Below are 71,753 nucleotides of genomic sequence, written 5' to 3' on the forward strand. Positions count from 1 at the left end.
GCATTTTATCCACGTAGCTAACCTGTCAACGCAGGCAACGTTAGGCGTAATTAGTAATAACTAGTGGATTCCGTGCCTTATAATACATTTCGTGGCAGGTACAGGATTTGTCCCGCAGCCTGCAGACTCTCCTGCTAAGCTTGTTAACCTGCGTAACTGACATTAAACGATAGGAAGAGCGTCGAGGCCGTCCTTCGCGACCCTAGCAGTTCTCGTTCACATGTGGCACTGTAATGTTACTGCTCATTGTCATTGTTAGAGTTGTCATTCGGAATGTAGACACCAGGAGTCGCACAAACCGTTCGGCTTGCTGCGGGGTTAGCGAGGCGAATGTTGGCATATCAAGATACGTGATCAGCAGAGACTACTTGGAGCGAACAGCGCTGCCACAGCCATAGCTTCGAAAACAATTGCTTACCTCCATAAACACGGTCAGCAGTACGAAGGATCTCGTTTTTAGTGGGGAATATTTTCTGGCCTGTGCGCTAACTTTCACTTTTTTGGCTGTACGGCCATACAAAACAGGGAAGAAACAGCACAACAAGTCTGTTTTTTGCTCTATAAAAGATAAGGCTACTTAAACATATGTAGACCTATTAATACATCGATTTTTTAGAGTTGCGATTAGCTATAGAAGTTGTTTCTTCCCACATTTTGTATAATCCTGCGCACTACCTTTGGAATCCCTATTACCCACCGATTAATTAGTTCTCGAGGCATAGCCTCCCATTCGGTTACCTATTGCTGTCAGCACTGCTCTAGTGTACAGCTTAGGGTAAATTGCTTCGTTACATGACGTCGTAACTATAGCTAGGCATGCTCAGATGCGTTCACATCTGGACTGTGACCTGGCTACGCTATCTTTTCGACCTTTTGAACTTGTAAATAGTCATTTGCGATGCGGGACTTATGTGGAAGAGCTCTATCTTCAAGTAAATAGCATGTAATACCTTGGTTTTTTAGTTGGTTGATCTATAGAGCGACCTTCTTAAGGGCTCCTTCGCGGTGGCGATACCCATCCACACCACCTCTAGACCTAATACTACGATAATAATCATGTTTCTTAATGTGCTGAAGCTTCTTTGTAGACGTACGGAGGTTTATATTAACCTCCCTAAGAACCTGGAGCGCTGCGCGGGCTTGGGTTTGAGCATGGTTTGAGGATGTTCAAGTAGCTGCATTTTCCAACTCCAAGAGCTCCTCCGCTACCTGTTTTTCCTCCTGTGTCTTATGAAAATAAACGTGACAAGGACCTTTATAGTTATATTTAAAAGCTCCAAAGAATTGTATACAGCAGTCTCGGCGGTTGCGGTTGTAGCGGACGTCCTTATTATAGATCTTATCATCGCGAGCCCATGTTCAGATTATGCCTCGCTCTTCTCCTACTCTAGCTGGTGTTTCGTTAGTAAAAACAACACACCAGAAGTCGTATCCAAGTCCGTTACCAACCTCGTATCAATCGGGGTTGTAGTTAAGGGCCTATTGCAATCGCTCGCGGCGCTGCGTAGGTGTTAAGGGCAGCTTCCAACCTGGCTTTCTGCGCTTGTAACCAGCTCTATACATAACATTTCCAAATGTTAACACGCTTAAATTAAGCACAATAGCATAAAGCTCGCGATGCTTTATTACCTGCTATGACTCCTGCTCGCGGTGGTTGCGATCCTGCGTCGTGATGCGGATGATAGCGTCTTTCTGATCATCACTCAAAACCTCGGGTCTCCCACGCCTAACCTTATTTGTAAATAGTATTAGATTACATAAGTCAAAGGTTCTAGCTTTAGCGCGCTCTTTTATACGATTTAGAAGCTTCGATATAGTGCCTTAGGGGCGGTAGAGGGCGTCTGCGAGGGTGCGTTGTTTTGCATTTCCGAATAACACAGCACCAGTGATAAATGCACGGGTTTCTAGAGGTATTTCGGTGCGCTGAGTTTTTGAAACTCTTTGGGTAGGTGTAGCAGTATATTTAAAAGGCTTTCGCCAGTTCAGAACTATAATTTCACGTTGTTGTGTTGAAAAATATGATGTATTACTATAGTGGTTGCAATAGTGGTTGCGGCATTTCAGAGTTGGGATGGTTCGCCAAGCAATATTCCTCACTAAAAACGAGCTCCTTCGTATTACCGTCGTGCCTATCTCTGATCTCCGTACGCAGCCATGTTCAGCGATAGGAAACGTGTCGAGGTCAGCTTCCATCGTCGTTATGCTAGCAGCTAGCATTATGCTATTCTCCTGCTTATCACCGAGGACATACATCATACTTTTGAAGTTGATCACTTGAGAAGGCAGAATTCTCGACACGGCGGACGGTAAGTACTGTAATGTAGGCTGACACTGTGGTGCAGATTGTCGGCACTTGCTTTACAGATGGCATTCTATCAGCATAAGCGTAACGTAGGTCAGTGACTATAAAGGTGCCGGTGCGACATGTTCGGAAACCTCGTCTGTGGTCATACATTGCTACACTCAAGGCTCACTACTGGCGGGGATCTGCGATGCAACAGGCGACTAACCTCAGCTGCATCCTAGAGGACTACGACTGCCGTCCCTATCCTCCTATTTAAAGCCAGGTGTAACGGCTAGTGACTAGTGGAACAATGTTCTTGTGCTGAACGGCTGAGCTGCAGCATGTTGGTGACGCTAGTTAGCCACTATGTGTTTTGTTAAGACACTAGAGAGAAGGCATGTACTGCGCTAGCTGACATTAGGAAAAGTCTCGTGTGTTCAGTTCCGCATCCGGTTCCGCATTTCCGGTAGTTCCGCGCTGAACTCCGCATTTACATCCTGCTTTGTCCACACAGTGAGTAACCTGTTTCACCAGCGAGCGGCCTACCCTACCAAGCGGCCTAGTTCCCCTACCAACACGCGTACCTAGCAACAACACGTAATGTCTCAACAACCACAACCTCTCAAGGCTTATACTGAAGCTGATGTGCAGCTTGCCCTCTTAGACGTTAAACGTAACCAAATTCCAAGCCTGCGGCGTGCGGAGGCAGTCTACAAAGTCCCAAAGACGACGATACGACGGCGACGCGACGGGAAGCCCTCTAGACGCGACTGCGAGCCAAACTCAAAGAGCCTGACGAAGCTAGAAGAGGAGGTGATTGTACAACGTATACTTGATGAGAATCTGCGTGGAGTACCGCCCTCGAAGCTACACGTACGAGATATGGCTGATAGATTGCTGCGCGATCGCGGCGTCAAGTCTGTTGGCAAGAACTGGGTTGACAGGTTTATCCAGCGTACACCTGAGCTGCGCACGCGCTGGAGCCGTCCATACGATCGCCAGCGAGCTCTCTGCGAGGACCCAGCAATCATTGAGCCCTGGTTCATGCTGGTTCAGAACATGAAGGCGAAGTACGGCATTATAGACAACGACATGTACAACTTTGACGAGTCTGGCTTCCTGATGGGCAAGATATCGTCGCAACTCGTAGTAACAGGCATAGACAAGCCTGGGAAAGCAAAGAAGCTTTAGCCTAGTGATTGCGAGTAGACTACGTTGATACAGGGAGTCAGCGCAATAGGGCGCGTTATCCTACCCTTCCTCATCTTTGCTAGCAAGGTTCTTATCTCTAACTAGTTCACTAAGGACCTCCTACGCAACTAGGTTATTTAAGTAAGCCTAACAGGCTGGACAAACAACGATCTAGCGCTTGCTTGGCTTAAACACTTTAAAACGCATGCGAGGCCTGTAGGAGCGTACAGGCTGCTTATTATTGACGGCCACGAGAGCTATTGCTTAATAGATTTTCAGGATCGCTGCAAGGAGAAAAAGATTATCGCCCTCTGTATGCCTCCACATTCGTCGCACCTCCTGCAGCCGCTTAACATTGCCTGCTTCTCGCCGTTAAAGCGCGCGTACGGCGATGAGATCTCAGCCTTAGCACGCGATCGCATCTACCACATTAACAAACAGACCTTCTTACCAGCCTTTAAAGTAGCTTTTAAGAAGGCATTTACAAGAGAGAATGCTTGCGCAGGGTTTCGAGGCGCTGGATTGTGTCCACATGATCTACAAGCCGTGTTATCAAAGCTGGATGTGCAGCTGCGTACGCAAACTCCACCACAGCAAGATGACGCCGCTTAGGAGGCGAAAACACCGCGCAACGCCAAAGAAATGGAGGCGCAATCAACGCTAATTCGAAATAAAATGCAAATCCATCGAGGGTCTCCAGCAAGTTCACTTGACGAGCAGGTGCGATAGCTAACAAAAGGCGCGCAGCAGATAGCTTATGAGATGGTGTTAATGCGCGCAGAGATGGGGCGCCTTTGAGACGTAACAGAGACGCTTACTAAGCGTAAGAGTCGCAAGAGACGCTACGTACGGGCAGAGGAGACACTAACAGTTAGCGAGGTATTAGACTTAATTGCTAAAAAGGAGGGTAGCAGTCGTAAGGAGGGTAAGGAGCCAGCGAAGAGGGTGCGCGCAGGGCGACGCTGCGGCCGTTGCGGCAAGATTGGGCATAACTCTCGTACGTGCAAGGTAGAAATTGAGGATGCGAATGATAGCGACGCTTCTGAATAATACTATACTGTTGCAAGAGTATAAAAATTGTGTTGTGGTGCTAAGCTACGTTGCTGCGCGAACGCTTTGCTGGTGTTTGTAGGCCGCTCGCTGGGGTAGGCCGCTCGCTGGTGAAACAGGTTATTCCTTTTATCTATTAGAATAACGTGCCCCACTATCGAGATGCGCATACCATCGAAATGCGCACGAAATACAGCAATCCATGTTCGCATGCGAATAACTTAACACTACAACAAGCTATCTACGCGTTTAATAGCTAGAATTAATCCTCTACTTCTGCTGCATATTTCTTGCATGTGCGCTTATTATGTCCTGCCTCGCTGCAGTTCTTGCAGCGTCGGATACCTCCTGCACTACTACCTGCGCGCACCCTCTCCTAACGCCTCTCCACCTCTAACTGGATCTTAACATCCCTTTGCTTAACTATATCCTCTGCCTCTGCCTGCGATAGGGTCACTCCCTTCTAGATTCGCTTTTTCTTGCGCTTTTTACGTTTAGATGCTGCCTGGTTTGCCTCGTCAAGGTTAGCTATTCTAGCCTTAAGCAACGTGTGTGAGTGCACCTTTAAAGTTGATCCCTTTTTGACCTGCAACACTATCTTAATGATAGAATTAGGTGATAATTCCTTGTGATCTGTTATCCTCTTGACAATTAGCGTTGTTTGAGCCTCTATCTCCTAGGCGTTGCTTAGTGTTTTAGGTTCCTAAGGGGTAGGCCCTAGTGCAGGTGGTGTTAGCGTACGAGGCTGTACTTTAAGCCTAGATAACACTACATCTGGGTTATGTGGGACTAGGCTAGTTGCTCGAAAGCTTGATAAGATATTGTTATTTGAGAACGCCTTGTTAAATATTGGCTTGAAGGCAGCTAGGAAGGCTTTCTTGTCGATGTGGTAGATGTGGCTGTCTGCTAAGTGTCAAGCAATAGAGTCTTTATAGATACGAGATGCACCGCGATAGTGGAAGTAGAGGTATATTGCCTTGTAAGACTAGAGACGAACCGCTGTCGAGCCACAACAGCGGTAAGGTAGGCTAATATACTGCGATTGCTTGGCATACCGGCCCGAACGGGCCCGGAGTAACCTGGTGCCTGACACTAAGCCCCTGACTTCCTTCTTGTACGCCTGCTTTAGCGGGGCAAAACAACCTACATTAAGTAGCTGTAGGATGTGCGATAAGTGTGGAGGCATGCAGAGGGTGATAATATTGCTTTCCTCACACGGATCCTGGAAGGCGAGCGACTTGTGGCTCTTATAGCTATTAATAATAAGCAGCCCGTAACTACCTATTGTGCGAGCCTCTGTATGCTGGATAAAGTGCTGCAGCTATGCAAGACCAAGCTCGTTTGTTGTCTAGCTATTCTTACTAACTCCTATCCTCTAATCTTTAGGGTTGTGATACTAGGCCTAGTTATAGTTCTTTGCCTTAAAGATAAAAAAGGGTAGGATGGACTACCCTATCGCGTTAATGCTAGCAATTAGCGTTACCTACTTACGATTACTAGACTGAACACTAAGTGGCTTAAGACGTCTCTTAGAGGCTGTTACTACCTTAACAGACCCTCTAACGCCTATCTGGAAGCTAGTCTTATTAAAATTATAGTGTCACGGCGCTGACCTAGATAGCCTATTAGAGCGCGCCAAGCTGCTAAGCGAGCAGCTGCGCGATCGCTGAAATTCCTGCGCGAACGCGCCCTGTCGTACGCTCCTTGAGCTACGTCCTTGTCTTAGCCTGACCCCGTACTATCAGCGATATCGTAGTGAATATACTGATCACGTGCACCTACCTTCCCTGCCTGCCGACCCCGTGACATATAGACGTCTTCGTCTAAGATCCTATACTTGGCCTTAACGTTGTGTACAAGATTGAACTAGGGCCTAATAATAGCTGGGTCGCTGCAGAGGACTCTCTGGTGATCCCGCTGTCTTGTTACCTAAGATTTGATCTTAGGTCTCCAGCGTATAAGCCTGTAGGTCTAGTTTTCTCTAACCTAGCCACTACTACGTGTAGCTAGTAGTTAGTTGGCCATTTCTCGCACATAGTTGAGCGTAGGGGGGAAGCCTCGCGCGTTAAGCTTTATTATATATTGTATAATCGCCTCCTCTTCATGTTTCTGGAGTTTTGATCGGTTGGGTTGAGTATCGCGTCGTGAAGCCTTCCCAGCGCGTCGATTGCGGAGAGTGCTTTCATGTATATCGTAGCGATGCGCGGCTTGTCGCTGGGTAAGCGACGCGTTAGATTTCATAGCTTGGATAGCCTGGATGACTATGTCTTCAGTAGAAAGCAGTTCAAGATTTGGTAGTTGAGACATTGTAATAGAGAGTTGAAAGTGGTGGGGGCTTGGCAGAGTGCGCATTTCGATGGTGTGCGCATCTCAATAGTGGGGCACGTTACATATTCGCAACAAATACTTTGGGAAGTGCTTCATGAATAAATTTCGCTGTTCTACCGATTCCCGGCTTGGCTGAATGCATGCTGCCCGGCCATCTCATGCACCGAATCATAACCTGGTAACTCGCTCGTCGTATGGCCTACAGGTGTAATATGATTGATTGTCGCACCTCCCGCAGGAACATTCGAGGCGTCTTTCTTGCTTGACGTCCACATCTGACCATCACCCGCAGTTGCAGGGTAGTCCCGCGATGGCAATTCTGCAGTCCCCACAAAAGCATGCTTCGGGTCTGCAAGAAAGCCACCTTGATCACGAAACACGGGCTTATCGTCATTCGTCGCTACGCCTACGGGTAAATTTCCCAAATTGTTGCGTCGAGCCTTGCGTCTCCAGTACATGACAGCGAGCACCAGGCCTGCAAGAACGATAGCCACAGCCGCGCATCCAGCTCCAATGCCCGCTTTGGCACCTATACTGAGCCGGGATGATTTTGCAGATAGCACTGCAGGTGTGTCGGAGGCACCTGGGGGCAGGCCACTCGCATTTTCGATGCTTGGAGTCTCCGAGATCCCGGTTGTTATAGTTGGCGTCGGAGTCGGACTCGAGGTAGCTGATCTCACGAGGCTCGTTGATAGCGCTGCAGGATTTACCTGTAGCTGAGTGTTACCTTACACTCCAAACAAGACAGTTCTGTTCAACTTACCGCATCTTGCTTCCAATACTGCCCCAAATAATTATTCTGACTCATGAAAGCACCATTGGTATCCGCATACACATCCAAGTACCACCCTGATCCCGTGTATTGATTGCTGAATTTGATAAATCCATTTCCTGCATTTATCACGCTCCATTGCTGGCCAGAGGAGTTGCCGTCTTCGGATAGATGCGGCACAGTCTTCTTGTCGCCCCAGACGTCCAGGCAGTAAGACTTGGATGTAATGGTCGTGCAGATTTTGACAAAAGTAGTGCTGGTGATGGGGAAGAACGTGAAGAGCAACGCAGGGTTGGCTGATGATGGCACAGCGCTAAGACTGAAACCCTGTGCTAATGGATCGATTTGTAGGTAGGAGGAACTGTAGTTGTTGAAAAGGTAGTAAGCAGTTGACATGGTGCTATGTGGTACTGAGCAGTAAAACACAGGTCGCAAACTGAAGCGGATCCAAGAAGTAGAAAGGTTTTAAGCGGTGTTATCAAGATCGCCACGCATAATCAAGCGTCGCAAGGCTAGTACCAACTATTAGCGATAATGCTTGCGTGAATTGCGAACGATTCGCTGGGGAAAAAACGTGGCGCGATCTCGATGCTTCGACGTGTTCAGCTGAACTTGGCGTCGAGCTGTGTGGCTGCGCGTGCGACCGGATCGAGGTTTTCTAGCAGCACACCAATGCGTTAGGCTGAAGGGGCCACACTAATTGCTGCACTTCCGCGGTAATCTTGCTTGTGGTGAACAACCGTATTGTTAGGTTTATACACAGTAGGCCCTGCATACCGTGCGTGACGGCCTAACGACCCCGACGGCCCAACGACCCACTTGAACACCAAAACAGCCTCACAAAATAGCTATTATCGCGATTTTTTTTAGTGGTGATATATGAAGGTCTTGATTGATGTATAGAGCTATTGATATCGTGTAGAAGGAGTAATGTTGCGGCTACGTCGTGACCTGAGAGCTGGTGCGCCTGCAGCAGCACGCTGAGGCTCTCCTCTACCTACGCGCCTCACAACAGCTCTATTTTTTGCAGTAGAATTTACAGGAGCCTTAGGACTGCGTTTCTTGCCCTTTTGAGAGGTTTTAAGAGCTTGCTGGAGTCGTCTTGCAGTCTTGCGAGCAGCTGCCCTAGAGGCCTGTTTAGCAACCTTCTTAGCCTTCTCCTTCTCCTTCACCAGCCTGGCTGCAGCCCTTGCCTGACGACTACTCTCTACCTCCCTTGCCTTCGCTTGCCTTGCCTCCTCACGAAGCCTGTTTGTCTCAGCCTTTTGGTGTTGTAGCTGCTCCTCCTCGCGCTCCTAAAGCTGCCGGCCAAAATGGGACCATATCTAGGCACAGCCTGTGATCGACATGTATTACTAAAACCCCTAAAGATAGGATGCAAAGTTAACGAATATAAGTGTGCCTAATATGAAGGGCTTGTCTGCCAATTTATAGCCTCTTTCCTATTGACTTAGCAAGCAACCATGTTGATAGGATCGCACAGCAGAGGTCTAATATTGGTGCAACTGCCATGGGTCCTATTCCGGTTCCTGCTCTCCCTCTTCTAGGCCCCGTTCTGACCCTGCGCCGGGGCTTCCTTATCGATAACGACACCGTCGCCCTGGATGCAATGCCTCGGCTTGGCACTACTACGCCTGCATTTTTCCACACAGCAGTTTGCAGCCACTCCTCGGATTAATACCCAAGAATCCAACGCCTCTAGCACAAGGGTGTGGCAGGTGCGGGTCGGCCGTCCTACTTGCATGGGGTGGCAACACTGGAAAAATATCTTTCAATACGGTTGTTTTTGCATATATGCCACTTGCATAACCAAGCACAACCTTGCCGCGGGGCTGCACATAGAATGCTCAGCCACAACAGCTACTCAGCTGCTCTGCCTATAGCTAGCACCCCGCACACCTTCTATCTAACTCCTCCCCATTTTTACAACAGGTTAGCCATTTGTAGCCTCTCTCTCGTGGCTTAAGGACTGCATTTTGTTAGTTTCCATCGTGTCTGTCGTCCACAAATAGCTTTCCCAAACTGCCCATTCTAGGCAATCACTCCGCACTCTCAGCCTTGCTTATTGTCCTTTGCACGTCTCACCGAGAACAGATCCTCGGTGAGATTGATGCGCTTTATTATTCTCCTCAATTTCGTTAATGATGTCGCAACTTATTGCATCGCGAGGTAGCGCGTAAGTACGCTATTCCAAGGTGTCACGGAGTGTCCGCTAACTGCTCTCGCACTAGCAACGACCTTTGGGCTCGAGCGGCAATAGCGTTATCCGACGACGACAAGCGAAACATAAACTTCAATCGCCCTGACAAGCTCGACATCCTCGTCGAACTACATACAGCTGCCGAACGATCCAGGCAAAGATCCGTGGAGTCTAGGTGGAAATATAGTCGCAAGAGTGGGGAGACCAGACATGGTAATACTAGTATATCAGTTCCAAAATGCTTATCCTGGTATACTAGTATTACCGAAATCCTTATACTAGTATACTAGTATATCATTTCTGATATCCTGATATCCTTGGCATTTTCTAGTGTCCAGCTACAAGACACAAATCGCCGTACAAATCGCGATTAAATCGATTAACCTCTACACTACTGCTACATCAATATCCATATTATCAACCGCGTCCTCATGCAAAACTACACCCCCAGTCCTGATATGGCGGTTGCGCAGCTAGTTGCCGATGCATTCAATAAGCTCAATGTTATCACAAGTTAGTCTCGATCTATCCCAACGTGTGGTTCGTCGAGCACCTAAGAATGTACGCTCTGGCTCTGCGGATTTCGGTGGGATCGAAAGTATATCCACAGCCATGCGGTGAAGTCGTGGATATCGCTGTCTTCGCTCCGGTTGACACCACCATTCTAGTGCTATACTGCCATAAAGGTCAACTAGATCCTCTCTAATAAAAGCATCGAATGTATCTCTATCCGTAGATACGGTAGTTTTCGGCTGTGTGCGTTGCTTTAACCGCTTAAGTGGTGTTACCGTGGACTGTACAACAGCAGGAGCAGCAGGAATAGAGACCTCCTCCGGAAGGACGAAGTCCTTGTACTCACTCTCCTATACCTGCTGTGCTCTGTCAATTGCAGCGGCATGCTACTTAGTTGGCCAGTTCTCTTCGAGGTAGGCCAGTCGTCTCAACGGATCGAGGAGAAGAGCGGCAGTATATACAGGTGCTTCGTCCGTTAAGGCATAGTATTTATCAAGAACAAACCAGCCCATGTTAGCGTGTGTTTGCGCTGATGGTACAGCGTTACCGCCAGCTCTTATCTATGCGGCAGACTCTAACAACATACAATCAACCTGGGTGGAGGATGTGAAGGTAGGAGAACATATGGCCTTCTTCGGAGTATCAGGTAGTGGCTGGTCGAACGATGGACTTGGTCTTGCCTGGCTTCAGCAGGTGTTTGAGCGCTTCACAGCACCGAAAGCTCGAAGAAAGTACTGCCTGTTGCTTGTGGATGGCCATGGGAGTCACCTGACGGAAGAGTTTCTAGAGTATTGCCACAGGCATAAGATACTATTGGGTATCTATCCACCTCACAGCACCCACACGCTGCAGCCGCTCGATGTGGTGATGTTTAAGCCTCTCAGCACAGCATACTCAAAGAAGCTGGCAACACGCCTTCACAAGCATTAAGGCTTAGTGCCTGTAACTAAGGCTGACTTCTTTGGCCTATTCTAGGACGCTTGGGCGAGCAGCTTTACCGCAAAGAACATCTTCAGCTCGTTCGAGGCAACTGGTGTACACCCCTTCAACCCCGATGTCATACGCGATCGCTTCACCAACGACGACTCAGACACCTCTAGCAACGCGTCAGAGGAAGCTCCTACATACGGCGGTGAGGCGTGGCAAAAACTAAACACGGTTATGAAACGTGCGTTGGGTGGTGCCTCAGAGAAGGATGCATCTATCGTTCGACAATCGCTCCACTATATGGCTATACAGAACACCCTCCTGCAGAGCGAAAATGAGGGTTTGCTTGACGCCCTTACTGTCAAGAAAAGGAGAGAGATAAAGGGCAAGCCTCTTGACCTGCTGCAACACTATGAGTACTGGGGTCCTTTAATGATGTGGACTCCTCGGTCATTTAGAGAAGCCAAAACCCGCATGAAGCTTGCAAGGGAGGAGAGAGAGGCAGAGGAGAAGAAAAAGGCTGACATGAAGGAGCTTGCTAAGGCTAACAAGCTATACAACGAAAAGATTGCGCAGGAGAAGCGTGATGCGCGCGCGAGGGAGAAGGAAGAGCACGACTGGCTGAAGGCTGAGAAGGCTAAGGAAGTTGCTGAACGCAAGGCAGAGAGAGAGCGCCAAAGGCAAGCTCGCGACCATCAGAAAACTATCCAAAAGCCGCCTACAGGCAAGCGCAAGGTTTCACAACAAGCAGCACCAAGGAAGAAGCAGAAACGTAGTACTAGAGATGATGTGGGTGGTGCCTCGTGCACGGCGCGTACCCCAACACCGCCACACCAAACCAACACTCGCGGCCGCAAAATCCTCCGGCCAAGAAAGTATTGGTGAGAAAGTTTGTCGCATAGGTCTATAGAGTACTCTGTTAAGTTGACTTATAATAACCACTTATGTGTGTGGCTCTACAGCCTCAATTTTGTGCAGTCCGTTTTGGTGATGCGCGTGCATTGACTGACGGCGTGCATTGTGTGCACGGACACGGTAGCTCCCGCACCTGCAAGGTAGAAATAGAGGATATAGGAGATAGCGACGCTTCAGAATAATACTTCTCTGTTGCCTGCAGTATAATAGTTTGTTGTAGTGTTGCGCAGGCGCTTTGGCGGCAGTTGCTGGCCCGCTCGGTGGGGTGGCCCGCTCGGTGGTGAACCACGTTATGTCTTATAAGCTAGCGGCCACCGAAGCTGGCCACCCACTGAAGCTGGCCACCCGTCCAGAACTTGGCCACCCACTCTACGCTCGTGATTTCTCTATAACTACGCAACCAAAATAGATCCCCGTGAAGCAGCAATTTAAGCAGCTATTAGCGACGTTGTTTCTGGTGTTTTTACTAGTTAACGAGCTGCTGCAAAGGCGTACAAGATCCCTCGAAGCACGCTTGCGGCCTGACTACGTGGTACACAGACACGTTAATCTAGCCACGAATACTAGCAGCGATTAACTCTACAACAAGAGGAATTTCTTGTACAATAGATCCTTAAAGAGGACGCACGCGCGTTTCCTCTATCTTATGCGCGCGCGAGAAATAGCGAATCAAATCCTAAGGATAAATAGTGACAACAATCCTGTGGGCAAGCGTTAGATATCCTTCTTTCTTAAGCGTAACCTACGCGTCGCATCTATTATTAGTAGAAAGATAGAAGGCTCGCGGGCTAAGGGCGCAATACAGGAACAGATACGCGCGTTTCTTGAGCTCTTTGAGAGGATTCGCGTACGACTAGGTATACGCACTAAGGATATGTAGAATATGGACGAGACTAGCAAGGCTATAGGGGTATGTGCAAAGACTAGAGTCCTCGCAGATAGCCGTAAGAGCAAGGCTTACAAGCAGTCGCTAGAGAATCGCGAGTAGGCATTAATAATCGAATGCGTGTTGGCTACGGGCAAGAAACTGCGCTGCGGGGTGATATTTAAGGGCAAGAACCTACAGAGTACTTGGTTTCCTGCGATAATACCTGACTGGCTTTATACAACCTCTAAGAACGGCTAGACATTAAATGCGATAGGCCTTAAATAGCTGCAACGGATATTTCTGCATAAGACGGCTCTATTAGACGATCGTTGGAGGATGCTAATTCTAGACGGCCACGGCAGCCACATTGATCTAGAATTCCTGTAGACCTGCAAGCAGAATAAAGTTCAGCTTCTGTTTCTACCTGCTTACTTATCTTATGTATTGCAGCCACTAGATCTCTTAGTTTTCTTAGTAGCGAAGAGATTCTACTAAAACTAGATCCAGGAACTATCGTATCTAGATAACGCAGCGCCTGTTAAAAAAGAACGCTTTATTACAGCCTACTATAACGCTAGAGAGGCTGCGATTACTAAAAGAGTAGTACGAGCTGGATAGGCTACTGTAGGCATCTGTCTATTAAACATTGAGCGGGTAGTTAACTCCTTACAGGTAGCTTAGAGGCCTGTTACGCTACTACCTGTACTATTTATTAAGAAGCTAGATAAAGGCCTCTAGTTCTGTGTTAATTACTAAGGACTAAATAACATCTTAGTAAAGGACTGCTACTTACTGCTTCTTATAAAGGAGAGCTTAAATAACTTAAAGGGAATAAAGTAACCTGTTTCACCAGCGAGCGGCCCACCCCACCGAGCGGCCCAGTTCCCCCACCAACACGCGTACCTAGCAACAACACGTAATGTCTCAACAACCACAACCTCTCAAGGCTTATACTGAAGCTGATGTGCAGCTTGCCCTCTTAGACGTTAAACGTAACCAAATTCCAAGCCTGCGGCGTGCGGAGGCAGTCTACAAAGTCCCAAAGACGACGATACGACGGCGACGCGACGGGAAGCCCTCTAGACGCGACTGCGAGCCAAACTCAAAGAGCCTGACGAAGCTAGAAGAGGAGGTGATTGTACAACGTATACTTGATGAGAATCTGCGTGGAGTACCGCCCTCGAAGCTACACGTACGAGATATGGCTGATAGATTGCTGCGCGATCGCGGCGTCAAGTCTGTTGGCAAGAACTGGGTTGACAGGTTTATCCAGCGTACACCTGAGCTGCGCACGCGCTGGAGCCGTCCATACGATCGCCAGCGAGCTCTCTGCGAGGACCCAGCAATCATTGAGCCCTGGTTCATGCTGGTTCAGAACATGAAGGCGAAGTACGGCATTATAGACAACGACATGTACAACTTTGACGAGTCTGGCTTCCTGATGGGCAAGATATCGTCGCAACTCGTAGTGACAGGCATAGACAAGCCTGGGAAAGCAAAGAAGCTTCAGCCTAGTGATCGCGAGTAGACTACGTTGATACAGGGCGTCAGCGCAATAGGGCGCGTTATCCCACCCTTCCTCATCTTTGCCAGCAAGGTTCTTATCTCTAACTGGTTCACTGAGGACCTCCCACGCAACTGGGTTATTCAAGTAAGCCCAACAGGCTGGACAAACAACGATCTAGCGCTTGCTTGGCTTGAACACTTTGATACGCATGCGAGGCCTGTAGGAGCGTACAGGCTGCTTATTATTAACGGCCACGAGAGCCATTGCTCAATAGATTTTCAGGATCGCTGCAAGGAGAAGAAGATTATCGCCCTCTGTATGCCTCCACATTCGTCGCACCTCCTGCAGCCGCTTGACGTTGCCTGCTTCTCGCCGTTGAAGCGCGCGTACGGCGATGAGATCTCAGCCTTGGCACGCGATCGCATCCACCACATCAACAAACAGACCTTCTTACCAGCCTTTAAAGTAGCTTTTAAGAAGGCATTTACAAGAGAGAATGCTTGCGCAGGGTTTCGAGGCGCTAGATTGTGTCCACATGATCCACAAGCCGTGTTATTAAAGCTGGATGTGCAGCTGCGTACGCAAACTCCACCACAGCAAGATGACGCCGCTTGGGAGGCGCAAACACCGCGCAACGCCAAAGAAATGGAGGCGCAATCAACGCTGATTCGAAACAAAATGCAAATCTATCGAGGGTCTCCAGCAAGTTCACTTGACGAGCAGGTGCGACAGCTAACAAAAGGCGCGCAGCAGATAGCTCATAAGATGGTGTTAATGCGCGCAGAGATGGGGCGCCTTTGAGACGTAACAGAGACGCTTACTAAGCGTAAGAGTCGCAAGAGACGCTACGTACGGGCAGAGGAGACACTGACAGTTGGCGAGGTATTAGACTTAATTGCTGAAAAGGAGGGTGGCAGTCGTGAGGAGGGTGAGGAGCCGGCGAAGAGGGTGCGCGCAGGGCGACGCTGCGGCCGTTGTGGCAAGATTGGGCATAACTCTCGTACGTGCAAGGTAGAAATTAAGGATGCGAATGATAGCGACGCTTCTGAATAATACTATACTGTTGCAAGAGTATAAAAATTGTGTTGTGGTGCTAAGCTACGTCGCTGCGCGTACGCTTCGCTAGTGTTCATAGGCCGCTCGGTAGGGTGGGCCGCTCGCTGGTGAAACAGGTTACTTCTCTAAGGTTAATATTATCGCTGCCTTTAACAACGTACGTATAAAGGAAGGCTAGGAGTATTTAACTGCGTTCTAAACGCGATTCGGCCTGTATAAGAGTCTAGTAATGCTGTTTAGCCTATCTAGAGCACTAGCTACCTTTTAGAGGTTTATTAACAATACCTTAAGGGAATACTTAGACGTTTTCTGCACTACCTACCTAGACAACATTCTAATCTACAGCTGAACTAGAGGAGAACACGAAAAACACCTGCGCCTAGTACTAACCGCGCTGCGAAAAGCTAGACTGTACGCAAAGATCTAGAAGTGCGAATTCTTTAAGGAAGAGACTACCTTCCTAGGCGTTATTGTTAGACGCGAAGGGATTTGCATAGACCTACAGAAGGTCGAGACAATACAGGAATAGAAAACCCCGTCCTGCCTAACTAACGTACAAGCGTTTATTAGACTTAGTAACTTCTACCGTTAGTTTATATAAGACTTCTTAAAGATTATCGCCCTGCTAGTCGCTCTTACAAGAAAGGGTATTAAGTTTGTCTAGAATAGTAACTGCTAGAAGGCCTTTAACTATCTAAAAACCGCATTTACTAAAGCCCTAATCCTAGCCCCGTTCGACTAGGAAAGGGAGATTATCCTAGAGACGGACGCATCTAATTATGTATCCGCTAGAGTGCTATCTTAGTACGGAGACGATGGGATACTTCGACCTGTAGCGTTCTTCTCTAAGAAACACTTAACAACTAAGTGTAATTATAAGATATACGATAAAGAACTGCTCGCGATTGTACGCTGCTTCGAGGAATAGAGACCTAAGCTAGAAGGAACCGCATCGCTAATTAAGGTTATTACAGACTACTATAACCTAGAGTACTTTACAACTACTAAGTTGCTAAACTAACGATAAGCCTGCTAGTCTAAATTCCTGTCCCGTGTAAGGGGCTACGCTTAGGGAGCTATCGCACAGGTATACTAGAGTTGTATTCAATAGAGAAGAGAACTACAGGTAGCTAGGGTTCTAAAGGTCGTTCAGGGGGCGGCGGCTCGGGATAACCTTCCGCCGGGCTCGCTTGCACAGAATCTGGGTGCTCAGGGGGGGCACCCGGAATCTGTGGACAGTGCGCCTCGCGCACGTAACCAAGGTATTATCGAGGACTTACCAACTGGGCTCTAGCCCATTACATCCCGCTTTAACTTCTAGATTATATACTGCCCTAGTAAGCTAGGTGCGAAGCCTAACGCGCTAACTAGGAGGTTAGAAGATCTGCCTAAGGAGGGGGATAAACGCCTGTAGCACTAGAGCTAAGTCGTGCTAAAGAAGGAGAACTTTAATCTGCCTCTAACCCCGCTAGACACGCCTGCCTTGTTAATGTACCGCTAACACTACTAGCTTCCCTAAAACCTAAGAAAAAAGTCTGCTTTACTATTAACTACTTCGTCCGCCTATTCTCTATTACACGCGCCCGTGCAATAGGAAGTCTAGAACTAGTAGTGCTAGAACTAGCCGCTAAACCCGCCTGTCTAATACTACTACCTAGGAGAGCTGCACTAATACTACTGTTAACTATAAAGGATCTGTTTACAAAGGGATACAAGAATAACAAAGAACTAAGTTCTATACTAGAGGCCCTCTGTACTAGACAGAGTCGTTACAAGAGGATTACACTCGCTGAGTGTGTAGAGCGTAAAGGTTACCTGTATTATCGAGACCGCCTGTACGCGCCTAATAACCCTAAGCTACATGCTAAGCTACTACAGATGTACTACGAGAGCCCTGTTACTAGCTACATAGGCCGATCCTAAACCTACAAGGCACTGTTCTAAGAATACTACTAGCCTAGAATGCTAGACTACGTTAAGTAATAGGTTTAGAACTGTTACACTTGTAGACAAATTACGACGTCACGAGAAGCAAAACAAGGAGTCCTAAAACCGTTACTAATACCTAACCGAGCCTAGCAAGATCTGTTAATAGACTTTATTACGCACCTGCCTAAGAGTAGTAGATTTGACGCTATCTTAGTTATAGTAGACAGACTCACTAAGATAAAGCACTTTGTTGCCTGCTAGGGTACCTGCGACGCTAAGGAGGTATCGCGCCTATTTACAAAGTACGTCTAGAAGCTACACGGCCTTCCTAAGACTATTGTATTAGACTAAGGACTACAGTTTGTATCTAAGTTCTAGAGCTACCTAACCTAACGCCTAGGGATCTAGTCTATCCTGTCTACTGCGTACTACCTAGAAACTAACAGGCAAACGGAGAGAGCGAACTCCTTCCTAGAACAGTACTTGCGAAGCTAAGTCTCGTACCTGCAGGATAACTAGGCGAGATAGCTACTGCTAGCTAAATTTGCGGTAAACAACGCTAACAACGAGAGCACCTGCACAACGCTATTCTTCGCGAACTACAGCTTCTACCCCTGCCTAGGATTTAAGCCTGTTAATCTAAGCTAACAGCTAGCAGCGCAAGACGCTAAAAATCTAGCCCTAAAGATAAAAACTGTCTATAAGTACTTACGCTCTAAGATCTGTGTTGCACAAGCCTAGCACGAGAAGTACGCCAACAGGAAACGCAAACCTGCCCGCTAGTTCTTTGAAAACGACTTAGTGTAGCTTAACGCCCAGAATATTAAGACTGCCTACCTGCAGAAAAAACTAGACTAGAAATTCCTAGGACCCTACAGGGTCACTAAGGTCGTCAGCCCGTATGCTTACCGCCTAGAGCTGCCTGCTTTAATAAAGATCCACCCTGTGTTCTACGTGAGCCTGCTCCGCCCAGCTGCGACTAACCCCCTGCCTAGGCAGCGACAAGACCCGCCTCCTCTTGTCGAAGTCGAGGGAGTTAAGGAGTGGGAGGTCGAGGACATCCTAGACTCCCGCTAGGACCGCTGCGGCCGTAGAGGCCGGCCCCAACTAAAGTATATAGTAAAGTAGGTTAGATACGACGAGCCTACTGAAGTACCAGCCGACTACGTCGAGAACGCCCAGGAGATTGTTAAGAGCTTCCACTGCCGTTACCCAGACAAGCCCCGTTAATCGCGTCGTCAGAGCTCCGCCTAAGGAGGGGAGTACTGTCACCGCGCTGACCTAGATAGCCTATTAGAGCGCGCTAAGCTGCTAAGCGAGCAGCTGCGCGATCGCTGAAATTCCTGCGCGAACGCGCCCTGTCGTACGCTCCTTGAGCTACGTCCTTGTCTTAGCCTGACCCCGTACTATCAGCGATATCGTAGTGAATATACTGATCACGTGCACCTACCTTCCCTGCCTGCCGACCCCGTGACAAGGCGTCTGCTCTTTTAGAGTTATAAAACAATAGTAACGCTGCAGAAAAAGCAGCAGAGAGAGCAGCAGCTAAATTAGCAGCTTAAACTCTTTAGTCTTTGTGTACAGAGTGGCAATTGTAACTAGGTTGAATTAATTACGTTGATTTTTGATGGGTAGCCGAGTTCTGGGCGGGTGGCCAGCTTCAGTGGGTGGCCAGCTTCGGTGGCCGCTAGCTTAAATGAATAACGTAGATCACAAGCGAGTGGCCGGACTTTGCTAAGACCCCATGCAGCCATAGGTCCAGTTACCGTTCTATGATCGCGCCGGGCTAGCAGTACTCTGCTGGAAGGTGTTACTGGGCTTGCGACTGGCCCCCAGACTAGCGCTATGTGTGGTGTATCAAGGCTGTGCAGCAAGGCTGTGCTCTAAAGCGCGAGTCTGGCTTACCGCCCCCAAAGGTGCATGATGGTCTCATAAATGGCCTCTACCCCTCCCGAAGAGCTATTTACTATATCATTTGACAAATCCTTCTCCAATGAGTTGCCGTGTTTGTAACTCCCTCGAGTGCAATAATGACGGCGACAAGATGCTGTCGCTGTGGATGGCACCAGCTAGCCTTCTCGAATCAGCTGAATCAGGCTGTCCATTTTGCCGATTATTGTGTAATAGTATCGCTTGTTACCTGCACGAGGAGCGCCTAAGGCAGCAAGTTCGAGTGGTTTATGTAAGTGTGCGGAGGTATGGGAATGGAAATCGGACCAAAATAGAGCTCTTCTGGGAGGATGGTAGCTATGAAATGAAGCTTGAGCTCTTTGTCTTGAGAGGTATTCTGCCACCCCTGTATGAACCAATACACCCGATCAATTGAGTTAACGTGAGAAGGCGACCCGCTACTTCTGAATATTTTACGCATAGTCTCCGAACCAGGACATGAACGACCCGAGAGCAAGATGCAGTGGATAATCGAGAGGCTCTCCAAATGCAGAGAGAGTCACAGACATTGTGCAAGAAAGGCAAAAACCGAACTCCCAAGTCGGATTCTAGATCTCTCTGGCGGATTAGTCCGGCTTTGCGAAACCAAACACGAATCAAGCTTATATGCCTGCTTGAGTCATTGCGTGAGTGTATAGCTGAAATTTAACTAAGATTTCGTGCTAACATCGTCACTCTGTCAGTGGGGTAATGAATCGAAGCGCTGCATTACAACTCAAGCGACACTTAAGTCCAGAAAGTCCGGTATTCCGTGGGACGAGCTGCCAAAAACCTTCCAAGAGGCCATCTTGGTCACCCGTGAACTAGGCTTGAATTACTTATGGATTGATTCTCTTTGCATTATTCAAGATAGCAAGGCGGATTGGCAGTTGGAGTCAGCAGAAATGGCTGGCATTTATCAGAGCGCCTTTTTGACGCTTGCCGCAACCAGCTCACCAGATTCTAACGGCGGGCTCTGGGTTCGAAGCCAGTCAAACACTTTAACATATGCTAAAGTGATACTCCGTCACGATGGCAAAGACTATCCCGTGTACGTCAAGGAGCGCCCCGTACACTGGCCGGCAGCCACCGAGACTTATGTCAACCAGACGTTTCCACTTCTTACTCAGGGTTGGGTATATCAGGAGCGTCTCCTTTCTCCGCGATTCCTACACTTTGGGAAGGATGAACTGGTGTGGGAGTGCCTTGAAGAAAGCGTCTGCGAATGTGGAGGTTATAGTCTCGACCACTGGACCAAGGGCAAGTATGGTTACTCCCTTACCGACTCGGCAGCAACCGAATAGAGAAACATGATTGAAGAGTACTCTACCAAAACACTCTCGTTTGGGTCGGATCGACTCCCTGCACTTTCTGGCCTTGCCAAGATCAATCGCGACTGGCCGTATGAATATCTTGCTGGGTTGTGGCGCAATTCTCTCCAGTTCGACCTTCTATGGCGAGCCGACAAAAGTGATCTTCCTAATGCGACTCGTCCTACAGTGTATCGTGCTCCATCATGGTCATAGGCATCAGTGGATGCACCAATATCCTATTGGTCAACCAACTTCTACAGCCAAACTTACGCAGACGAAGCAAAGTGTTGGAAGATTATCAGAGCGGAAACCACGAGAGCCGGTCTGGATCCCACTGGAGAAGTGTCCGCCGGCGTGTTGGAGGTTGAAGCTACTTGCTTTGATGGACATCTAATACGTGATATAGGTTCAACTAGTGAGGCAGAAACGCCCGGCTTCTCGGTTACAGCGCAGGGGTTTGGCATCCCGTTCTTTGCTGACTTCAACCTCGCTCGGACTAGTGATAATCACCTTCGCGAAGACATCGTCTTGGTGAGAGCAACGCCAGATGTTCTTCTTGTTCTTATTACAGAGTCCGGATCAGACAATGTTTATAAAAGAATCGGAATTAGTCGTCGGAATCTTTTTACGAATAAGGAGAAGACATCGACTTACGTTTGGGAACTCGAGGGCGAGAAAAGAATACTATCTATAAGGTAGGAATACAATACTAGGTAGTTTCTCTAAGAAGTAGATTTCAGAATATTTCTATAGAGTAAGCTACCTCTAAGCGACTGCCTACAATTCTACTGCAGTTTCAAAGTAGCGCGGGTTCTGCCCCTTATTCCTCGCGTCAGCGCAGGTTCTACCGTGCCGGACGGCGAAACGATCGCTCCGCCCCATCAAAACCACCACAAAGATGAGGCTGCAGAGCCGCACCAAATTGCTATTATCGCGATATCTTTTGTTGGAGTAGTCTAGATGTTATATAACATAACGTGGTTCATAAGTGAGCGCCCCACCCAAGTGAGCGCCCCACTAAACACCAGCGCAGCGCACGCGCAGCGACGCAGCACAACACTACATCAAATTACTATACTATACGCAATACTATAGGATTATTCAGAAGCGCCGCTATTATCTACATCCTCTATTTCTGCCTTGCAGGTGCGGGAGTTGTGCCCAGTCTCGCTGCAACGGCCGCAGCGCCTCTCTGCGCGCACCCTCTTCGCAGGCGTCTCGCTGTCCTCACGCCTACCACCCTCCTTTTTAGCAATTAAGTCGGATACCTCACCAACTGTTAGAGTCTCCTCTGCGCGTATATACCGCCTTTTGCGAGTCTTGCGCTTTGTGAGCGTGTTAACAGCGTCTCGAAGGCGGCCTATTTCCTCCTGCACTAACACCATATTATGAGCTATCTGCTGAGCGCCTTTACTTAGTTGCCTAACCTGCTCGTCCAACGAGCTTGCTGGTGACCCTCGATGGTTTTGCATGCGATTTCGGATTAACATTAACTGCGCCTCTATCTCGCGGGCATTGCGTGGTGTCTTCGCCTCCCAGTCGACAGTGCCTAGTGCAGGTAGTGTTGGCGTACGCAGCTGCACATCTAGCTTTGATAACACAGCGCCTGGGTTGTACGGGGCTAGCCCAGCACCTTGAAACCCTGCGCGAACGTTCTCTAGTGTAAACGTCTTCTCAAAAGCTGCTTTGAAGGTTGGTAGGAAGGTTTCCTTGTTAATATGGTAGACGCGGCTGCGTGCCAAGAGCGAGATCTCATCGCCGTAGTGGCGCTTCAACAGCGAGTAGGGGACGACGTCAAGAGGCTGCAGGAGGTGCGATGAGTGAGGTGGCATGCAGAGAGCGATAGTCTTGTTCTCCTTGCAGTAGTCCTGGAAATCTACTGAGCAGTGACTGTCATGGCCGTCAATGATAAGCAACCTATATGCCCCAACAGAGGACGCCTTTGTATGAGCATCGAAGTGCTTAAGGCACGCGAGCGCGAGGTCGTTGTTGATCCAGCCAGTAGGAGAAACAATGATAATCCAATCGCGAGGTAGATCTGCGAACTAGGAGGTGATGAGGACCTTGCCTGCAAAGATGAGGAAGGGTGGGATAATGCGCCCTGTCGCGGCGACGCCTTGTACTAGAGTAACCCACTCGCGATCGCCAGGCTGTAGTTTCTTCTGTTTCCCAGGTTTCTCTGAGCCTGTAACAACAAGCTGAGAGGATATCTTGCCCATCATGAAGCCAGACTCATCAAAGTTCCAGGTATCCTCGTCTACAATACCATACTTTGTCTTCATATCCTCAACTAGCGTGAACCAGGGCCTGATAACCGCTGGATCCTCGCAGACAGCTCGCTGGTGATCGTACGGACGGCTCCATCGCGTGCGTAGCTCAGGTGTACGCGTGATAAACCTAACCACCCAGTTCTTGCCTATAAGCTTCCCGCCACGCTCTCGCAGCAGTCTGTCAGCCATATCTCGTACGTGTGCCTTCGAGGGCGGTATGCCACGTAAAGACTCGTCGAGTATACGCTGTACAATAACCTCCTCTTCTAGTTTTGTAAGACTCTTCCGATTCGGCTCGCACTCGCGTCGAGAGTGTGTTGCGTTGCGTCGCCGCTGTATTGTCCTTCGGGGAACGTTGTAGATTGCCTCAGCGTGTCGCAGGCTTTTTACTTGGTTACATTGGATATCAGAGATAGCAAGCTGTACATTAGCTTCATTATAGAGTCTAGGGACTTCGTGGTGTTGAGACATTACGCGTTGTTGCTGCGCTGGTGTTTTGGTGAGGAAACTGGGGCGCTCGATGGGGTGGGGCGCTCGATGGTGAACCACGTTATTGGTTTATTTTCTGGATTTAAGTACCCCAGGGCTCTTCAGCGCCCTATTAGACTCTCTCTATTCCTTCCTGCGGTTTCCAATGTGCTGACCAAAGCGGTCCTAGCAGCCGCGTCCCCCTGCAGTCTAGCTCGCCGGCGATTAAACAGCCTCTTGTCCTCTCTTCGATGTCGATGCTGCTTATAACTTTTCCATTCCTCTTTATCTGCCCCATGTTCCAACAGAAGTTGTGCGTCTTGGTCCAGCCTTGCCGTCAGATCGGTTCTGAGTAATGAGGTGCACAGCTTGCTGTCGTTCTTTCTGCCAGCTAGAAGGCTTTTGAGAGTTCCTCTTTGATCGGTGCCGGGTTTGTATCGCCTAAAACCCTTGACTAGCAGAAACTGAGAATCCCTGGCCTCGAGCTGCTCAAGCAGCTTTATGGTTCCTTCAGCAAGGGGGTCGTTTGCAAGCCACTCCTAAGCAGTAAATATTTTGCACTTTCTAAGTAGTTTATGAAGGCTTTTACAGACACGCAATAAGCTTAATAAAGCCTGCTTGTCTAGATGACGACCTATCATCAATAGAACCTTATTGGGAAGCTCGAGTATAGTGGTTCTGCCCGGGGTCTGTATGTAGTTAAGAGAATCTGGGTAACTAGGGTGAGCGGGGCTCGTGCTGCTAGCAATTTTCCGAGATGTACTGTGTTTTCCTAGACGCAGTCGTATCTCTTGAATCTGCAGCTGCAATCGCTGCGATGATACAGGATCTTCTCTTGGTGCCGAGGCTATTGGGCATAGCTGTCGAATGGTAAGCCTGAAGACGCGATGATGAATTGTGAGGGACGCGCGTGCTGATTTTCTACCTCCGGTCTATCTCTATTCTTCACGTTTAAGCCCTAGAAGAGCTCTGTTGCTTTGCTTGTTGTTGAAGGAAGGCGGACGGATGCGCGGATGGTGGTGCGGTGGCGGCTGTTTTCGGCGGCGAGCTGGCTGAGATGACGGCGATAGCAATGGGAAAAGAGCTGAGTGGGTCGATCCTTGACGTCTTACAGCGTTACCTTTTGAGAAGGGAAGTGCGTGTTTTGTGGCATTGGGAAGCGAGGCAAGACTGAGGATATGCAGCGAGATAGCTGGGGAGCGATCGCTGTTTTACCGCGGCCCTGCTTTAGGCTCCTCTGTCGCATGCCAAGCGCTTTCATGAACCTAAACTCTGTTACTAAGCATGCCGTGCGAGGGCCTGAATATAAGCTGAGCTATGATGCAAGAACAATACAATAACTTACACACTCTTCATGATTTCCCGTACTTGCAACACCGCATCCAACCGTGCGACATCCTCTGTCGCAAAGAGGCTCGCGCGTGAACCTGCAGATTGCGCGGCACAGCTACTTGCAGGAGCCTGACCTGGCCTTGTCTGCACTACGGCGTGTACAGAAGGTAAGCGAAGTAAACGCGGTTTGCTTGGACGCCGAGATCTCTGTCGCTTGATCTTGTGCGCAAACCTACTTGGGAACTGTAAGCTGCTTACTGCTAAGCAGACGCTCTACTGCGGCACAGTTCTTGTCGTGACAGCCCTGCGCGGAACCGACGGATCCTCTAAATTGCTTAGGCTGATGCCCTAGCCGCGTGTTGATTAGTCTTGCTTGTATCACAGGATTAGGTCTAGTTCGCAGTCGATTTGTCACGCTTGATTGCCTGACGAGCCTGGTGCTGACTGGGTGAAGCACCTTTATAGGTATTGTATGCAACGCTCGACGTGCACGACGCCTATGCTATCTTATCCTTGGCCTTGTTAGTAGCCTTGCCCTAGCATTTTGGCTAACTTCTGAACTGAGTCTGGGCATCTTGGCTCTACATATTAGCTGATGCGATGCAGGTACTATTAGACAGCTCTTGCAGTGCGCGGCTTATGCGGCAAAAGCTTACGAGGTGGTCTTTGCGCCTACTGAACCTGCGACAGCCAACTTGACTGCTGTGATGGACTACGCCTCTAACCATGCAGCGACAATGTGGGACAATGCAAGACCTCGACTATGCTACGAAGAGCGATCTGTGCGCTGCGAGTAATGCTCGCCTTTGACAACACTGCTGTCGTTTTTGCTAATCCTACTGCTACATAGTTCGGCGGAGAGTGGGACGAATCTTGGTGATGGCTCGCACGTGCGTACTTAACCTGCCTATCGTTAACGGTACTACAACGTCGACGATCTTAACAGAGGCCTTGAGGACGCCTATAACGATGCGTGGGGTTGACTATGCAGTAGTCTGAAATTTGGAAAGTGAATGTGGCATGTCTATAACACAGCCTGGCAAGGCTAGTTAAGCGCGTTGGCGCAGCACGCGCGCTCGCGGTATCTGTTTTAGACACCGCAACACATCTAAATACCTTGAAGACAGGATTGGAGAAGAGCTGGGGAATTGCCAGAACGCGACCTGCTCTTATGTAGTTTGTACGCAATGGTGTAGTTTCCTAGTTATAACAGGGTTAATTACGATTAGACGCAGACATACTAGGAGCCGCTTCCCCGAACTTGTTCCCTGAATTCTACTCTTAGTAATGCGGTATGTTACTGCAGTGACTTGTCTACTGTGATTGCGCACGCGCTACACCTCTACCTAATGTAATCTACTTGGACAACTGTGATCTTTCTAGAGCTTACTAACGTACTTCCTGTCTTAATTTCTTGACCTATTTGAGGCGAAGCTGATTACCCTTTTCCCTTTAGAAACATAGTGTTAACTTGAGCAGATATGTTTCCTACACGCTGAAAAATTACAAGATAACAAGATTTCTTGGACGCAGCCTAAGATCCTGAGAAGTTACTAAACAAAGCGAAACTGTATAGAGGCGGACTGCGATGGGGATTTCCTTTACATAGAGATCTTCTCTGCACGGGTAAGCACATTACAGCCGCTTACATGGCATGGGATATGATAAACGCGAACGTGAGACAAATTGCAGAATAATATGTGAGAGTACGACTTGGTATCACACTAGTATCATACTGAACGCTCGAGTAGGTGTCGTGTAAGACGATGGATGCAAGACGAGTCCTTCGCTTGGCTAGTTCAACAGTATTTCCTGATGAAAATTTTAGTAACAAAAATAATTCTTCAGCATGTTCCAAAAAGTGTCTTCTAGTGCCGATTCTACGTTGTTTGCGTAGCCTTGCCATCTACCTGTTCCTTTGGTGTAGAATCTTGTTGGTTAACTTTATAAGACTCTAGTAACTTCTCGAAACATTGTCTCAAAGTACTGGCAAGATAACTTCTAAGGTGTGCAGTGTGCCCAACAAGCAAGTAAAGTAAAGATTTACCCCCTTACTTTACTTGCTTAATGAAAATGTGTACTTTACTTGCTTGCTTGACGAGAATCCTTTACTTTACTTGCTTGCTTGACATTACTTGGTGATATTTCCTGATTTTGAACCTATGATAGACCTATGAAAGCATACCGGTTCTAAGAAGGTGCTTTTGACATTCGATCGCTGCTACAGTGTCTGAATTGAGGCGATATCGTTTATCTGTAATAACCTTCTTCGTTTGTGAGAATACGCGCTTACACTTAGAGCTTATTGCCGGACCACTAAACAAATTAAACGCCATCTTAGAGAGCACAGGGTAATCAGATGCATGGTGAACCCACCACTCCAGAGGATTCTCGACATCCTGATTGGCCTTATTAGCCTTAGCTATAAACTTATCAAGCTTAGAGGTGAGTTTTGTACGCTTCCTTCCTCGCGTGATAGACGCTAAAGTAGCGGCGAGCCGCTGACGACGCTTACGAGCTTGCTGGAAAAGATTAAGCGCAGTATCGCTGCTAGTAGTAACCTTATTATCCTCCTCCTGTGTTGATTCAGCTATATCTACTTCCGCAGCTGCTTCCTCGTAGCTTGCGTACACATCTTGCACTACCCGCTTTGCCTTAGCGATCTATTTCTTCTTATGACTCTATTCGAGCTCGAAATAGGTAAATTTGTTTGCAGGATGCAGGGCAACGGCGCATTGGTACGCTGGCGTAGCATCCGTAAGGGTGTAGTATTCTTTAAGCTTGGTGCGGGCAGTATTAATGGCGCATGAATAGTAGTTGGAAACCTCCTCAGGGTGATCGTCTGCGAACCTTCTAGCCTCTTGGAGCTTCTTAAAGAGGATATTAAGAGACTCTAGCGTCTTATAAAGCGAGCTATGTGCTCCTTTAAGGCCAGCTTTATTGGCCTGGCCTTCTATGCGTTTGGTTAGGTCTTTGAATAGCTTTAAGATAATGAAGATGTGCTCTAAATTAGCCTAACTACGCGGGGTAATTACATCCTGTGAGATATCGTATCCTTTACTACTATGATTATAGTGGAGAAAGAACAAATCAATTGCGTTACGGAGCTTTAGAGCTCTCTCGATTATGGCATACACAGAGTTCTAACGGACGCTGCCGTCGACTAATAACCTAGTGTAGAGGTGTTCGATGCTGCCTTGATTGTACGCCTGTAGGATATACCGTTTCAGAAACTCCCGCCGCTGGTCACTCTGGTTAATCTACACGCAGAAGTTGTGGAGCTTACTGATAAAGCTCTGCTTCCTCTATATCTCAAATCGTTTATCGTTGGATGCGCTACAGGGCTCTTTCTCTAGCTTGCTAACACCCTGCCTAAAGAGGAGAGCTTTGACAATGAGATTTAAGATATAGCTGACGCATCGAAGGCGGCTCTGCTGCGTGACTGTAGGATACTGCTTTGCTAGCTCTTCGATACATGTGTCGTTATTGTTTGCGTTGTCTATTATGAAGAAACCAACGGTAGCAGGTATATCGTACGACTCGATAACCGTCGACAGCACCTTCGCAATGTTCTCGCCAGTGTGAGGGCCCTTTAGAGGCTGGAGGTTAAGAAGAGCTGTTTGCAGCTTATGTTTCTCGTCTAGGAAGTGAGCAACAACTGCTACATAGTTCGTTCCTTCCTTAGACGTCTAGGTATTAGTTGCGAGATGGATCTTGCTTTTGGTAAGATGGAGCTTTTCTTTTAGCTAAGTACGCTTCCTACTACTACAGTTGTCAACAATCAAGTAGATCGGCATATTTGATTCCTATCTAGGTATAACTCAATCCTGATTGGGAAAGTGCTAACCTATATAGGAATCAAATATGCCGATCTACTTGATTGTTGACAACTGTGCCTATGTCACGAGATGCTACGAGCACGTGTTTAAGAGCTTACTAGAAGCGTTAATTGTGGCTACGTACGATATCTGGTGTAATACAAGACGTTGCGTAAGGAAACAGAATTAGCATGTACAGGCGGTAAGAAGTTATCGATGGGGGCCGTGCGCATGGCGCTAGGCCCGGCCGGCCAATTAGCAGAATCCTGGTGCTTAGCGGAGCACTTGGATTCTGTAGCGCGTTCAGTGTTAAGAGAACCACAGTAGTTACCGTAACAGTACCCCCCTCTTATTCTCGAGCTCCTGCGAGCGTTAATCGTAACGATAAAGGTTTAGGGATATTAGGAAATCTTTCGTGGAAAGCAGCCACAGCTGCGTTATCCTTCAGGTTTAAGGCGGGTTCCTAGGTTAACTTATTGTAACTAGTCTATTTTATATAGTACTTGTGTCTCTTTCTACGCTTGTTAAAGCGGAGACCTTTAACGCTATCTACAAAGTATTCTTCTTCGTTATCTACAACGACAGGTTCGGGTGGCGGTGCATTCTGGCTAGGTATGTGATCGTCTTCTTTAGCTGCTAGACGAAGGAGGGATACATAAAATACAGGGTGTATCTTTATAGATTTAGGTAGATAGAGGCGGTACGCATAGGAGGAGACCTTCTTGGTTATTCGGTAGGGTCCTAGGTTCTTCTAGTCGAGTGTCACGATGTTCCATCACCACAGGATTCCAGCCACAGACTAGTAAGCCACCAGGAACCCTTCGGGGCACCGTCGGATCACACCAGCCACAATCACGTGACGTAGGTATATATTATCCCTCTGAGAGGCTTGATAGCTCCTCAAGGATTCGTCTTAATACAAGCCTATACCGATATCTCAGTGCCTGCCCAACTACTCCTTACACTTAATAACGCGTCGGATCTTATAGCCTGGATAGCAAGGATAATTCTATCTGTCTAGGGACGTAATTTAAGATTAGGTTGTTGTAGCATTGTGGAGATAGTAGAAAGTAGTGTGGTCTTAGCACAGTGCGCTATTTTAGTAGTGTGCGCTATTTAGCGGTAGGCACGTTACGACTCTAAAACAGCTTTAATTAAGTTAATCTTAATCGCGACCTTATAAAACTTTAATTAAGCTCAATCGGCTGCCTTAGATTAATTAACTTAATTAATAGCATGTCTGCTTCTGCTATGCCTTCGGCCCAGCCGGTGCTTACAGCTTGTAGCTGCTTAATACTTAGTAATAACAAAGGTCTGTAGATCCTAAGAAGGGCGAAAAGGGCTAGTACTGGCTATTCCTGAGTACATGAGCCTCTTCCGCTCGAAATGAAAGGGGATCCGCAGTTCTAGGGGAGTTTAGCTAGGTTGTTTAGGTTCTTAGCTTAATTAGCGTCCAAGAGTATGCACTAAAGTAAGTACTGCAGAGTACTGCGTTTAGTGTACAAAGGATCGAATGTGTTAAACGTTTCGTTACCAAGATACGGGCTCTAAAGCGTATAAAGCACCGCTGCGGAGTAGAGTAAGATTTGTCGGGAACTACACCGACACGAAGTACATAGGTCTGATGATGTCGCCCGTTGCTGACATAGACCTGTCTACCTAGTAGAGCAAAGTTTGTTCTAGTCATACATCTCCTGCTAGCGTCAGCATCTAGGTCGAACTAGAGACTGTAGATCTTGTAGCGACACACCTGCACTAGTAACCACAGTTGTTTTATCAAGACGACGCCTACCCCTACGCTCCTACACAGACTAGACCCCTCTATTTAGTAGAGATACCTCTTTGCTAAAAGTTCGTTAGCTGTGCCTTTCAATCCGAGCATCTGTAGGTGCGACCAAGCGAGCAGAATGGTGTTTCTCAAAACCTTGAGTCTAGTTCTTGCCAGGCGGCTTTAGCGGGCGATCGGTCTAGGGTCGCTAGCAGGTGACGCAGAAAGCTAGGAAACGTATGTACTTAATGCGCACAGGCTGTCCGAGATCAGACAACTATGAGAGAAATAGACGAGAGCGTCCTCCTCGTACGGAGTAAGGTACTGTTAGCGTTCGGCCTTTTCTTCGATCGAGCGACGGGTTACGCTAGCACACGGCTGGCCTTGTTCATCGCGGCGGACTTGTTAGCAATAGGAAAGGAAAGACGAGGAACGTCTGCGCAAACTCCAAACGGGGAACAGATCACCCTGCGCACAACGGCTCTGCATAAGCGCGGTCATAAATGCTTCTAGAAAGCCAGCAGCATGCGCTACGCCTATTTTAAGTGGCATACAGGACTTGCACAGCGCAGTATTCTTTACAATACAATACATTAGGCAATAAGGGCGCTGATGCTCCGCCACTGGGTGCCAAGTTTCACTACCGTCTCTGTGCGCGTAACGAGCCAGTTCGCGTTACGAGCTAACATGGTTTACAAGCGAGCGCCGCGTACAAGCGAGCGCCGCACCCCACCAACTTTGCGCACCTCTACAGTCGTATATCTTAACAACGTGATAATATGATATATAGATATTTATATAGCAGATTAAGCAGTATCTTTAGTATCCTTCCTGCATGTACGTGAGTTGTGGCCAGTCTCCCTGCACCTCGTGCAGCGCGCCAGAGCCTGGCGGCTGAGTCCTGATCGCGCTCCTCCTTGACGCTCTTCACGAGAAATCTGCTGCTCAACCTCACGTTGAGCGAGTATATCCTCTCCCTCTCCCTTTGTTAAGGTCCCTCGCTTCTGTATACGCTTTTTTTTACGCTGTTTACGCGCTGAGGCTGCCTCATTAGCCCTCTCAAGGCTGGCAATCCGATCGCGCATCAGCTCAGCTAAGAGCATCATCACCTCAGCGCCCTTCTTAAGCTGGTCAATCGCTTCAATAATAGAGGCAGGCGATAAGCTCTTGTGCCGCCGAACGCGATCACGTATCAACGTTAATTGAGCCTCAAGCTCGCGTACGTTGCTCGGCGTACGCGCCTCCCAGAGGGCCTCTGGCAGGGCAGCTAGAGTAGGCGTACGCAACTGCACGTCAAGCTTCGATAGTACAGTATCTGGTTGGAGAGGCACGAGGCCTGCGCCTCGAAAAGCTGAGCAGATATTAACTGATGTGAACGATCGATCAAAGGCTGCCTTGAACGCTGGCAGAAACTCGAGCTTGGTGATGTGGTTGATGTGGTGGCGGATCAGGCTCTCTACCTCACGACTGTACGCGCGCTTCAACGGCGAGAAGCAGCCAACGTCAAGAGGCTAGAGTAGGTGAGATAAGTGAGGTGGCATACAGAGCGTGTAGATGTTGTTCTCCTTGCAGAGCTCTTGAAACTCAAGAGAGTGGTGGCTCCCATGGCCATCAAGGACGAGCAGACGACGCGCACCAACAACGCGAGTCTTCGTGTAAGCGTTAAAGTGCTTTAGCCACTCAACTCCTAGCTCGTTATTTGTCCAGCCATTGTCGCTAATTGCAATCGCCCAGTTGCGTGGGATATCCTCCTCGTACCAGGCAGACAGGTAATACTAGCTAGCAAAGATAAGGAATGGTGGGATTGTCCAGCCAGCTGCGTTGATCGCAGCAATTAACGTTACCCACTCACGATTGCCTAGCTAAATAGCCTTTGGTCTGCCTCTTCTCTCTAACCCTGTCACGACAAGCTTAGTCGTGATCTTGCCCATCATAAAGCCAGCCTCGTCGAAGTTGTAGACGTCCTTATCGCAGATGCCGTACTTAGTCTTTGTCTCCTCTACAAGCTCAAACTAGCTCCTAATTAGAGCTGGATCCTCGCATAGAGCTCGCTGCCTATTGTACGGTCGATTAAAACACGTCGTAAGACTGTCTGTACGCTTGACAAAGTTGCGCGGCCAGTGGACGCCGACCTGACCAGCGCCGCGCGTAGTCAGTAGCCTATTAGCTATATTACGTACAGCTTCGTACGTAGGCGCAAATCCACGCTGATCTAGGTCGAGTATATAGCTAATAATCACCTCCTCTTCTCTCTAGGTAAGCTTTCTTGAGTTAGGCTGGCAATCGCGTCGGGCAGGTACACCAGCGCGTCGGCGGCGGATCGTTCGTTTAGACACGCTATAGATAGCAGCAGCATTGCGATTAACGTAGGTCACAAGCGAGTGGAACCTTCAAGCGAGTGGAACCTTTTTGCCAAGACCCAACCAAACCTGCAACTACGCACTACTATGCAGCACCGTTAAGAACAGTAATTAATATTCGTAGTAGCCTAATTTATTTAGAAATATCTACTACATCCTACGTACATGTGCGCGAGTTGTGTCCTACCTCGCCGCAGCGTCCACAGCGTCTTTGAGACGATTCGCCTACTTCAACGCGCGCCTTCTTCTTTGCCTTCTTCCCATCGCTGCGCGCCCCAAACTCCTTTAGAGTTGTTAGTCGAAGACCTTCCTCTACTACAAGGGTCCCCTCCTTCTGTACTCGCTTTCTTTTATACGATTTACGTCGCGTGGCGGCCTCGTTAGCTGCTTCAAGCTCAGCGATACGCTTTTGCGACAACACTAAAGCATGCGCCATCATCTCTGCGCCTTTAGAGAGGCTTTTCACCGCCTCAATCATCGAAGTAGGCGAGCTATCTACATGCCTCTAAAACCTCCCGAGAACTAGCTTCGTTTGAGACCCTAGTTCTACGGTATTGCTTGGGGTTTGCGACTGCCAGGGACCGTCCTCGACGGTGGGTAACGGTGGAGTACGCAGGCGGACGTCGAGCGTCGATATAACAGCCTCTGGATCGAATGGAACTAAGCCAGCGCCTCGAAAGCCTCCTAGGATATTGCTTCTTGTAATAGAGGCCTTGTAGGCGGCAATAAAGCACGGTAAGAACTCTGTTTTCGTGATGTGGGTGATCTTGTTGCGCATTAGCTTCTCAGCTTGGCACCCATACGCCTTCTTTAGCGGCGCAAAACAGCCAACGTCAAGCGGCTGCAGTAGGTGCGAGGAGTGTGGAGGCATACAGAGGGTGATAATCTTCTTCTCCTCGCAGAGCTGGTGGAAATCGATCGAGCTGTGGCTCTCGTGACCGTCGAGAACTAGCAGGCGGTGGCTGCCAACAACCCTCCCCTTTGTATGCCTGTCAAAGTGCTCTAGCCACTCGATACCAAGCTTGTTTGTCGTCCAGCCGTTCTCAGAGACTGCAATTACCCAGTCTCGAGGCAGGCTCTCCTCCTTGTACCAGGCGGAGAGGTGGTGCTTGCCTTGGAAGATGATGAAGGGTGGAATCGCCCACCCGTCGCGTTCATGCCCTGGATAGCTGTAACCCACTCCCGGTTGCCCTGCTGCACTGTCTTTGGCCGTCCTCGACGGTCTGCTGCTGTGACTACCGCGCCAGTCGATATCACGCCCATCATGAAGCCAGTCTCATCAAAGTTGTACGTGTCTTCGTCCTGGATGCCGTACTTAGCCTTCGTATTCTGTACTAGGCGGAACCAGCCTTGTATAACCTCAGGATCCTCGCAGAGGGCTCTACTATAGTCGTACTTTCGATTGAACTTGACTTTGAGCTCAGGGCGACGCTTTACAAAGTTTGCAGCCCACCTCTTGCCAACTGGCTTCTGATTGCGGATCTCAAGCAAAGAATTAGCCATCTCTTCAACGTCAGCAAGCCTAGGCGGATATCCTTGCTCTATTAGCTTAAGAACATGCCTAACAATCGCTACCTCTTCAGATCCTCGAAGAGCCATTGATTTAGGCTCACAATCGCGTCGATAGGGCGTTCCAGCGAGTCGTCTTCGTAGTGTGCTTTCAGAGACGTTGTAGGTAGCTGCAGCGCGTCGCGGCTTAAATGTCGCGTCTTGTTGGATAGCCTGCAAGGCAAGCTGTATATTTCTTTCGTTTGAGGTCTTTCTAACATTGTTGCGTTGAGACATTACAGGTAGGCTTCAAGTTTGGTTGGGTCTTGGCAAAAAGGTTCCACTCGCTTGAAGGTTCCACTCGCTTGAAGGTTCCACTCGCTTGAAGGTTCCACTCGCTTGTGACCTACGTTACTCTGTATTTGATAAGATTTAATAGAGAAGATAGCAAGCTGAATATCTACTTTATTTAAAGCTGGTAGAGTAGCGCTACGCTAAGCTATTGTACGTTAAGATAAGAGAAGTGCGCAAAGTTGGTGGGGTGCGGCGCTCGCTTGTACGCGGCGCTCGCTTGTAAACCATGTTAATACAAATGACGTCGAAAGTTTAGCTTAGCCCTCGTAAGAAAAGCTCTAGTACTACTCCGTATTGAAGTTAGACGTCTTAAAAGGTTTACTATAGGAAATCACAAATATTTTAATAAATATAGTAAGTATAAAGAGAGCTGCTTAGGTTACACTAGCCCTAAGCGGAGCATGTTAGTAGCACTAATATTCTTGATAGAGTTTGTTAAACTAACTAGAGTCCAGTTCGTTGCCCTAGGCTTTTAGGAAGCGCATTACGCAACGCTATAACATGGGTATCCCTGTTCCCTAGCTTCCTTTCCTCGTCGAACTATTGTCTTTCTGCATGTTCGCTTAGCAGGACTCCTTTGGGGCACATAATCAGACAGCAGCTCTCGCTTACTTAAACGCAGTAATAGGTTAGCTGGGATGCGTCGCTATCAGAGCTAATAAATAGATGTGGGAGGGGTAGATGAGCATAAGAATAGCGGAATTGAAGGCAATCAGCGCTTCTACATGCTTCTTGCATCCTCCAAAAAGAACAGGTATCTCCACGCTTTCTCTCGAGTAGCTCTTTGCTCTTATCTCGTTCGAGATGCGTTCTCTATCCCTTGTAACGCTGCTGCTACTCGTCGCTCACGCTATCTGCGCTCCTGCTCCTAAAGAACAGGATACAGATTACAGCGAGACTGTTAAAGCGAGCTAGTCGATCTAGTACGCTATTAACAAGGCCAAACTAGGGGACAAGATTATCGTTGAAAAAGGGATCTACGCTGAGCAACTAGAGATCACGACGAGCGACATTACTCTGATTAGCAAGCTAGGAGCTATCCTAATGCCGCCCTAGAATTACACACCAAACTTCTGCACTAGGCTTAATTACGACTTCTCCGGCGCTCCTACTAATGCAGGTATCTGCGTCTATAGAAAGGGCGTTAAGCTTGCCGAATTCAAGCAAGAGCACAGGAAGGTCGAATCAGTCCACGAGTACATCAGGAATGTCCAAATCACTAGCTTCGAGGTGCACAGCTTCTCCAGCATAAACATTGTACTTTACGCTAGAATCGACTGTGTATTCGCAAACAACAAGCTGGTCGATAGCGGACAGTACGGCTTACTAACCGTCTACTCCATAAACACCCTAGCTAAGAGCAACATAGTTACCTCTACTACTCCCTTCCCTAACTACATCGCTATGTGCATAGACAACTAGTCGGGTGCTAAGTTTATAGGAAATAACATCTCGGACTACATTATCGCACTCTGTACCTAGACCTCTAGTAGTCTTGTTAAAGGCAATACAGTTAAGAGTTGCTGCATTAGGCCTTTCGTCGATCCTAGTGTTAATGGTGCGAAGCTCCTTAAAAACACTATTACAAGCCGCAATCCTGCCTGTCCCGATAAAGCTGCTGCTAGAATTATCTTATTAGGGTCTATTAACACTCTAGTTAATAGGAACACTATCTAGTTTATTAATTCTAAGGACAAGAAAGTAGTTAGCCTATACCTTACTAATAATAATGTAAGGGGCTACGCTTAGGGAGCTATCGCACAGGTATACTAGAGTTGTATTCGATAGAGAAGAGAACTACAGGTAGCTAGGGTTCTGAAGGTCGTTCAGGGGGCGGCGGCTCGGGATAACCTTCTGCCGGGCTCGCTTACGCAGAATCCGGGTGCTCAGGGGGGGCACCCGGAATCTGTGGACAGTGCGCCTCGCGCACGTGACCGAGATATCATCGAGGACTCACTAACTGGGCTCCAGCCCATCACAAATAACACTACTAGGTCAAAGGTATTAGGTAACACTATCGAGAAGAATTACTTTAAGGAGAATAATGTTAACATCGTGAATAATTCGACAATCAAGCCAGATACGAATATTTTCAAGGGCAACATTTGCAAATTAGCGTTCACGGCTGCTAGGTTAACTTCCTATTGTAGTAGATTCTAAGTTAAGGCACTTAACGCAGAGCATTATATGTAGCATCACGCGTCTATACACATCACGAGCCCGTGCACGATATAAACTACGTTAGTAATGCGGTAGTTGCGAGCGTCTGTAGGGTTATGAATGTACCTACTAAAATACCTCTTTAGTTATGCATAATATCTAATTAACAATGTAAGCTAGCGCAGTCTATACTATATACCTAAACTGTACTTATAGTGTAGGGTTAGGTTGCCCCTAGGGGTAAGGAACGAAGAAGGCTACTATTAAGAGCAAGTAATAACAGCTACCCCTTGTTACGGCGCTAACCTAGATAGCCTATTAGAGCGCGCTAAGCTGCTAAGCGAGCAGCTGCGCGATCGCTGAAATTCCTGCGCGAACGCGCCCTGTCGTACGCTCCTTAAGCTACGTCCTTGTCTTAGCCTAACCCCGTACTATTAGCGATATCGTAGTGAATATACTAATCACGTGCACCTACCTTCCCTGCCTGCCGACCCCGTAACACTGCTAGCCTTAGCATAGGAGACAATTTTGTACAGCTAGCAGACTTCTCTAGTATTTAATAATAGATATAGAATTGTTGTAGTTTGATCTAGACAGTCGTAAATAAAGTCTCTAAGAAGTGCGAGAACTAGACCTAGGTCCTTAACAGGGGAGTGCTCTTTTAGCAGCTTCGCCTAATTAAGAGCGTTTAGTATAGCTAAGATTGCGATACTAATTATTACGACAGTGTCCTGCTAGCGCTAACTATCGTCTAATATAAACTAAGGCCCTAGTTGTTGCGATTAAGTCTAGTAGGCGAAAGCTAACAAGCGTAACTAGAGCCTAACAGCAAGCTTATTAGCTAGGAGTTGTCGCTTAGCTATAAGCGCGTTAATTCCTGTAAGTTAGTTCTCTATAACCTCCTGCATCCCGTACCTAGTAAAGTCGTTTAAGACATACATGCTAAAAATATCCTAGTTACGCTTAGAAGATTTAAGGCTATACTTCGTAACAAGCTCGGCCGTAGCTTTAGAGATTACGTAGGGCTAATTAGGGAACTCCTCAGCAGGCTTACTATTATACCGCTTCTCTTCTTCGGCGGTCGGTTAGATTTCCTTTCCTATTTTAATGTCTTCTAGGTCTACGCTGTACGCTAGTCTAGGGTACGTTACATACTTTAGTTGTAGGGTTAACGCCTCCTTGTGCATATAAGAGTTAGCATGTTGTAGAGCTATTTTAACTACAAACATGCTTTTGTGTACACATATGTTCTAGCCCGCTAGTAAAGGGGGCTTCAGTGCTCTTCTCCCTAAATTCTTATAGTACTAATACGTGCTCTTAGTCGCGGTTAGGTCTTTTTACTAGCTTTAGTTCTCGCAAATTGTTTATATTAACTTCTACAAGCGCTCTCTTTCTCGTTAGCATTTTAACAATGTAATAGTAGGTAACCCTAAATTCTTAACAATGTAGCTCTATACATAAGTTAAGGTAAAGAAACGTGCCTATTGTGTTCTAACGCGTTAACCTATGCGTTAAGTTAAGGCTATGCGCTATTTTGCCTAAGGCTCTAATGCTAGGGTTAGCAAGTTAGCGCTTAGCACATTATAACTACTAATTAATAGTTACCGCGCTAAGTCAATTAAAGCCTAGGCTACTGTAACAACAACATCGAACTTAAGGCCGAACTGTTCTGTTACTCTCTACTTCTCCTAGCCCTTAACGCATTCTATCTTAGTCGCTGCCTAGATCTGCGATCTCGAACCTCGCGCCCGCACTCGACTGTATTTCTCTCCCTTACGCACTTGCAAGCAACAGCAGCCTAATAGTTGTAAGAGCCTGCGCCCGCAAAAGAAGATACGCTGTGTTGTGCTAGGCGAGATAGCGGCGAACGAACAGAACACGTTTATGCTTCCCCTAAGAACAATGCATCGCGCCTAAAAAAGAGCATTAATAAAAAGTACATACGCCTGCCCTCGCCGTCCTAAAATCAACGCTAATTTCCTAACGACGCGCATTCGCCTAACGATATTAATAATGCGATGCCTAGCCTAGACCGCTCGTTCGTAGCACATACCTTATTCTTAATCTCTTATATAAGTTGTTCTTTCTAACGAGCCTATTAAAGACGACGACCTCCTTTAGGCCCGTTCGCCTACACGATCGCACACATAGTTGCAAGCTTCTAACTGCTTAGCTAGCCCCTAGAAGATTACTTCCTTGTAGAACGTTAGAAATAAAGTAATATGCACACACTAGGCGAACACAACCGCTTTGTAAAAGGAACAGCTTAGTAGAAACAGGCTTGCGCTCTTAGAGAAACTAGAGGATAGGGGCGACGGGCTAATAGTGCCTGTGAAATTAAAAATTGCTAGCGGAGGCGGACATAGGCAAGGTAGAGCAGCACTAGTTTAATATATTAGATAAAAGGCTAGTAGACGACCTGCTGTAGGAGCTGCAGACTATACAGGACATTATTCTGCTGTCGTACTAGTATCTAGTAAACTAGGACTATAAGACTAGGCAGGACAATCGCGTGTACATTAAGGTGCTAGAGCTAGCGTTGGGAAACGATAGGACGAGTGTTGAGTTCCGAAGCGTGTAAGTACTCTTTGGCCTGTCTACGACTTAGGACACTCAAGGAGCTTCGCTAACTAGAGTAACACTATCTAGAACTGCAGCTAGAATTACACTAGAGTATCGTTACACGCATTTAAACAGCCTTATAACTAGCGGGATCCTTGTTTACGCCATTTATCTTGAGCCCTCTAGTCTCGAACGCGACATTATACTATCCCTTATTAGCATGTTAACTAATTCTATTAACTACGTTAGCTACAAGGGTCTGCGCGCTTAGCATATTGCTGTATTAATTAAGACTAAGACTAAGAGTTAGACTGTAGAGGAGGCGAAGGTACAACTAGGCATGTAGGTGGCGGCGTAGGCGGCACAGATTGAGGCACTCGTAGGGCAGCTTGCTCCGCTTAGGGTGAAGAAGCTGGCAGCAGAGGCACGGCCTAGCTAATTAGAATTAGAAATAGTTATACAAGGTCGACGGAAATGCCGCGGGAGAGGTAGCAGGATCTCGCGACCAGAGCAGCCACAGATGCAGGAACTAACCCTGTCTCCTACTGTCGTAATAGTCCTAGACCTCTCTTATATCCTCTAACAGACTGTGTTTTCATTTATTAACATCTAATCTAAGGCGTAGTCGCTCTTCTTCGCCTAGGTTATGCCCTTAAACGCTCTCTACCTATTAAGCTTAGATATGTACAAACTAGGTTTAAATATTCAGATCTTCTATTCGATTCCCTTTAGAAACACGGCGAATACAGTGCAGATATATTAGCTAGTTAAGGGCTTAAGAGCGCTAAAGGATTAGGTCGATAGGAATTTCCGCAGTAATAGATAGGTTTTTAGGGTTTCACAACGCTGAAGCGGGCGGTAGGTAAGGTTGCATTAGTAGCACTTTGTATTAAGACTTATTATGCAATGCACTAGCGCTTCGCGTTGCTCTTTTCTATACATTAACATACTCTAGATCGTGAGTTTAAACTGTGTGTCGCTCTTGCAATAGATATCCTTAGCGCTACGAATAGGTTGATTCTTCGCTAATTCCTAAGTTCGATCTTTGAACGGCGAGCTGTCTAACTGCAAGCTAGCAGTTGCGTTTAACTCTACAGTAGGATCTCTTAGATTGTCTTCGTATTGCGAATAGTTTTTTGTCGCGAGCTAGTTGTTAGGTAGAGCACTCGCGTCTATATTCGCGACGCCATTGCAAGACCACTATGACATGCCCTGTGCACGTAATTTATCTGCTTAGCATAATTGAGTATTATTTTAGTTCCCGTAGATCGGTTCCGGGTGCCCAGTTCTAGACCTATCTGATCTTGGTCGACTATGGACATCTCTGCGCCTCGGCTAGAAGTGGCGATATCTGGTGCCAATGCTAACCTCCTTCATCCGCACCAGAACAAAATCAACGCCTCCAGCGCAAGGGCGTGGCCGGTGCGGGTCGGCCGTCCTCCCTACTAAAAGTGGCAACATTCCGGAGTGAATTCCTGTCAAAACTTTTACCTATTATTGTTAAGCGTGATTACAATGCTTCACAAATTTGTATCTGTGTTAGCTTACTTTAATCTTTTCTGACTACAAACTCCAAAAGACCTGGAGGCACTCTCTTAAGTCCTAATATGCCTAACGAGTGCGGTATGAAGGTAAAGTAGGTGTTATCTTATTTAGCGGCATGTCGCCGGCATCGACGTACTATGAGGAGTTCAACGCTCTTACTCCGAACTTGCGATAGAGCCAACCACTCATGAGATGTACACGAAACGAACTTGGGCTAGTTTTCTCGAAGGTCAACGAAAATCCTCCGATCGGTCGTGCTAGAGCTTCAATCACCTCCTTTTCTCGTCTGTCGAGAAGGAGTGTCATCACTTCCTTGCCATTGCCGGTGTTAAATATAACCTTCTCGAGCACCTTTTCTGTGATTGGAACGTCTGCTCCCCGCTTGTCGAGAAGTAGCGCCATAACGTCCTTGCCGTTGCCGTCGTTGGCTGCAGCCGCCTTCACCACCTCTTCTGTGATTGGAACGTCTGCTCCCCGCCGGTCAAGAAGGAGCGTCATCACATCCTTATCAAACCCTCTTACGATTGCTGCTACAACCTCTTCTGTGATTGGAACGTCTGCTCCCCGCCGGTCGAGAAGGAGCGTCATCACCTCCTTGCTGTTGCCGTAGTTCGCTGCAGCCGCCACAACCACCTTTTCGGTGATTAGAACGTCTGCTCCCCGCCGGTCGAGAAGGATCGTCAGGAGCTCTTTCCCATAATCATTATTCTTGGCAGCCTCTAAAACTACATACTTAAGGGTGCTTTCTTGACTATCGCAATCAGTGCTGCTTTCCAGAAGAAGCCTTGTCTCATTGATTAGCCCAAATACAACTGCCTAATACAGCGCCGTTTGGCTTGATTGACTGTATGAGTACAAACGAAAGTTTACCTCGCTGTAGATCCTAAACCAAATGCAGGATGCCGCATTGCCAGTGTCGCAGAGTTTTGCAGTCTTTAAGATCCAATCCGTCCTACTAATTCCGGCTTCTTGAACGTGATATATCCAATATTTTGCCGAATAGTCCAAAAATGCGTACTTCTTAGTACTCTCTTAAACGTCAGAAGTAATTTCTAGAAAGTAAGACTCATCGGTATTAGCTGGTGTGCGGCGTTCTTAGAATTCCTGGAATAGTAGATATGTAATGCATATCTCTAACAGCACCTAATGCGCTCCTTAGAGGTTAATTAAATGTCGCCACCCCTGCGGCCCAGACATTTCGTCGTTTGTCCGTACTAGGAACTCTCTAGCTGTCTAATAGATTAAGAAGATACAGGAGTCTACAATACTAACAAACAACCTACACGATTCGCGGATCTATTCCTTCCTGTCCTAATCACCTTCAAGGTCGAGATCCTCGTAAGATGTTAAGTCTAGTCTAATCTCTAAAGCTACATTAGCCTTACTTAACGTTAACAGGCGTTAGGCTACAACAAGGATCTGCAACACCTTTGTAGCCTCTTTCTGTTCACATCTTGCTAGCATCTTCTTATATGCTTCCTTAACTGTCCTAGGCAGACTATTAATAACGTTAAGCACCTTCTTCTTCGTCTTTCCTATTCCTTTCTCAACCTAATCTAATGTTAAATGCAGCTAGAGATAGGTCCTGTTAGGAATCTCGCAGAGCCGCTTTTGCAGGGATAGTCGCACATCTTCCTTTAGGCTCCGCTTCTTAGCTATGTCTCTAACCCTTACTTTAATAACAATTGCAATTTCGTAGCTAATCTTATCTAATTCCTCTTCCCCAGCTAGTTAAATAGTTAGAATTATAGCTGCTAATTTATAGAAACCGCGCTTAATCTTAGTGTACGGACGGCTAGTTACAAGGAACTTTAACCTAGATTCTTGCCTAAGCTTGCCTAAAGAGCGGCTATAGAAGCGTTGTAGGCGGGCAATAAGTTTGTCCCAGTCGGACTTTCGACATTCGTCGAGTGCATCGAGGACGCAGATAACATCACCAGCAGTAGGGTCCGTCGCTGCAGAAATGAAAATTTGCTATAGCTCTTCAAAGCTATTAATAAGAGCGGGACTACATTTCTTTACTGCTAAAGCGATGTGTTTTTAGAGGAGGCCATTATGTGCACTAAAAAACTAATAAAGTAGTGCGCACAGTGCTGTTGCAGTGTTGTTTTGCTTATTGTTGTCTTTGAAGAAGAAGTGGCAGATCGTAGCAGATTCCGTGCCTAACAGCTTCTCATCAATTAATACTCGCGACAAGACTAACTTACTACAACTAGGATTAGCGGAGAGCTAGAGGAGGTCGTCGTCGATACTAGCTCTCTACTTCTGGAACGTAGGATGTTCTAAAAACCATGCACAGGTTCCTGGCACCTGCACAGGGTTCGGGTCATTTTTGTAGGACCCGTAGTTCGAGGTCTTAAAGAAGCTCAGCTGCAGTTCTGCGGTACGATGTTAGCTACCTATTGCACCAGAGTAATAGCCTAGTAAAGAGTCTTAACTAAGCAAAACAGACCTTTAGCCTTTACTTAAATAATCTGCGTTGCCTCTGCACTAGCGTAGATGTTTTCGATCTTTATTAATTAGAAGGTTAACGAAGTCGTTAGCTTATTAGAGAGCTCTCAACATAAATAAAAACTAACATCAAACACTACGTGGAGATCCTATAGATTAGTATTATAGCAGATAAGCTAAAAGGAGTACGGGGTTCCTGCTTACGCTAGTAGTACAGGCGCCCGTTTCTAGGCTAGCACGACCTAAGAATAGCATGAACATCAGCTGCTTCTCCGTAGCCTTACACTCTTTTCTACTGCTGCCTGTCTACTGTCCTTGTAAGCTTATTCGACTTCATTGAGAAATGGGCGACCCGCTTAGTATCGCCTCTAGCGTTCTTACCCTTAGCATATTTACTTTCAAATCTAGCGTCTTGCTCTATTAATCTGTCAAAAGTTTCTAAAGTAATAAGAGGGAAATTCGCGAGCTGAAAGGGGAACTAGAGGCGCTTAGCAACGTTATAGAGTCGCTCCACTAACTCGCTTCTAAGGAGGAAGATCAGTTCAAGATCCTGTGTCTCCCTTTGTTTCGCTGCGGCCAGGCTTGTAAAGACTTCGAGAAGGTCATCGCCAACTGTACGAAGCACTCTAGTGAGTCGAAAACGAGCTTCCAGGACTAGGCAAAGCTGCAGTATCTGGGCAGCGATATTGTTAGGTTTAAGAACATGATTGCTAGATACAAAGCGACGATTGGCATTGCGATCGGGGATATCAATCTGTACGTTTTCACTGTCTACGTTTTACTCTTTAAGCTAACGCGTCTCGCTACTAGACGTACAGCTGCTGTCAGCGCGAGTGCCGTCCAAGAGTTTAAGAAAATGCTCAAAAACACGGACACCGACCTGAAAGATCACCTTGAGAACCTCGGCGGGAAGCTAGAAGCGCTCAGCATCCAGGAAAGCAGCGCGAACAATGAGAACATAGCTAGTAGAAGGCGGATACAGGAGGAGATTGACAGCGCCAAAGGGTGTCTCACGGTATGCGCTCAAGCTTTCGAGCACGCAGACAAGGTGAGAACAAACGTGTTCGAGGATGTCTCTGCTGCTCAGGATGCTCATCAAGTCGTTGTATCTACGCTTAGCGACCTCATTTCAGCAAAGCGTGTTACTGCGGGTGTTGGAGCAACACAATGGCTAGGACAAATGACCGATGCTGCCTTGCAAGAGCTAGCCAAAAGCCGAGGGGTTGACTTGAGTAGTGGCTCTAGTATAGCGAGAGGCGTAGATGAGCAGGACCGAGGAAGCATAACATTTGAAGACCAGTATGGATCGGGGCACAAGCTGGTCTAGACCATCTTTCCTACGAGCCAGGGTGGGTCACTCAACGAACAATGTATTTAACGTTTTAATCCTGCAAGTGCGGAGTGCGCTAGCTGTATGTGTATTCTTATGTGTGGTATAGAATAGCTATTAAAATGTTGTGACTCCAGACGTTGCCACCGCTAACGGGAACTACGGCCGACCCGCACCAGCCGCAGGGTTGCAGCATCGCTCCGGTTGGCTTCTGAATTAGAGAATATATAGCTGGCGCATCGTAAAGGCCTATACCTATCGGGTGCATGGCCATAATAGAACTCACACACACACGTGCGTGGTAGCTTGCCACTGCATTAGAGTTCATGGGAATGCGTTGTTGGGTGGTCGCTTCTGCAGAAGCCGCGAGCGAAGTTGGGGTCAAATATAGACATATGCTAAGCGAAGGGTTGCGGAGTGTTCCTGCAACGTGCCCCACCAACGGTGGATCGTTTCGCCGTTGAACACGTTGCTGCTGCCTGCCCCACGATCCTCTCCAACACCTATCCTGTAAGTCGCCCTCTACGTAACTGCCAACAAATGCAGTAGCAGCTCCTTAGCTGCTCGATTTGTGCATATTCTGTTTACCACTATAGTACCGTCCTGAGGATTTCTCTAGCCTGAGCTTGCTCACAGCTCTCTCCTCATGCGTCTTTTGCGACTTCAAGACGACGGCGAATTCAGCCTAGTCGAATATTTCGGCAGCCTTATCCCGCCATACGCGATTCTTTCGCACACCTGGGGTCCAGATCATGAAGAAGTAACCTTCAGAGACTTGATAGAGGGTGTAGGCAAGAACAAGGCTGGTTACGGCAAGCTTACCTTCTGCGCAAAGCAAGTTGCGTATAATAGCTTACAGTTTTTCTGGGTCGATACTTGCTGCATTGACAAAAGTAGCAGCTCTGAGCTATCTGAGGCTATCAATTCAATGTTTCGATGGTACAAGAATGCGAAGATTTGTTATGCATATCTAGCTGATGTTCCTGGTTACAATACACACCCTCCGGCAGTCGTCGCCGTGAAGTTCGCTAGAAGCAGGTGGTTCACGAGAGGGTGGACACTACAAGAACTTCTGGCACCTACGGATGTACGCTTCTTTTCTAATGACTGGAGTAACGTGGGATCCAAAGATACTTTTGCCAACATTATTTCCACCCTTACTAAGATCGATGTCGCCTTTCTTTCAGGAGACAAGAGTATGGATCAAGCAAGCATCGCGAAGAAGATGTCTTGGGCGTCAGGGCGAGTCACTACTCGACTAGAAGATACTGCGTATTGTCTCCTGGGCATTTTCGGTGTCAACATTCCATTGCTCTACGGCGAAGGCGAAAGAGCTTTTGTCAGATTACAGGAGGAAATTATGAGAGTCTCAGATGATCAGTCGCTTTTTGCATGGGGAGAGCCGGAGTCAACATCAACACCTTCATCAGAATTGCATGAACGCACGAGAGCTACAAACCAACTACGAGGATTATTCGCAAGCTCCCCCTCCGAGTTTGCAACCTGTGGAAATATTATTCCCGACGAAGTAGCCGAAATTGAAGAACCTTACACTCTCACCAACAAAGGCGTGCGACTGGTAGTCCCTGTTTACAAGAATAATTCTGTTCCGTATGACGACATTGCGGTCTTGGCTTGCCGGCCTGAAGACAGCTTGCTACATGTCTTGGTGATGCCGCTAAAGGCACTTGGAGGATGTCAATTTACCAGGGGTTGCACTAAGCCGTATACTATTCCACGGGATCACGTCGCAGTGTTAACTAACAGAGCCATTTACGTTAAACAAATGCCAAAGATGTCTGTTTTTCCTTCCATAGAAAGCAAACTCCCTCCGCCTGGCTTTTGGATACGAACTTTTCCTTCGGTTTCCGGTATTTATATCAGCAATGTCCAGCCTGCTGAGTGTTGGGATCCACAAAACAGAATTGTCCACAGTCCGATTTCATGTACCAGTGAGGTCAATTGGCAAGTGTCACTCACAGTAGCATTTGAAGATAACGACCGAGGCCATCACACAATAGTTATGGGTTATTCAAACGGTTATCCATATACCCGCCTTCTTCCAGACGCTACCAGCATTTCTAAAAGAACGATTGAGGGTACTTTTTGTACTACAAGAGAGTCAAGTTATTCCCTAGGGCTCGATATAATTACCGCGGAGCAAAAGGTACTGGCAATGGGTTTGCCTGTGAGGATTGTGGATATCAGATTAGTCCCGATGTACGAGACCGGTGTCGTGCAGGAAGTCGTTCATAACAAACTCTTCGCCTAGCGAGTCTTGCAAGTTTACAGCTTTTAATCGAATCGCTATAGCATACTTTTGCTTATCTGGACGTGCTTAGACTAAGCTTGTTGAAATAACAATTAGTCTTAGACTGGATAACTGAAACTGGGCAGGCGATGTTAAAACAATGATTCTCCATACTGCTTCATTTCCCTCTCCAGGGCAAACACATCCCTGAATTCAGCGACAGGGTTTACTGCGTTCCAAAACCCAACCTGTGCATGCAAAGTTCTCGGCGTATTGGTCGGTGGCTCACCAGAAGGTCTCAGGGAATGAGAAGAGACGTGGTGATTTTCCCAAGAAGAAATGTGATCGTCGCTTATTGCAGGATTAGTGGCCTCGTGGTCTGAACCAGTCGAGTCATCTTTAGAACCCTCGTTTGGCTCATTCCCCTTTTCTTTCGGTAAACGTACTACTTTTGGACGAATATGAGATTCCTGGAACCCATCGATCTGGCCTACGGACTGTATATCCTAAAAATCCCCAGTTACATCGCTTGGTTCCTCGTATATACTGTAGAATGGGTAACCAAGTCGCGCGTAGGTCTGAGCGTCGATGGGAGGTTGTGGTGGTTGCTGACCAGTCACATGTCGAAAGTGGACACTGTTTAGGATTTGTACGTTGAATGTTTTGGTCTCTGATTTACGCCATGATCTGCCGGGGTCCTGTACGATTGATTGCTTGATGGCGCCTCCAGCTGCGATACCCATTTCAGGTTGACTGGATACTGGAGGTTGGACATGGCTGTCTCCTCCCCCTCTGAGGCGGAGGACAAGATGCATTGTGGATTCCTACCTCTACTCAGAATTATTCGTAATTGCCCAATGCTTGATTCTTAACTTAGCGATGCCATATTCAGCCAAAGTAAATTCTGGTAACTATTAGTTAAAGAAGACTTTGTCGGGACTGGGTCGATGTACCCGGATTGAGCTGTTGGCCAGCGAAAATCAACCTTTGCTGATCTGTTGGTATGCCTTCCTTGTCCTGGATCTTTCCCATTATGCTGTCTATTGTGTAGGAAGATTCACATTGGATCACAATAGTCTTACCAGTAAGAGTCTTAACGCATATAAAGCCGATCCAAGAATGATGTTGCACCAATTTAACGTCACTACCCTGACTATGTTAGACGTTGGCTGCACTCATCTCATTACATATAACATACGTGAAGATACCCGAGCTGAGAGAATGTTGTGTCAAAATCTATTCTCTGTTAACACTGAATGGCTGTGGGCCTTCATGATACGAAATGTGTGTCTTACCCCTGATGCAAATGTATGAGCGCGTTTTAGTGCTAGGATATAAATGTTCACACCAAATGTAGTCTCGTGGCCCAAATTCTACCCTTGAGTCCTCTTCTAGCATGCGGCGAAAAGCTTTCAATGTTTCATTCCAGTGAACCCGATATTCGACAGACTGTTTTATCTTGATGATCTTGAGTACCAAAACGTCCCGTTCAGAAGGGGTTACCTCAAACTGCAATCCACCAGTCACCTCTTGTCCCGTCATCTGCATCTCAACTGAGTAGTGGGACCCCTGTAGCATCGCAACAAACTGCCGCACCTGCCCACTTTCAGTCACGATTCCATCAAGCCAGCGCTGCTCCGGTATGACAATATAATCTTGAACAGACTTCTTTTGCCGCACAAGATTTTGCCGGCGCAATCTCGTGGCTGCGGTCTCAACCATGGGCTCTCCGGAAATCGCATTGACACCACCGGCATGGATCTTAATGGCATACGGCTGATTGCTGCGGAACTGGATCCACATTGCTTCTCGTTCTGGTTCATCCCAAAAGAAAGATGTAAGCTTTGGGCCGTAAAGTTGTGTATTTTTAGCGTAGCGCGCAGAGAAAAACTTACGATAAAGAGGCATGAATAAGCCACCCTTCATACTCATTTCGCAAGGCAGTGCTTCTACGAAGTCTTTCATTTTGAAGATAGGGAAGGTGCCTAATGAAGGAGGCAAGGCTGAAAGAGTCTCACTATCCGGAACCCGGACAGTGCGTCGAAAGGAGATTTCCAAATCATCTAAATATATCGTGTTGTTGGAGGTCCTATGATTGGGATACCACAGGGAAGACATACTAGTCGAGTCTAGAAACGATATATTACATGGCAAAACGTAGGATGGAATAAGGAAGCTCTAGTAGCGGGGTACAGGTGCCCTTTTAAGGTGGGGCAAGGACGGAAACTGCCGTAACCAAGCTAGCAAATCAGGTTATTCAATCTTTCAGGGCGTCGCTAAGGTGTATTGTACTGAAATTTTGACCATGCCATTATCCGGATTATTACTGGCACTAAACATGTCTTGATAATCGTTACTTTCCCTTACATAATTGCCTTCTTCCAAATTACCTTAGTCGCTGTGTTAGAAGCTCGCAGCCAATTAACGTCTGGCACCCCACTACGGGAGCCCAAACAGATCCCGTTTAGCCAAGCACAACTCGAGCAGGTTGGGTGCTAGAGCGAGCAATATGGATCAAACCTGCTGCGGAAGCTAAACCCAACCGTCCGTGGATAGTTTAGCCAAGCAGCGCGGATCAGGTGGTTTGCCCATAGTCTAACCTAGGTTGTTGTAGGGTGGTTTTCGAGACCATAATGCGTGCGACTCTCACGAGAAACTCTGTAGGACGACACAGATGCACAATTTTAATTTGTCCCTTACTATTTTAAAGCTTCTCGTACTTGTGTCAGCATAAATTATGACTGGCAAGTACCCTCTTGTGTCGCCCCAAATCACGTGCTTAGGCAAGCGGGGCGTGACTAGCGAGATGACTACGAGCAGGCGCAGTGCTTAGCGTTGCTTAGCCGCATAATCTATGTGCAACGCGAGTTAATCGCTAGATCGTAGCTATGCTCAAATTATGCTCGCGCTCTACGCACAAGGCGGTTGTGAAGGTACGGGAGAGCAAAGAATACCGCAAGCGGCCGTTGCTATGGGCGCAATATGTGCATTTTGGGTCGTGATTTAGCAAGATAGCGCTGAGTTACCGACATTTTATGCAGAGAGGGCGGCCGACCCGCACCGGCCATGACCTTTGCTGAGGGCACATATACAGTACTAAGCCAAAAGTCTGTTTGCGCTAAACGCACGGGCCACGAACTCAGAAACTCTCATAGATTTCAACTCAACGCAACTCTATCAAAAAAGCCCCAGATAAAATTCTGAAACGACAGAAATGATAGTAATTGCCTCAATATCGTGTCTGGTACCCTCTTGCCTGAAGAACTGCGTTGATACGTCGCGGCATAGACGTAATGAGGCTGCGCACCAGTTTTTCGGGTATAGCAGCCCACGCCTCCTTCAAGCCCATCTCAAATTCAGCCCACTCACTTTCTGAGCCTCCCATATGATCGAGAGGAGGTTTGCGCTTATGGAGCTCCTTTTTAAGACTCCACCACAAGTGTTCTATCGGGTTGAGGTCGGGTGAGTATGGTGGCCAATCGATAGTATGAACACCATAAAGCTCTAACCACTCCCTCGAGTGATGGGCAGTGTGTATTAGTGCGTTATCCTGCATAAACAACTCGCCTGGTCTGTAGTAATCGCGGAGTCCTTCCTCAAGAGCCCTAGTGTAGCTGAGGCTTGTATACCCGTTGCGCTTTGCTGATGCGTCGCGGGTCATGATTACTAGAGGACTACGCCCAATTCTACCCCCTGGAGTCATCCAAATTGAGGCCCAAACCATGCGAGCTGGCTTCTGGCTAGTCTCCTTCTCCTCTACCATCTCATGCCTCTATTTGTTCGCTAGTAAACGCCAAACCCAGCAAGGATTGCGGCCAGATCCGCGGGCAATGCTGCACTCACAGACATGGGCATATCGATATCGATATAAAATAGCAGATTTCATATCGATATCGATTCGAAGTTTTTTATATCGATATCGACGTCGATATCGATCGTTATCGATGACATAAGCTATAAAAAATCAATTAGCTAGCTAAGTGTCCTTAAACTACGTTATCTCATCAATCACTTCATCTATCCAGCCCTAGATAGCCTTATTTTCGCCTGGTTCAAGTTGAAATCCCCTTCTAGACCTGGATGAAGGCGTAATTAATCCCTGATGAAGCCAACTACCAATACACTCGATTTTCTCGATATTGGCACACGATAGCCTGTGTCAGGCACCAGGTTACTCCGGGCCCGTTCGGGCCGGTATGCCAAGCAATCGCAGTATATTAGCCTACCTTACCGCTGTTGTGGCTCGACAGCGGTTCGTCTCTAGTCTTACAAGGCAATATACCTCTACTTCCACTATCGCGGTGCATCTCGTATCTATAAAGACTCTATTGCTTGACATTCGAACCGCTGTCCCTACGATACCCATGTGCACCCGATTTTGTAACAATGAGCTCTAGAGCCGGTCTACCCAGCGCCTCAACTCGCAACTTAAGAAGGGCCAGCAAGCAACGGGTCGACCTAGTAGGGGACGTTACAGACCGCGACTCCCCGAGCCCTCGCATCCCAACACCAGACGTTGACGAGCAAGTTCGTCAGGAAGGGACCACCTCAACCGCTAACGACCCAGGACGCCCTGTTCTAGGCCAGAACACACGGGCACTACCTGAACTGGCTTCTCAGGAAGAGTCCAACACCACTGTCGGGGGGGACGCCCCTAGACAGGATGAGCTGGAACGAGAGCTGGAGGAACTCAGGCGTTGGCGCCAGCGGGAGGAAAACCTCCGCGAGCTGACCAAGCTAAGGGAACTCAAACGCAAAGTGCAACAGGGAGACTTATCTGTCTTCGATGAGGTCTCTCTCCCCGCACCATCACCCCGAAGGGTAGAGAGCGTCACTGATCTAGGCGCCCCTCGCCCTAAGGACCCGGAGACGTTTGCAAACCGCGATCGCCAGCAGTATAACTGCTGGGCGCGCGACTGTGAGGCAATCTTTAGGGGATCGCCCTCACGCTTCGCAACGGACACCCAAAGAGTAGACTTTGGGATTAGGTTTCTAGACGAAACCGTTAGATCCACCTGGGATACATATCGCGAAGACCACCTACGAGAGGACCCCTTTTGGGAGCCCACCTGGGCTCAGCTTAAGGCGGTGATGCTCGACTGCCTCGGGCCCTTGGAGATGCGACGTCTCCAGGCCCATAACGACCTAAAACGGCTCAGACAGAGGCATGATCAGGACCCGAACGTCCTTCTGGCTCGACTCAACACACTGTGGAGCGAGATGGAACACGTCTCCGAAGAACAGCGCCGCATGGATTTCATGGGCGCACTCCTCTCTGAGATACAGAAGGAACTCATGGGTAGGGACCCTGAGGATATCAACACAGTATCCAAGGTCAACACGGCGGCACGGTTTATTTGGAACAAGACAAAGCGAACCGCACCTACGGCGGAGCATCCAACCGCAAAAAGGGAGGGCCACGCCAGAACTACACATGAAGATCGTGCGGGGCCCCCTAAGACCCGGAAAAAGGCCAAGAAGGCCTTTGCGGGGAACTTCAAGAAAAAGCAACGCAAATCGGACCCTAGCGGCCCAAAAGACCCCAACATGACCTGTTGGGGATGCAATGAACCTGGACATTTCCAGAAAGATTGTCCCAAGCCGAAGGAGGCCCAAAAAGAGTCGGCCAATCCCAAGTCGGGGAAAGGCAGTGGGCAGAGGAGCTAGAGTCCTTCTTGTCTGCCCACATTGCACACTCCCCAGAGACTCGGGATCTAGGGCTCCTTCATGACGTGCTTTACCTAAAGCCAACCAAGTTACTGACAGCCAAGGTGGCTATCGGCCAATCAGGCTTTGTAGAAGCCTTGATTGATGGAGGTTCGCAGTTGAACCTTATTTCCGCCATGCTCGCAAAGGAGCATGACTTGACAGTCCGACCCTTGCCAAGATTGTTGGCAGAGGGGGTGGATGGTAAGGCGTTAAAGGTCTATGGAACCACAGAGGTTGCCATTAGGATCAGAGACGCGCGCGGAAAGGAAGAAACCCAGAATGTACCGTTTATAGTGGCTGACATTCAGAAGTATCAGGTATACTTAGGGTTGCCCTGGATAGACATGTACTCGCCTAAGATCAGCTACTCTACACGGAGAATGATTTTTCGGGGTACAAAGTCCAAGGATAGGACTGTCTACAGGAAGATTGCGGTAGAGGAGGCTGAGGAGTTCGAAAAGACGATGCGCGATCCCACTGCGGATGTGTATGGCTGTCTTGTTGCCTCAGTGGTCCAAACCGGCCTAGAAGGGGCCGGAGGGGCAGTTACCCCGCAATACTCGAATTTGCCCAATTGGGATCGGAGGACGACTCAAGGGTCCTGGCGGACCATGGACCGCAGGATCTGGCTATCAACCTCGTGGAAGGGGCTAAGGTACCCCACCAGCCGTTGTATAACCTCTCCAAGACTGAGCTTGAGTTGTTGCGCAAGTATTTAGAGGAATACTTGGCGCGTGGCTGGATAAGGCACAGTAAGTCCCAGCGGGGGCGCCTATCCTTTTTGCCAAAAGAAAGACGGCACAATGCGTCTTTGTGTGGACTACCGGGGTCTTAACAGGATTACTGTCAAGAACCGGCACCCACTGCCCCTTATTAATGAGTCCTTAGAAAGGCTTGCAGGCGCAAAGTACTACACTAAGTTAGACGTCAAGGAGGCTTACCACAGGGTAAGAATCCAAGAAGGGGAGGAGTGGAAGACAGCTTTCCGTACAAGGTACGGCCATTTTGAGTATACTGTGATGCCCTTCGGCCTCACGAACGCTCCTGCGCAGTTCCAGGCTTACATTTACCAAGTCCTTGCAGGATTAGTTGATGTGACCTGTATTGTATACTTAGACGACATCCTCATCTTCTCTAACACAGAAGAAGAGCATGTGAAGCATGTCAAGGAAGTCCTGCATCGACTGCGCGATGCTAAGCTGTTCTTGAAGCTTCCAAAGTGCGAGTGGCACACTCAGCGCACTAAGTACCTAGGCTACATAGTATCGCCAGAAGGGATTGAAGTCGACGAGAAGAGGATTCAGACAATCCTGGAATGGCCGGAACCGCGCACGGTGCGCGAAATCCGAGTATTCATTGGCTTTATGAACTACTACAGGCGGTTTATAGCCAACTTCTCCCGACTTGCCCTACCACTTACCAAACTGACCCAGAAGGGGCCAGAAGCGGCCAGAGGCGGCCACGCCCAGCGAAGGGAGGAAAGTCAGGTAGTAGACTTAGACAAAGAAGCCAAAGAGGCTTTTCAGAGGCTCAAGAACTCCTTTAAGGAAATCCCAATCCTAGCTCACTTTGAGCGCCACAGGAAAACGAAGGCAGAAGTTGACGCCTCGGGAGGGGCAATCGCTGGCATTTTGAGCCAATGGTACCCAGAAGAGGGCAAAACGGGCCGTTGGCGCCCAATCGACTTCTTTTCGCGCAAGCTCATCACGGCAGAGTACAACTACGGCACCCATGCCCAAAGAGCTACTGGCTATAGTCAAAGCCTGAGCATTGGCGCCAATACCTCGAAGGCATCCACTTCGACATCTACACAGACCACCAGAACCTAAAATGGTTCATGGAGACGAAGACTCTCAGCCACCGACAGGTGAGGTCTTACCTTGTACTGTCTGGGTTCGATTTCACCATTGTTCACCGACCAGGGGCCACTAACCCGGCCGACGGCCCATCAAGAAGGCCTGATTACATGGCAGAAGCCCAGAAACCAGCCCAGAAGTACAATGAAGCTTTTGTCCAGCCAATGAAGGATCTCCTTAAACACGGCAACCAACAGTCAGTACTGGTAGCTGCGGTGCGGACACGTTCCGCCTTACGCTCTGAGGAACAAGACGTCCTCACAAACGCGTTAAAGGAGTTTCAACTGGAGGAACAGCGCCAAGTCCCAGACCCCCGCAACATGGAGGAACGGGAGGAGACGGATGAGGACTCAGAGGCTACTTCAGACGAGTCAGAGCCTGAAGAGGCTCCTTCCGGCCCAAAGCGGGCCAGAACCACCCGGCGAACAACACAATACCCTAGAACCGCCGAGCAGAAGTCGCAGGCCATCCAGGAGTGCCATGATGGCCCGCTGGCAGGCCACTTTGGAGCGAGACGCACCTTAGAAAAGCTGCAGCGACACTACTCTTGGAGGGGCATGCCAAAGACGTTGAGCAGTATTGCAAGGAGTGCCTCATTTGTAAAAAGTCTACTCCAGCTAGACACCGTCCATATGGACTCCTTCATCCTCTCCCAATCCCCAACTACCCTTGGGAGGAGGTAACGATGGACTTTATCACGGAACTACCTCCTAGCAAAATATCTGGGGTAGTTTATGATGCTATCCTGGTAATCATGGATAGATTGACCAAGATGGCCCATTACGTGCCAGCACGAGCCGATTGGGACGGCTCTGATCTAGCACAGGGCTGGATACGCGAGGTTATCCGATTACATGGAGTTCCAAAGCGAATTATATCGGATCGGGGTCCATTGATGAACTCTAGACATTGGGACACGTTCCTTCACTATCTCAATGCTAGAAGGGTTTTGACATCAGCCTTCCATCCACAGACGGATGGGCAAACGGAGCGTCAAAACCAAACACTGGAACAGTATCTTCGGTGCTTTTGTGCCCTAGAACAGGACGACTGGGCGTTGTGGATCTCAGTAGGAGAGTTCGCGTACAATGACAGTGTACACTCCACCACAGGGGTCACACCCTTCCAGGCTTACCACGGCAGGCACCCTCGTGGTGCAGACTGGCCCGAGATGGCCCTAGGGGAAGGAGAGAGCCCTATGGCAACCGAAGTCGCCCAAAGGGTGATCGAGCTGCAGCAAGAATGCCGCAGAAAGATTAAGGCAGCTAATGCCTACCAAGAGGAGTATGCCAACAAGCACCGTGCTCTAATCCCTTTTAGGGTGGGAGACCAGGTTTTAGTTTCCAATCGACATATCCGCTCTACAAGGCCAAAGAAAAAGCTAGACTGGAAGTTTCTAGGCCCAGGCATAATTACAGCCCAAATTGGACCATCGGCGTTCAAAGTCGACCTGCCAGGTCTTCAAAAAGTTCATCCCGTCTTCCATGCGTCGCTTTTGGAGCCTTATGACCCAAAAGGGGTCATTCCGCACCCTAATGTGCCAGCTCAGGACACTCTGCGCGAATATGGGGACGATGTGTATGAAGTAGAGCGAATTTTAGACAGAAGGCGTAACGAGGACAATAAGTGGGAATACTTAATCAAATGGGCTGGCTACTCAGAAGAGGAGAATTCTTGGGAAGTAGGAGCAAATGTTTCCGGCAACGCTCTGAAAAAGTTCTGGGAAAACAAGGGAATTCAACAAAGAAGAAAATCCATTAAATCACAGCCTAAGAAGCGTGGCCGGGGACGGCCTCGCAAAGGAGGGGGATAAGTTGAGCCACAACGGGCCATTCCGGTGCAAACGGGGGCATACCTTCACCTTTTTCCCCTTCCTGAGGGGTTTTGGGGTGTTTAACGGTGCCTCGGGCCGGATTGGGCCAGTATTCCCCTTCTAGGCTACATAATGTGACATCTGTCTCCGTTAGCCAACCTGACCGGATCGCGGGCAACTAATGCTCTACAATTCTATATCTCCACATTCACAAGTCAAACGATGATGCAAGTCAAGCTTCATATTACTGCATAAGGGCCATAGCCCAGGGGTATAAAACGCCATCCTATGGGGTACCAATCCGGCCCATTCCGGCCCAAAGGACCCCAAAGTTTCCCATCATAAGTCGTTTTCAGTCATCAAGAGGCACTACTACCCATTCAGGCCACCAGAGGCCCTTGGGGCCATACCGCCCATAGCATCGAATCCTAGGCCTTTTGGGCCATGAAATCTTCAATCTCCTTCTCCAGCCCCTTGATCTCCTTAGTGAGGGCAGCCTTAATGGACCTGGAGTTCTTGCTGCGAGGAACGGCGGCATGCTCGGACTCCTTCCGGCTGACCACGGCAGTAATCTCAGCAATCTTCATGTCGATAGCGGTGTTGGTCATGCGCTTTCCAGGAGCCTGCGGGTGTTAGCAACGGGCCATAACGGGCTCTAATAGGCCATATAGGGCCCAAATTCCCCGATAAGGGCACAAGGGGCTTCTGGGTCCTCTTACGGGCTTCTTGGGGGAACTGCCGGTCTTTTCGTACTGATCGACCGCTTCTGCCACCCGCTTGTTCCGAATGGTCTGGATAGCCTGCTGCTTGGCAGCCTTGGAATCGGCGGATTGACCAGAATCATTAGGGCGAATTCCGGACTTGGGATCATGAGTGCTGAGGCAACGACCATTATGCAACTCTAGATGCTGACTAGCCGGAGCATACAACTTGCTGCAAAATGTTAACATAAGCCCTAGAAAGGGTCATTATGGGCAATCATAGGGCATACTGACACCCTAGTGCCCCGGTAGGGGGGCACAATGGGGCATTCTAGGTCACTTACCTCTCAAGTACCCGCTTGACGCCCTGAAGCTCACGCTGAATCTTGGCCTCCCGAAGTAGGCGCTCATCTTCGGTGAGATCTCGAGTAACCTCATCCTCATCACCAATACCAGGAATCGTAACTTGACCTTCCATGAAGCTCCTTGACCAGAACCTCAATGGCGGCCAGGTCGACGAACCAGCTGTTAGGAGGCTAGAAAGGGTCAGAATGGCCCGTAACAATGCGGGCTGACCCCTTCTACGCCAAAAAGGCGCCATAATGGGGTAGAACGTGCTAAAAGGGGCCACTTACAGCAATACAGGGGCGATTCATCAGGAAACAGCGCCCACACTCGAGGATCTGGACGGCACCAGGCAAACCGGGGATGTTGCGAAGACGTCCCTCGAAGTCGGCCCTGTTATGGTCGCCAAGGACAGGGAAACAGCAGCCATACTGACCCAGGCAAAGGAATTCACCAGCGACCCAGGAATAGAGGCAGCCGGTGCAGACCCAGAACGAAGACTGAGTGCCAGCACCGGGAAGATAGCTGTTGGAGGCCGCTGGCTTGGAGAAACCGGCCATAATGAGCCGTACTGGGCTGATATGGGGATAGTCGAGGCGAAGTAGGCGGATAGGGTTCGATGGGGCGTAAGAGGGGCGCCTATGGGCCAGTTAGTTCCATTCTCACCCATATCGCGCTAGAAAGGGCCATTTTGGGCCACTTTGGCGCTACCCTCCTCTTGCCCAGAATGGGGCAAAATACTCACAATTGACGGTCGAGGGGAGTGTGGAATAGGAAAGATGGTCCAGATCGGCCAGGAATACCCAAAAGCTTGGGCCTTCGCTTAGCTGGACCCTGAATCCTAGGTGAAGATGGATATTCTGGAGTTTTTCGAGAATTCCTAAATCGGTCGAGGTGAAGGTGAAAACCGCACCCGGAACTCGGGCCTGCCCTATCTAATCACCTCTCTTGATACTAGGCGTAGCAGACCCCGTAGGGACTGTTACGGGCTACTACAATCTAGCTTAGGCTAACTGTGCCTTGATCGGGTCGATCGAGTCTAAGAAGGGGAATAATGTCAGGCACCAGGTTACTCCGGGCCCGTTCGGGCCGGTATGCCAAGCAATCGCAGTATATTAGCCTACCTTACCGCTGTTGTGGCTCGACAGCGGTTCGTCTCTAGTCTTACAAGGCAATATACCTCTACTTCCACTATCGCGGTGCATCTCGTATCTATAAAGACTCTATTGCTTGACAGCCTGAGTCCATCGTATCTACAAGTCCTTCTTGCACCTGAAAACACCCTTTCTGCCTCTACAGATTCAGCAGGGATTGAGAGTATATCGATAGCTATCTGGCTAAGCTTTGGATATCGGCGTCTCTAATCCTCGTGGCACCACCATTCTAAAGCTGTACAGCTAATCGCAATAGGTGTGGCCTCAATAAACACGCTAAAGTCATCCTTATCCTTATTAGCTGTCGTTACAGCTAAGTTGCGGCGTAAACGATCAAACCTAGAGAGATCTTAATGTTAGGGCTGTTGAACAGGTTCGGAACTAGGGATTAAAGCCGTTTTATAATCCTCTACCCAAAGTGTATAAGCTTTATCAATTGCTAGCGCTATCTAGCTTTAGGTCCAGTTCTTTTTAATATAGGCTGACCGCTTTAAAGGATTAAGAAGAAAGGCTGCGGCGTATACAGGTGCTTCGTCTGTAAGGCCGTAGTACTTACTAAGGACATACTATCCCATGTTAATAGCGTAGAGCATCTAAGGATCTTCTTAACTAGGCGTAGAGTACCTTTCCTAATAACTTATTAGTAAAGATACCTAATAAGACGTCTACTTTACCTTCTCTTGTTCATAGTAGTAGAGGAGAACATCTATAATCTTAAGGCTCTGTCCAATTGATGACTTATCCCCTTCTGCGTATAGAGTCGCACCTGCAAACGGTTGCAAGAATGAGTGAGCTTTGCTAAGGATATCCCAATCCTCAGCAGTAAGCTTAATGCCATTTAGGTCGTCTTCGTGATTAACGAGAAAGACCTTAATCTCACTCTGTTTCCGCAGTGTTTTATCGATAAACAGATACCACGATGACCACCGCGTTATATTATCAATCCCTATCTGTATCCCAATAGCCTCAAGCCAGTCCTTATCGCGTTGTGGTGAGCGATAGATCTAGATACCCAGGTCGTGAAGCTTTTCGAGTGCAGGTAATCGGCCTATCCCATCGAAATCCTGGTGTTAAGGATTCTCGCTCGCCTGTCGCGATCTACGGCCTTTCGCGGTTGCTCGCCAAGTTTTACGGCCGCGAGCGTTGTCTTTCGAGTTATTAGAACTTAAGATAAGGGAAAACCTATTAAAAAGTTCCTCTCCATCGACCTCAGCTGCTGCAGACAACGCGGCGATAAGAGCTTCTTTAGAAGACGCGAGGAGGAAGGCTTAAAGGGATAGGTTGATAATATAGGCTATACAGCGTATACGGCGCCTTTTAGGGTCGTACTTAACCTATATAGTGTTAGCAAGATACCTAGAAAACGTAGAAAACAAACCTGATGCTCTTCAAGTAATCGAGATGCTAGAGATTCCAGACAAGTGTCGTTTGACGTCGCGTTGTCGCCTGTATACCACCCAAGATTTGACGTAATCTTGTATTGTTTAAGAACCCGATAGATTAAGGATGCTTGAGATGATCCTGAGTGGTCTCCTGGTAACTCAACTAGGCCTAACAAGGCTTTTTGAAGCTTATATTCGTGATTGATCTATTGCCCGTAGATAGCAAGCATGCCCTTTCGATAGGGCGACGTCTAGATATCTGTTTGTAAGTAAATCGGGCTGCGAGCCATGGTAAGAGTATCTTAATGCTGATCTCGGTACATGACGTAATTAGCAGCCATAAGACGTATAACAGTGCGTCGAGACTTAATAAGAAAATGGCCACTTTTAGGATTAGCGGCTAGAAGTAGAGCTTGCATCTCTAGCCACTTAACACTGCTAAATAGTAGGCGCCGTCGGGTAAGTAATCTAACTACTGCTTCTTTGTAGGCTTCCCTATCGAACGTACGATGTAGGGCCGCAGTTGAAGGTAAAAGGCCTCGAGATAATAACGTATCTGCGTCGTTCAAACGCTGCTAACGTAGCTGTTGCTGAGATAATGGGTGCTAGGTGCGACAATGATATGAAGCATTAGATTTTGATGTTTGAGGGCCCCATTGAGGATGCATCATGCATATAAACTCTTGAGTGCCTTAAGATCTACGTTTCTGGCTTAGTACGGTACGTTGTTCTATAACATCCCAGAAGTTACTAGGTAACTTAATTAGGTTGCTAGCAGAGCTAGATAGTGCGACATCTAATAATAAAAAGGACTCTATAGTGTAATAGGCAAGTAGTACTAATTAGGTTAAAAAACGGCTTGTTAATAGATATTAAGGGATAAAAGTACGTATCTGCAGAGATTTTTAGGTTGTAAGTGTGAGGGGTAGTTATAGGCAATAGTATTTGCTTTACACTACAAGAGAATAGTAGGGGAAAGCTCTTGTATTACTACACTAGGTTGGGAGGTCGTGAGAATAATTCTTGTCTATCTCCTAACGCGCGGAGCGCAGGTTATAAGCAGGTTCAGAGGCCAAGGCGCGAGCGAGAGAAGCAAACATGTTGGGACCATAATCGTCCTCCTTGCTCAGCCTCTGCCGTCCCGTGTTACAGTAAGGGCTGCCAAGCTTTTTCATCGATATATCGATATATCGAAAAGGGGTGAGTTTCGATATCGATATCGAAATCAGCCTCAAAATCCATATCGATATCAATATATCAATATATCGACGCTAAAGCATATCGATTTGCCCATGTATGAGGATCAGCAGAACCAGGGGGTACAGATAGTATGTCGATAGCCATGCGACTAAGACGTGGATATGTCCGAATCTGATCTCTCTAACACCACTAGAGAAGAGGGGAACCTTTAATCTTTATCAGCTAGGTGCAGATAAAGTTTTCGAAGTCATCTACGTCCTTAGTTATGTCCTCAGCGACCATCATCTCGTCCAGAAGCCGATCAAGCTCGTCCGGCTGCCCCTGCTGCGAGTTAGATACTTCGCTCAGCGGCTAGGCAGGGCCGAGGGTGTCTGCCATCTTGTATTCTTCATCCCAGATTGTACGGGCGCGCGTAATAGCAGTCTCCGCCCATTCCTCCTTCCAGTGTATCTCAAGATATCGCGCTCGCTTCGACAGATCGAGAAGGAGGGCAGTTGCATAGATAGGTGACTCTTTAGACATAGTATAGTACTTGTTAAGTACGAACCAGCCCATATCATTCGAGTGCAGCATAAGAGGGTCACATGTCTCCTCTGCTTTATAGAGTTTCTAAAAGGGACGATTAGAAATTAGTTTAGATGCGAAGCTAAGATGCTACCTTCTTCTGCTCGTAATAACGCAGTGGTATATCTATAATTATAAGGTTTTACAAGAGCGTCGTCGTCGCACCTTAAGCCTATAACGTTGTAGATGTGAAGGGCTAGAGAAATCTGTGTGTTTTCTCTAGGTATTCCCAATCTGAAGAGGTGAGAAGATTATCACCTAGAGTCTTGTCGTAGTCGAGCAGGAACTGCTTTACTTGCTGCTTTTTCCTCATTACACTATCGATCATCTTATACCATAAATTCCAACGTGTGGTATTATCAATGCCGAGTCGTAATTTGATACGCTCGTCCTATGCATTACTGTAGATAGTTGAACTACGCAGCTACAGCCAGATCTGGTGTAGTTTGCGTAGAGCAGGGACTATAAACTAGCCCTTCCTACTAGTAGTGATGTCTGAACTATTATCTGCTCTTAATAGAAGATTGCCCTTTTAAACAGAAACCTTTTTAGACGCGGCGCGGCCAAGGCGTCTCATCTAAGCTCCTGTCTAACCTGCTTGTGTTATCTAGTCTAGCTAGTCTAATGTATCACCACTAGACGCGTCGTACAGGGCGAGATAGAACCGTTCGTAGAGTTCATCACCAGTGACGTCGCTAGCAGCATCAAGGGCGGTTTGAAGTGCTTCATGTGAAGACGCGAAAAGGAAGGCTTAAAGGGATAGGTTGATAATATGAAGGATACAGCGGATACGGTGCCGTTTTGGATCCTAGTCGATCTACTATAGGTTAGATAACTGGATAAGAATAAGGTAGGAACGTACATTATAATCCTGCTTGAGCCTGGTTGACAAATGCTGCAAACACGTATCGTTTGATGTCGCATTATCGCCAGTATGACACCTAAGTTGCTTCGTGATACCATATAGGACGAGTGTTGACGAGATAAGTCGAGACTGGCGTTCACCAGAATGACTGTGTCGAATCTCTAGTAGACTTAGAAGTACTCTCCTAGGCTAGTAATCCTTATCAACCTATCGTGCACATACTGCTAGTTTACCATAGCGATGTGGCGATGTCCAGAGATTAGATGAGATGTAGACCTTCGAAACGGCGCTCTGTAGCTTAGCCTTTAATTGCGACTAGTATAGGCTAAAGTTTGTAGTAATATGACGCATGGCCTTATGTCGTGATGCTATAATAAGGTCCTCAATCGCGGGATTGCAGGCTAGCATAATGTCCTGCATCTCATCCTATGTAACTGCCGAAAAGGCAGACTTGTTAACAATTAATCCAGATCAATCTCATTAATCCATCTAAGCGTCTATAGCTACCAAGCTAAGCCAATCCAATCCGGAGCAAAAAAATCGTTAATCAAGCTGAGATGGGCTAGATTGATTGATCAGATTGATGAGATTGATTGGCCCGAGCGTAAAGCGTGAGGTTGTTGATATTAGTGTTGAGCGATCTTACGATATTTTTTCTGGTGTTGAGGTTAACAACAATATATCTAAAAAAAATCCACCACAACGCGTTGTGTATATATATAAATAAGCTTGATTATGTTTGTGTAATACGCGCGATTCGAACAGCTACAATAGCTGGCTAGTATACACCTCTACTAAGCTTTCTAGGCTTGGCAGAGTTAAAAAGAGGCGCAATAATATTGTATATAGACAGCTGTAGTTGTTGTTGTTATTGTTGCAGGTAAAGGTAGCTATAGATGCAACTTATAAGAAGATTAATTGTAATAACGTGCCTACCGCTGAATAGCGCACACTACTAAAATGGCGCACCTCTACATAAAACTACCTTTGCACATTAATAACACTCCACCACAACATGCAATAAAGGCGTACAATAGCTAGAATTAATCCTCTACTTCTACTGCATCTTTCTTGCATGTGCGCTTGTTATGTCCTGCCTCGCCGCAGTTCTTGCGGCGTCGGATACCTCCTGCACTACTACCTGCGCGCACCCTCTCTTGACGCCTCTCTACCTCTAACTAGATCTTAACATCCCTTTGCTTAACTATATCCTCTGCCTCTGCCTGCGATAGGGTCCCTCCCTTCTGGATTCGCTTTTTCTTGCGCTTTTTACGTTTAGATGCTGCCTAGTTTGCCTCCTTAAGGTTGGCTATTCTAGCCTTAAGCAACGTGTGTAAGTGCACCTTTAAAGTTGATCCCTTTTTGACCTGCAGCACTATCTTAATGATAGAATTAGGTAATAATTCCTTGTGGTCTGTTATCCTCTTGACAATTAGCGTCGTTTAAGCCTCTATCTCCTAGGCGTTGCTTAGTGTTTTAGGTTGCTAAGGGGTAGGCCCTAGTGCAGGTAGTGTTGGCGTACGAGGCTGTACTTTAAGCCTAGATAACACTACATCTGGGTTATGTGGGACTAAGCTAGTTGCTTAAAAGCTTGATAAGATATTGTTCTTTAAGAACGCCTTGTTAAATATTAGCTTAAAGGCAGCTAGGAAGGCTTTCTTGTTAATGTAGTGGATGTAGCTGTCTGCTAAGCCCCTAAGTTCCTTCTTGTACGCCTGCTTTAGCGGGGTAAAACAACCTACATTAAGTAGCTGTAGGATGTGCGATAAGTGTGGAGGCATGCAGAGAGTGATAATATTGCTTTGCTCACACAGATCCTGGAAAGCGAGTAACTTGTGGCTCTCGTGGCTATTAAGGATAAGCAGGCGGTAACTACCTACTGTTTAAGCTTCTGTATGCTGGATAAAGTGCTGTAACTAGGCTAGACTAAGCTCGTTCGTTGTCTAACCGTTGTTACTAATACCTATCCTCTAATCTTTTAGGTTGTTGTAATACTAGGCCTAGTTGTAGTGCTTTACTTTAAGGATAAGGAATGGTGGAATTAACTACCCCATCGCGTTAATGCTAGCGATTAACGTTACCTACTCACGATCGCTAGGTTAAACTCTAAGTGGCTTGAGGCGTCTCTTAGAGGCTGTTACTACTTTAACAGACCCTCTAATGCCTATCTAGAAGCTAGTCTCATTAAAATTATAGACGTCTTCGTCTAAGATCCTATACTTGGCCTTAACATTGCGTACAAGATTAAACTAGGGCCTAATAGTAGCTGGGTTGCTGCACAGGACTCTCTGGTGATCCCGCTGTCTTGTCACCTAAGATTTGATCTTAGGTCTTTGGCGTACAAGCCTGTAGGCCCAGTTTTCTCTAACCTGGCTACTACTACGTACAGCTAGTAGTTAATTGGCCATCTCTCGTACGTAGCTGAGCGTAGGGGCAAATCCTCGCGCGTCAAGCTTCCTGATAGACTGTATAATCGCCTCCTCTTCATGCCTCTGCAGCTTTAATGCATTGTGGTGAGTATTGTGATCAGAAGCTGGTTTGGCGCGTTGCCTTCGAAGGGTGGTTTCAGGCACGTTGTACACAGCAGCAGCACGTCGCAGGCTTAATGACGCGTCGGATCTCATAGCCTGGATAGCAAGGATAATTCTATCTGTCTAGGGACGTGATCTAAGATTAGGTTGTTGTGGCATTGTGGAGATGGTAGAAAGTGGTGTGGTCTTAGCACAGTGCGCCATTTCAGTGGTGTGCACCATTCAGCGGTAGGCACGTTACTATAGTTACACTACTAGAACACGCTTTTCTCTAATATTTCTGTATGCGCAATTACTAAATAAAGCACGCTAAGTTAACTGCTGCTGTTAAATAACAATAATTATCGCGTTGTTATAGTTGCTTTTAGACATTATAACAAGTGCTAAGCAATAGATATATTGAGCCACCAACCGTCTCATGTTGCAGCTCTATCGTACAACCACAACCTACCCAAGCTACGCCACCTTTTCAGCTCTTAGCTACCTATCCTTTACGCGCTACTTTATAGTCTCTATTGAAATACGCCTGTTTCCCTCTCTCAATCGCAAGCATGCCACTAAAAAGACGCGTTCAAGACGTTGTTACCGCGTCAGCAAAGCGCCAAAAAAGCACGCCTCGCGGTACTCTCAGCCAGCCTATAACTATCAAAAGCCCTCTATTGTCGCCTCGTATATCCCCTCGTAAAGCCCTAGTTAAAGCGTCCTAGGCATTAGGTTTTGAAGCGCGATTGCGCGATACCCAAGCTGAAGAAGCCATTATCCCACCTATCGAGGGCAGCGAGCAGGCAACGATAATAACAACTAACGAGCTTAACACTAGAAGCTTTAACGAATACCTAGAGGATAACTTTGAGGGCATTGATTGGGATCGTATACCGCTGTATATGAAGCCTATAGCGACGCAGCGTTCTAAGAAAAGCTGGGTATATCGCTACGGCTACCGCGTCGCACTGCGCAAAGATCCCACCCGCATCTATTTCGTATGCCGCTATTGCCATAAGCATAAGTTTATTGACGCTGGCGTTAGCCAAATATACGAGACAACACGCTCAACATCAGCTACTCAGCGACACCTTAGAGAGAAACGACGCGGCCATAACCACCAGGCACCTGACGGAGAAACCCGTTCGAAAGGCCTTAACAACGCCCTCTAGCTTGTACTAACTGGCAATCGAGTTAGCTAGAGAGTCGCGAACGAGCTATCTGGCTTTAATACCTAGCGTTTTAGACTTACAGCAGTTAGCTGGCTTGTTGAGGCAAACCTGCCTCTTTCTACATTCAAATCGCCAGCCTTTCGACAGCTTATCGAGCTAGCCAACCTACAAGCAGAGGCAGCACTATGGGCATCTCATAACAGCGTTTCAGCTTACGTTGTGCGCTTGTACGACTACCTAAGGCCGCTAGTTATCAAGGAGCTGTCGCAGGCACAGAGCAAGATACACTTTAGCTTTGACGGTTGGACGACAAAGGGCGGCAAGCGTGGCTTCTTAGGTATTGTTGCGCACTACGTTAACAGCCATAGCAGTATTGTAGACCTTCCTATTGCGCTGCCGCAGTTAACAGGCGCTCATAGTGGCGAGATAATAGCCAGCGTAGTCACTCAAACGTTTAAGGACTTTAGGATTAGCCCAGCGAGTATAGGATACTTTGTACTCGACAACGCAAGCAATAATGACACTACTATAGACGCACTTGCGCGGGAGATGGGCTTTAACGCTGCCCATCGTCGCCTCCGCTGTGGTCCCCATACGCTCAATCTTATCGGCCAGATGCTGCTTTGGGGCAACGACGCTACCTCCTACGACAATAGCCCAGCTAAGTACGCTGCTAAGGGCGAGTATATAGGCGTGTAGAGGCGCGACGGGCCCTTAGGCGTACTTATAGCAATTGTTAACTATATTAAAACACCACAACAGTACGCTCTATTTGCCGACTTCCAGCGCCTTGCCCACCGCGAGCTACCTACCAACGCGCCCGCCGATAAACGCAAGATCCTCGAGCCCGTTAAACCTGTTGTCACCCGCTGGAACTCCTACTACTCCTGCTTTGAGCGCGCTGTACAGCTACAACCAGCAATTAACGCTTACGCCAACTACTATATAAAGCGCATACAAGATGAGGACACGTACGCAGAAACGCGGGGTAACAGGCTACCTGAGGCGCCGCGGTGGATGCGATCGAGCGGCCTTACAACACACGACTAGGCAGTAATTACTAAGTATATGGATGCGCTGAAGCCTCTAAAAGCTGCTACCAAGCGCCTTAAGGGACGTGGCAAGAGCGGCAAGTTTGGTTCTATTGCTGAGATAATACCAGTATTTGAATATATACTCAACTACTACGAGCAGCGCGTTGAACTGTATAACGCCGTTAATTACAATAGCCACAACGAGGCGCCTAAGGACCATCTTGCTATTAACCTGCGAGCAGCGTAGGCAAAGGCTAGCGAATACTACGCTAAATTAGACCTATCGCCCGCCTATTACGCCGCTACAATACTCTATCCCTACTACAAAACGTACTGCGACGTCTCCTAGGGTGCTGAGAAGCCCGACTGGCTTGCTGCCAACAATTACAACTTTCGCGCCTTATAGGCTGAGTACAACACCGCTCCGCTAGTTGTACAGCGCCTAAAGGTGCTCTCAAACGATATAGACGACGCAATCGACAGTCTTATCGACCCTACAACTACTCGCAGCGCTATAGCAGCGGACGACGAGTTTACTCGGTAGAAACAGTGCGAGCGGCGCGTAGAGAAGGACAGCGAATACGCCAACAACCCCATACAATACTAGCTATCGCTGCAGGATCGCTATCCTCGCCTTAGCAAGCTTGCGCTTAACGTACTGTCTATCCCAGCGTCAAGCTGTGAGTGTGAGCGTATGTTTAGTGAGCTTAGGGACCTGCTAGAGCCTCGCCGACGAGCTATACAACCCCAGCTTCTAGCAGCAATACAGTGCGTACGACGGTGGAGAAAAGCTGGCTTGGGCAATGACGATATTAGCTCTACGGGCTCTATAACTAACAGCGAGATAGAGGCGTTGTACAGCTTGAGTACATGGGACGACGATATCGACAGCGATATTGACGGCGATAGCGATAATCAACACCAGAAATAGTCACGATACAGCCGATATCACCTACCTGTACAGCCTCACGCTTTACGCTCGGGCCATCAATCTCATCAATCTCATCAATCAATCTGAGCGCCTATAACCTATCAAGCTCACCAAGCCAATCCGAGCCTCTATAAACATCAAGTCAATCCAATCTGGCTACGCCAGATTGATTGGCTTGATTGTTGACAAGTCTGCGAAAAGGGTAGTCGACGACGTGTGAGAAGGGCAAACATGCTCTTAGTATAGCGCTAGGGATTAAACACTCTGCAGAGGGCTAATTCTAATAGCTTTGCTAGATAATAATCACCGAGCCTAGCCTACTTTAATAGAGGACCAGTTTCCGATGATCGTTTAAGTATCGAATTATCTAGGGAGTTAATAACGTCGCTGTGTTTGCGCTTTGCATAGTATATAGCATTGTCTCGTTTCGAATTCGACCAGGCCTAATCAGATAAACAGAGAAGACATTCATAGACCACTGCTCCTTTCGTTCTGCGCCTCCCTAATAGTCCTAACTAGCCTTTGTTCGGATATGTCGCGCGGAATACGCAGTCAAAGTTCAGGACCTCAGATAGTGCTGATTCTGCATCAAGAGCAGGATCAATACTCGTCTGAGAATGTGACGCGCTATACGCAGGTTGCTGTGATGAAGAAGCCATGATTAAGGACATTAGAAGCTCAGAATAATAGGACATATTATATCTACGCACTTAAATCATGTGGTAAAGTTGGTGCTATTCGAACTCTGCAACCCTTTCTCGGAAAAAAACGGATCTTATCAATTGATGAGATAAGATCTGGCCAATCAGAGCCCGCAGCTTATCCTGATATCTATTCTGGTATCAGGATAAGGGACCCTAGCTTTATCCGATATCCGATATATATCATATCGGATATAGCAGGATAGCAGAGATGATATTAAGATAGCATATCAGGATAGGCAAGTCTGCTTGAGATGCTTATAATACCGAAGCCTTGGTGAGGAAGTTGTTCACCCAGTCGGCTTGTTGAGCTCATCAGTGGTTATCACTGGGATTATCCCTACTCTCTCATTATACATATATATATAGCTTCCCTCTTTCATAGCTATTCAATCAACTCAGTCCTTCATTCTCCCTCACCCACTATACGTAATAGTGGTAGTTCATCGGCGCAGTGCAGGTGACACTCCTCGACTTGATTGTCGACGCTTCGGACTTGGATTTCAAGCTCTTCTCCTCTCCTTCTAGTTTGATCATTCTTGTGCCAGTGACGAATTTGCAAGAGTGTTAGCGAGTGTCTCATCGAGTATAGTAAATTCGTGGCTCACGTAGCCCAGACGTACTCCCCAACGAGGTAAATGACGAAGATCAGCATGAAGAGTCCAAGTACGGTACCGACGTAATATTTCTCTGACTTCAGGCTCTTACCGCGGCTGCCTACGTGCTCGACCTCGTCTCCGAAACCACAAATGATCCGATTTTCATTATGTACCTTCTCCGAAGGATCCAATGGTAGCGCTTTCCCTTCCTGGAGTGTCTCAAGTACGCTGGTGGGTATTGGCCTGGGCATGGAAAGGATTCTGGTCATGATCTTATCGCTAGCGAATTGGATCTTGAGGTCGTTGGCTGTTGCAAGTGAATAGGCAGTCTCCCAGTCAACTCGGCAGTCTGATAGATGAGTGAATTCACATCCTTGAAGCGATCCCCTTTAGGCACAGCCTCACCTAATTATCGGGAGGGCCGCTTTGCTCAGGCCACTGCTGAAAGGGCGCTCTGGTACTGTTTTGCATGGAGCAGATGGTGCCGGTAACAACGCCTAGGTCAGCCACAGTTTGTTTGTGTTAATGGAAGAAGCGGGAGGGCTACCAAGGCTCATCACTCAACGCACGGCCTCACTCAACGCGCGGCCCAACCAAACAAAACCTCAACTTCAACACCACACAACTCCACCAATGTGAGCTCAATTGAGGCTGCGCTTGCAGCTATTGAATCGCTAGGATCTAGAGAAGAAATTAACTACACACAGATTGCAAAAACAAATGGCGTTGTTCGATCTACATTGATGCGGAGGCGTCAAGGCGTGTCAACCTAGCGCAGCCTCGAGGCTCAAAATCGACAGGTTCTCAACCCACAACAAGAACAGGAGCCCCTACGCTATACCAATCAACGTACAGAATAAAGCTCGCCTCCTATGCGAGCCATGATACGAAGATTTAGCGCGCAGCTTGCTAAAAGAGAGCTTGGTAACTGCTGGGTTGATCGCTTCGTGCAGCGATATCCTGACGAGCTTATCTCAAAATGGACAACAGGCATAGACAACAATCGCTACGAGGTTCATTCAGGGAGGAAGCATAGCCTCTACTTCGATCTCCTACGCGAGAGAATTGAGTAGTAGTGCGGCGAATGATTTTCGGTATCAGAAGTTTTGCATTGTTAGAACTTGGAAAATCCGGAAATCTCGCCTTCTGAAATAGTAGGCTTTTTAACATCGGCTAACATCTACTCTGTACACCAAGTACTGTGAGTGCGACCTCGTTTGCCCTTGTGGGTATTTGCTTCTCCCGACTTCAGGTATACTATCAGCAATGGTAGGATATTCGAGAAAGCGAAGACAGTTCCAATTTGGTATTTCCCATTTGGAATTGTGAAATTGCCGCCATCGACCAAGTCATTTCCGTTGGTAGCGGTTTTGGGAATAGCCGATATATTATAAACGGTCGCCAGAATAATTCCAAGAATAAAGAGGAGCCTCATCCTATCCCTTCCCTGCGTGCGACAGCAAGACCCAAGCACTACAGGTAGCGGGCATGAGATGTCATGCAGAACTCGAAATTCGGGGAAGGAGAGTTCAATAGATCATCATTACCGGCCGAACGATTCTGTGGAACATGCCGCGAACAGAGTCATGCCACTTGGGTGCAGCGAGGTGGTGTCGTATACCGAAGGTTTGGGTCCAGACTCATGATTGTGTGGAGTTGAAGCTGGGATAGTCAGCCGCCATCGATCTTGGGCCAATCCCACCATGCAATATCAGAGTGTGGCTGCTCTGCGCATGCTTCAGGTCATTCTTGGCCCTACGCCCGATCGTTCTCCCAGCATCTGTTCAGAGGGAACGATGAGATCTGGCGTACGGCCATCGAGGTTGGATCTAGTATCTATTCAATTCAAGACATTTCGGATTCGGCGTCCTATCAAATCATCCAGTTATCTAAAGCCGCTCCTTCGTGGTTGGACAACTGAGAGAGAACGATGATGACTCAGGGCGTTCGTGTAAAGTGGTGCGCAGCTAGCTCCACCATACATCGTCGTCGCGGACAAGCCCATCTCGTCACATTGCCCAACAAGAATCCTAGTGCTGTTCGTTATCGATAAAGGCGAGCTAACTTAAGCCTTTTAGTGTGCTTGGCTGCGGGGTAATGCCCAGGCGCCCATCCACAAGGTGGGTGGACACTACCTATCAACAGTCAATCACAAAGGATAATATCTGCGTAAGCTTTCAAGGCGCTGGTCTGGTCCCACGAGATTCAGATAGGGTGATATTGAAGCTTAATGTCAAGCTTCGCAAGCGGACACCTCCTTCGCTAGAAAACACCC

At 47.8% G+C, this 71,753-nt stretch overlaps 5 protein-coding genes across 5 annotated transcripts; 2 read left to right on the forward strand and 3 right to left on the reverse strand.

The window, feature by feature from the left end:
- Positions 1–6,966: 6,966 nt before the first annotated feature.
- On the reverse strand, positions 6,967–8,021 carry ALTATR162_LOCUS7814 (uncharacterized protein; the record flags this gene model as incomplete). The annotated part of the gene is made up of 2 exons (XM_043315443.1): positions 6,967–7,563; positions 7,617–8,021. The coding sequence occupies 2 exons, from the start codon at positions 8,019–8,021 to the stop codon at positions 6,967–6,969; spliced, it is 1,002 nt and encodes a 333-aa protein (XP_043171378.1).
- Positions 8,022–9,769: 1,748 nt separating this feature from the next.
- Positions 9,770–20,773, forward strand: ALTATR162_LOCUS7815 (uncharacterized protein; the record flags this gene model as incomplete). Its single annotated transcript, XM_043315444.1, has 3 exons — positions 9,770–9,801; positions 9,857–9,989; positions 20,231–20,773. 3 exons carry the CDS (start codon positions 9,770–9,772, stop codon positions 20,771–20,773), a joined length of 708 nt encoding a protein of 235 aa, XP_043171379.1.
- A 20,269-nt stretch (positions 20,774–41,042) lies between these two features.
- On the reverse strand, positions 41,043–41,701 carry ALTATR162_LOCUS7816 (uncharacterized protein; the record flags this gene model as incomplete). The annotated part of the gene is made up of 2 exons (XM_043315445.1): positions 41,043–41,596; positions 41,641–41,701. The coding sequence occupies 2 exons, from the start codon at positions 41,699–41,701 to the stop codon at positions 41,043–41,045; spliced, it is 615 nt and encodes a 204-aa protein (XP_043171380.1).
- A 2,360-nt stretch (positions 41,702–44,061) lies between these two features.
- On the forward strand, positions 44,062–44,685 carry ALTATR162_LOCUS7817 (uncharacterized protein; the record flags this gene model as incomplete). Its single annotated transcript, XM_043315446.1, has 2 exons — positions 44,062–44,114; positions 44,169–44,685. 2 exons carry the CDS (start codon positions 44,062–44,064, stop codon positions 44,683–44,685), a joined length of 570 nt encoding a protein of 189 aa, XP_043171381.1.
- Positions 44,686–47,769: 3,084 nt separating this feature from the next.
- ALTATR162_LOCUS7818 (uncharacterized protein) lies at positions 47,770–48,904 on the reverse strand (the record flags this gene model as incomplete). Its single annotated transcript, XM_043315447.1, has 4 exons — positions 47,770–47,843; positions 47,893–48,088; positions 48,138–48,175; positions 48,235–48,904. 4 exons carry the CDS (start codon positions 48,902–48,904, stop codon positions 47,770–47,772), a joined length of 978 nt encoding a protein of 325 aa, XP_043171382.1.
- Between the last annotated feature and the right edge of the window lie 22,849 nt (positions 48,905–71,753).

The sequence above is a fragment of the Alternaria atra genome (assembly GCF_907166805.1).
Source record: "Alternaria atra isolate CS162 genome assembly, contig: 28, whole genome shotgun sequence".
In the NCBI taxonomy this organism is placed as follows: domain Eukaryota; kingdom Fungi; phylum Ascomycota; class Dothideomycetes; order Pleosporales; family Pleosporaceae; genus Alternaria; species Alternaria atra.